This window comes from Mustela erminea, chromosome 1 (genome assembly GCF_009829155.1).
Source record: "Mustela erminea isolate mMusErm1 chromosome 1, mMusErm1.Pri, whole genome shotgun sequence".
NCBI lineage: Eukaryota > Metazoa > Chordata > Mammalia > Carnivora > Mustelidae > Mustela > Mustela erminea.
This window is the reverse complement of record NC_045614.1, coordinates 59,107,529-59,179,617: the sequence shown is the minus strand read 5'-3', so window position 1 is coordinate 59,179,617 and position 72,089 is coordinate 59,107,529. Positions and strand designations below refer to the sequence as shown.

At 47.3% G+C, this 72,089-nt stretch overlaps 1 long non-coding RNA gene across 1 annotated transcript; it reads right to left on the bottom strand.

Annotated features, from left to right (window-relative positions):
* Positions 1-19,513: 19,513 nt before the first annotated feature.
* Positions 19,514-64,113, bottom strand: LOC116588113. Its single transcript, XR_004284788.1, has 5 exons — positions 63,930-64,113; positions 55,958-56,033; positions 55,720-55,857; positions 54,170-54,291; positions 19,514-20,406 (listed from the first exon to the last, which is right to left on the bottom strand). It is a non-coding gene; the product is annotated as an uncharacterized LOC116588113 (long non-coding RNA).
* Positions 64,114-72,089: the final 7,976 nt, after the last annotated feature.

The following is a 72,089-nucleotide window of genomic DNA, read 5'->3' as shown; positions in this document are numbered from 1 at the left end:
ATTGCTATGTAAGTGTACACACATGTAAGTTTCTATTTGGGAAAAGCCTTAAGGTTTGTGCAATAATGCATGTTGTATCTTGATAAATTTTCAAGTGTCAGGGCTTCTGGGGTGTTAGGCCGTTCCTTGTAGAAGCAAATAGGTAGGGCCAAGGCCCCAGACTTACTCTGCAGCTGTAGCCATCTATCTTGGGGAGTGGGGTAGACATGGCTATCTAGGAGAGCCACTGGCTATCCTTGAGAAATGAGGAGCTCTGTTACACATACTCAAGTCTAGCCTGACTCCATGTGCCCTGAATTCTCTGTAAGGGTTTTCTTGAGAACCACCTAGACCAATCAACAGATTGGTAGGAGGACCAGAGCAATCTTCCCACCCCCACACTAGCTCAGCCAGTGACCCTTGGGCCTCTGGGACCCAGAGTCACTCCTGCTACTGCCCTCCCCTGGCTACACCAGACTGTAGCCCTGAGGCTGTACATTGCTGGCAACTAGGAATTGGTGACTGGCCCAACTATGTGGACCTCCCAGACAGGAGCTTCAGGTCACGTAGGGAGAAGCTGGCTCCCAGGTAGAGTAGGGATGCCTCAGGCTCCCTGAAGGTGTTCACCAGCCAGAGTGTTCTTCTGGCCTATTCCCTGTGATCCCTGCATGGGGCACATGCTGGTCAGCCAAGGTACATGTTTTGTGCAGAGCAGAGGCAGACCAAAGCTGGCTGGACTATAGTGTCAAATGTTACCACTTGGCTGTGACCCACACTATGCTGTCTCAGGCTCCTATACCATAGCTCAAAGGACAACGGGTAGGCATTGACACAGGGGAGGGCAGTAGCAGGAGTGACTCTGGGTCCCAGAGGCCCAAGGGTCGCTGGCTGAGCTAGTGTGGGGGTGGGAAGATTGCTCTGGTCCTCCTGCCCTTTAGCCAGCCTGGCCTTCTGAAGATCCTGTGGTTTCCCTTCCTTGCTGGAGTTCTGATGCTGAAGAGGGCACAGTGGGGGCTCCAGTCCTATCTGCTATGGATCATTGTCCATGGAGTCGTGTGGCTTTAGGAGTGCTGCCTGTAACTCACTATGTGGGGAAAGCTGTTTCTCTTCTCTAGTGACACCATCCATCCATGTGGTGAAGGACTACGCAGAAGACATTCCTTAAATATTGTTAAGTGTGCCAATATTGGGATGCTGAACAGGTGTGGTGGAGTGTTGGCCCAGCCAGAGTAGACATCCATAGTTAAAGGGGTTTCATGCAGGAGAAGATGCATGGCACAGCAGGAGTCCTCAGATAGTGTCCCTGCTGGCAGGTGGGCTGAGGAAGCAAGCAAGCAGGGTAAGGGGGAAGGTGATTACAGAGCTGGGGAATGACACAGAGTTGAAACCACTGCATCATGGTGGGGTAGGTAGGAAAGCCTGGCCACTACACACTGAGGATTGGCTTGGGAGGTGGTGGGCAGAGTTCTTCAGACACCAATGCTGGCAGGAAATAGGTTGAGGGCAGGTGAGAGAGAAGAGGGACCAGACCATGTCTCAGCCTCTAAGGCTGCCTGCCTGTATCTTGTTTGTGTGTGTGTATGCACTTTGTAGTTCTTGGGCTCTGTCTCTGTCATTTCCTGTCCCCTGCTCCTCTCCCTTCTGATATTGACTCTTCTTCAAACCACCCCCAGTTTTATATTCTTTTCTTATTAAAAAATTTTTATTATGGAATATATCACACATTCAAGGGTGTAAAATGTATATGTGTGGTTTAAAGAATACTAAAATGAGTGTATAATGAATAGAAATATTCCTAGGTTTTGGCATCCTCTGTGCACCCTCCCTGCTCATGTTTCTTACCCCTCAACCTGTAACCACTGTTGTCAAGTTTGTGTTATTCACCCCAGTGTATTGTAGAGCTTACCACCTATGAATGCACCCTGAACAACATATTGTTTAAGCTTTCCATTTTTTTAAAACTTTGTATAAATGAAACCAGACTTGTGCATTCTTCTGTGACTTCATTCTCTTGGGTGACATTGTTTCTGAGATTCTTTTGCATTGATGTGTGTACCTACAGATCAATCATCTTCAGGATTGTACGGAATTCCATTGGTTGAATATACCATTATTTATTTGTCCATTCTAATGTGGGTGGACATATGGATTGCTTCCAAGATTTTTTTTTCTGTTTAAAAATGATGCTGCTGTGCACTTTCTTAGACACATTTCCCGGGGCACATAATTTTGGGGGGTGTGGGAGTGAGTTTCTGGAATGAGAATGGTCAATCATGATTCAGAGTAGTTCCGCAATGTGCCTTTCACCAGCAAGGACAGAAGCCCTACCTCATTCCCTCCCATACTCTCCTTGCCTCTCCCCTCCCTCCATGTCCCTTTTCTTTCCCCATTTCCTGATCCAGTGGAATTCAGACATGTGTTGGTATACCTACTGAGTTTGATGAGAGCAGTCTAAGGACAGGGTGATGTCCTATAGAGAGTGACCATAACAAGGTCTGGTGAGAGGCCTCAGTGGCCTTTAATGTCTAGGTAGTCCACTCCCTGGGGCTCATCTCTGCCCCCTGTTTGCATTCCTACTATTGTTCTGCCCTCTCCCCCACTACAACTGAACTGGACAAGCACCATTTTTCTGTCTCATACAAACCATCATTCAAAATCCAGCCCCTGGTTGTGGAAATCAAGATGCTCTTGTCCTTAAGGCAGCCCCCAGTTCCTGCTGGGGTCAGCTGTCTTTGGAGCAGAAATCTCCCCCCTCCCCCCATCCCTCATCAGCTCTGGACTCCATCCGCCCTCAATCCTTGGTTCTGTCTTCTGTGGGAAGCTGGTTGGAAAATGTGGGGAGTTGGTTCTTTGTCACTGGTTTTCCAGGTGGTTTGTAAACACTCCCAAGGAAATGCTTCTCAGTAATGAATGAGGCCCCTGTGCAAGCTGAAATTGTATGAGCAATTAACCCTGCTGGCCCAGTGCCCAAGAGGAGCACCCCCAGCTGCTTACCTGGGAGAAAGTCCAGAATCCCTGGATGTGACCCTCTCCTCTGTTCTCTCTCACCTGGGGGAGGGGTGTCTGAGAGCAGAGGGAGGGGAATGGGTGCATCTTGGCAGCTGGGGCTACAAAGGCAAGACCCTCCTCTCTGCTTCTGAGGTAGGAAAGGGCTGGCACATTCTAGAAAAGTGAGGAAGTGGACGTGGCAGGAATAGTGTGTGTGTCAGCGTGTGTGTCCATGTCTCTCACACAGGGTGGGAGGTGAGGAGTGGGGGTGGGGGCGGGGGAGGGGAGTAGGTGTCACCTGAAGCTTGTCATCCTGAAAGGCAGGTTGCTCCAGTTTCTCAATGCCAAGGCAATGGAGCCCTGTCCAGGGTGCTGAAAGGCCCCCACCCGTGGGCTGCGGCTCACGCATTGGCCACTGAACCAGCTCTACCCCTATCACTGAGCGACTTTGTTCAAGTCCTCAAGCTTCTTCGTGAGCAGTTTTCTCCTATGCAGCATGGGGGTGACAGTTATCCCTCCCCTCCCAAAGCTGTTACGGAAGAGGAAGACGTGACCCACAGCAGGCCCACATCCCTGGCTAGTGGCTACTGTTAGTGCCCTGCTCCATCTCTCCTGGCTGTGCCACCTGGACAGGTGTCTTACCCTCTCTGGCCCCCAATTCTGTTGCCCTTCATGGAAGTGGGAACAAAGATGCTTCCTGAGTCTGGTGCCAGGAGGACAAATGAGTGTGTGTGTGTGCCAAAGCTGCACTTCTCCCCCAAGGGCAAGGGATGCTGGCTCCCTGGGTCCTTTCAATCTCTGTCAGGGGGGTCCAGGAACTCTGGCTTTGTGGTAAGGCCTCTCTCCTTGGAGGTTAACATATCCCTCAATTATTGGGGCTGGCACCTCTTGCTGCCCTGCAACCCATGGCTGGACTTTAGGACACAGGTGGAGCTCTCCTGGAACACAGCTGCTCCCCACATGGTGGGGGGTGGGGCTTGCTGAGTGGGCATCTGGAAGGGTCTGGCAGTGGCAGGAGAAAAGTGTTATAAAAAAAAAAAACTGGTGAGTAAAGTGTAAGGCCTGCTCTCTCCCCGTTAAGAGCTTGCACAAGAGCCTCTTTGCCATCGGATTCAATTTATTCCCATCTGGGCCCTGCTGTCTCCATCAATTCGGCTAATAAAGAGAGGTGGATGGCCGTGACCTGGGCTGCCGCAGAGGCCTCTTCCAAGCTAATTAACCGGCCTGAACAATCCCTTTTAATACTTCTGTGCTTAATGCCCTAAAAGGGAAAAATGAACTGGAGATGAGGGAGGGGGTAGGGACTGGGAGCAGGGGGATGGCTTGTGGGGGAAGGGTGAAAGGGTCTGGCAGCTCTGGAGGCCACAAGGGGAAGTGGGGAAGGCAGAGAAGGCAGCTCCAGGGGCTCAGCCCCCAGCCTCTGCTCTGCAACCCTGAATGACTAGCCTCGCTGTCTGAAGCTCAGTTTTCTCATAAGCGGGGTATGTGCTGGTAAGAGAAACAAAGGGCAGGCTGGTCTGAACTTATGCTCCCTCTGAGTGGGACGGCCCAGGGAAAAAGGTGTGGGATGTGCTGCAATGTGCCGAGAGGGCAGGAAGTTGGCAGCTGGTGGTCTCTGCATAAGAGACTCATAGGAGAGATAAGGTGTCCACCATGCACCCCTTTGTAGCAAGTGGGCTTTGTTCCAGGCTGCCAAAACTCAACACTTAGCCAAGGAAGCCTGGGCAAGGGTCTTCCCCACCCTCACTTCAGCATCCTCAGCTGTAAAATAGGAATAAGAGTAATGCTCTGCTCCTAGGACTGCTACAAGGATTGCATGCAATAATGTTGGTAAAGCACTTAGCTGCTTCCTTGATAAATACTAGCTGTAATCATAATTGTTATTGCTGTGATTGAATTCTTACCTGGTGTGTATATTAGCTATGAAAAGTCATCCCTTTATTTGAAAAGGCACAGACAAAATTCCATTCTCCTGGGGGCTCTGAGGATTCATCTGTGCCTGCCCAGTGCCAAGCCCAAGGCTGGGTGCTTCCTGGCATGGACATCAGCAGACTTCCCTGCCCCTCATGCCTGGCACTGGAGAAGACTAGGGTGCTGCCCTGGGTGAGTTTGCCCATGTGGCTTCACCTCTCTGTGTCTGTGTTCTCACCTGCAGAATTGACTCATTGTTTCCAAGGCACTGCTCTGCCCAAGACAATGGCCAGCAGTCCTCCCCACTCTGAGGATGGACAGCATATGACCTTTGGTTGTCAACTCCTTCAAGTTTGGCCTAAGTCACAGAGAGCTCACTCAAAGCCTTGCCCTTCCCAGATCAGCCTGTATCCAGTGGCTGAGTGACCTTTTCTGTCTCAGAGCCTTTGCAGAAAGAGTTAGCTATTTCAGCTCAACAAGGAGTCATCTGGCTGGCCACATTCACTTCAGTGCTTCCTGCAGGTAAGCCAAGGCAATACTTTGCTCTCCCTGTGGAACTTCTGTTCTATTGAGGTTTCTGCAAGAATCATACAGAACCTACCCAGAGAAAACCTCGGGGCTCAATGCCAACTTTAACCTGATGACTCGCAGATGCAGTCTTGCAGCTCTCATTTCTCCCCAACCTCCAGAGTTATGTCAGCTCTCTGACACCTGCACTCGGGTGTCCAGTAGGCATTGCAAACTCAACATGGCCCAATCTGATCTCCTTCCTGGTGACACACCCTCTCCCTTGTCTAAACCTGCTCTTCCCACAGTCTCCCCATATCAGCGAAGACCTGCTCCTTCCTTTCTGACACTGGGCTGAGAATCTTGGAGTCATCCTTTGCTTTGCTCTTTCTCACGCATATTTCATCCAGTTCATCCAAAAGTCCTCTGGCTCCATCTTCAAACCACCAGCCAGTTCTCAGCCCTTCTGCTGCCATAATCCTGGTCCAAGACACCAGAGTCTCCTACTTGATCTTTGCAGTCGTGCACTCCGCACTCATCTCCCTGCCTCGTCATTACCCCCTTCAGTCTACTGTCTACTCAGCAGCCATAGTGCCTGCTGCAAAATGTAATCCAGACCTCATAATGCCTTTGCTCAAAACCCTGCAGTCATTTCCAGTCTCATTCAAAATGGAGCTGTGTGTCCTTCCCTAGCTTACGAGAGAGACCCTATCTGGCCCTGCTGGCCTCCACAGAACCATCTCCTACCTACTCCACTTAACATGCTCTGTTTCTGCCAACTGACCACCTTGAATACACCACGGACTTTTCTGCCTCAGGGCCTTTTCACCCCCTATTCCCTTTGTCCCTTTCAGATTATGCTTAAATGCCACCTCTCATGTCCTCCTCGCTCACTATTTGGCTATTCTACTGAATTTTTCTTCATATGCCATCTTTTGTTCTCTGATACAACATCAAATATGCTTCATCTGAATTGAGATGTGCTGTCAGTGTGCAAAATACACACCAGATTTTGAAGACTTAGCACACACACAGAAAGAATGTAAAATAGCTTTCTGGTAATTTTTGTACTAACTATACGTTAAGATGATAATGTTTTGGATATTAAAATTAATGTCACCTCTGCTATGTTCCTTTAAGTATGGCTGCTAGAACATCCTATTTCAAAAATGGAACACATCTGTTTTAGAAAATGGAATGGAACATGGCTTGGATTTTCTTTGTCTTGTGTTTCCCTTGCAGGGGGGCCTGGCTCCCTATATGTAGGGAGCTAACTCCTGCCCTGGGCCTGGAGGTGGAGAAGGGAGAAACAGCCATGGAGCTGTTCACTCCCTGGTGCTAAAAAGGGCCCACTCCTGCAGCCAGGCAGCGACCTTGCAGGCCAATGACTTGTTGAGTGGCCCCAGGACCCTGTCAGTAAATCCGTTCTGAGTCCTGCCCTTATGCTTTATGCCAGACACACGAGCAGAAGAGAGGAGGCCTCCTGCCCTAAAGGCAGCTTCTTTCCCTGAGAGGGGCAAGGCTTTCAGAAGGGAAACAGCCTATAATTAGATCAGTAAATTGTGTGACCCTGGTGGCAGGTGTGGGAGAATGTGGTAAACAGGAGGCTTCCAGCAGGCTGGCAAGGTCAGCACATATATCTTTCTAGAACACTGGAAGGCCTTGAACACAGCAGTGGTCAGATGGGCCACCTTCCACCACTCAGCTTTTTACACACCCAGGTACTGTTCTGAGGGCTGGGGGACCACAAGGATGAGACACACGAGGCCCTCCCCTTGGCACTGCCATCAGGGAAAACCACCTGCCCCATTTCAGGCTAAGAATGGCCCCCTTCCTTGCCTGGGACCAACCCCAGCTCCATCCCTTCCAGCCTTGGTAAGTCCTTCCCGCACTCAAGAACACTGCCTGTTCCCTTGCCTCTGATAAGGTCTCTTCAAACCCTGGGGTTCCCAAGGGGCTAGCAAGAAGGAAGGTGGGGCAGCAGGTGTGAGGCAGGGCTCCTCAGATAAAACACTCCAAACAGAACTTCCAACCTTTGTTTATCATGAGTTGCTAAAGTATTTTAAAACAAGTTTGGATTTTTATTTTTTAATCAGAGTAAATAAAACGATTACAAATTCAAATTGGATGGAGAACTTAGGAGCAGTGGGTCCCCACTCTGGTCCACCTTTTCTCTCCCTTGAAGGAATCCTCTTAACTCCTTAAGCTGTGGAAATGTCCTAAGCAGGCTTAATCCATTACATCCCTGGCTGTGTCCCGCAGCCCGAGAAGGACTCTGCTTTCTGCTCTGCTGCCATCTTCTTCATCCACCTGTGCGCGCCACTATTGTTGGTCGCTGTCTTGCTTCTCTTCCTAACTGCACCACTTCTGTTTTTCATTTCATCAACTACAGACAGCACCAATATATATGAATCTATATACCTTCTGTTTTGTTTCCCAGCTGCAGAAGCACAAACTGGAGACAGCTAGAAGCTTGTTTCCCTGGGTCCCAGTTCTGCCCTCAAAGCCCCAGATCCACTGGGATGTGGGCCTGCCCCGTTCTTCCTGACTGCCCAGAGAGCCCCACTGCAGCACTCACCTGTGTGAAACCACCCTTGCCACCCAAAAGCGCTCCCAGCAACCCTGTATCCCCACCACCCAGTGTGGGGGTCTCAGCCATTCTGCCGACCTTCCCGCTGGGCCCCCGTTTCCCTGTGGTTTGGGCAATGAGGCAGTGAGATGACAAGCTTCCCTGTGGGAGAGGGATGATGAGGCCGGTTCACTGGGCCTTTAGCCAGCAAGTTCAGTGCAGCATATTTTTCAGAATTACTCATTCGGGTGGGGATAGGCGCACTCTCATTTCAGTCTTCTTTCCATGCCATGAGGAGGGCATTATCATCTCAGCATTCAAGTTGGGGGACAGGCACCGGGAGAGTCAGCAACTTGCCCACGATACACAGCTTGTGAAAAGTGGAGCAAGGGGCATGCCTGGGCGTGCAATTCCCTAACCCATCACTGTTTTTACTGTCTCAATGGCATCTGTCAAAGCCAGTAATTATTCAGATTACTTGCCTGTTGCCTGTTTTCCTCCATGAGAATGTTGGCCCCAAGAGCAGGATTCTTGTGTGTTTCATCTTCCTCATTTGACCAAGTACCTGACATAGACTGTGTGCTCAGTAAATGATAATGAAGGGCGCCTGGGTGGCTCAGTGGTTTAGGCTTCTGCCTTCGGATCACGTCATGATCGCAGGACCCTGGGATCCAGACCCACATCAGGCTCCCTGCTCGGTGGGAAGGAAGCCCGCTTCTCCCTCTCCCCCTGCTTGTGTTCTCTCTCTTGCTGTGTCTCTCTCTGTGTCAAATAAATAAATAAAATCTTTAAAAACAAAACAAAACAAAAAAACAAAACCAGTGATGAAGATCTGGAAAGAATAGGATCGAGTGGTCATGGAAGAGCTCTCTGAGGAAGTGGCATTAATTTTTTTTTTGCATTTTTTATTGTAATAAAATATACAAAACACAGTATTTACCATTTCAGTCATTTTCAGGTGTATAGCTCAGTGGGTGTGCTCCATAGCACATTCCACCTGTTGTGCCGACATCCCCACCATCCATCTCTGGGACTCTTCTCATCTTCGCAAGCTGAAACTCTGTGCCTGCTGAACCCTGCCTTCCTTCCCGTTGCCCTTGCTGGAGTCCCTGGCAGCCACCGCTCTACGTTTCATCCCTGTGAACTGTGGAAATACTGCAGGGACCTTGCAGAAGTGGAATCCGACAGTATTGACTGGCTTCTTTCACTGCGTGTTATGTCTTCAATGTTCACCCATGTTGTAGCCTATGTCAGAATTTCCTCCCTTTTAAAAACCACATAGTACCCCATTGTATGCATAGGCCACATTTTGTTTATCCATTCATCCGTCGATGGACACTTGGGCTGCTGTCACCTCTTGGCTGTTGCCGATGATGCTGCTTTGAACGTGGGTGTGCCAGTGCCTCTCCAAGTGGAGGTGGAAGTGGAAGTGCTGGTGGGCCACAGGGTAACTGTATTTTTAATTTTTTGAGGACCACAATCCCATGGCTGGCAGCGGCTGCACCATTTACATTCCCACTAATAGGGCAGGTCTCCAGTTCCAGGAGGGTTCCACCTCCTTCCAACACATGCAGCTGTCTGTTGTTTGATGGTAGCCATCTTAGGGAAGTGGGAGATTGGACATCTGAGCAGAGACGAGGATGGGGGGCGGTGGGGAGCTCCACAGCAGGGCGGGTGAGCAGGAAGGTGCTGTGTACACAGTTGGAGCCCCAATGGGCCCAGTGGGGGGAGCAGGACCTGAACTTGCCAAATACCCCCACTCTGAGAGCTCTTAAACAGCCATTTTGTTTTGCTCACTGCTCTGTGGGTCAGAAATCTGGGGAGGCTGGATGGTTCGTCTGGGCTGCCTGTGGTATGGCTAGGTATCAGCCTCTTCATCTCAAGTCTGGTGCTCCTGTGGCCTCTTCCTCTCCTCCAGGGCTCACCCTCCAGGGCATCCCTGAGTGACCTGAGCTTCTTGAATACAGTGGGCTCCCCTCCAGCGGTTGGAAGGGGGCTTGTACTTCTTACCCAGCAGAAATAGAAGCCATCAGGCCAGGTGAGAGCCAAATCCTGACCTGGCACGGCTTCACTTCCCCCCACATTCTATCAGCTGAAGCTGTCAGGGGGCCGCCTGGATCCAAGGGGGTGCAGGAACACGTCACTCTTCATGGGGGTGGGGCAGCGAGCCACACTGTAGAAGAGCACAGGCAGTGAAGGGACGCTGGGTGACAATGAGGGTTACCTGGAGGTTGTTAGTCCAGAGAGCTGAGGGTGCAGGGCTAGGCTGGTGGCCTTGGGAAGAGGGGAGATGAACAGGTTAGGGAGATGTGGATGGTAGCCCCCACAGAATTTGGTGATTGAGTACATGGGGTGAGGAGGAGGAAGAGCTTAAGAAAGACTCCCAAGGTTGTGGCTCCAGCCACTGTACTAACTATGCCTTTATCTTCTGATGCTTCAACATCTTGGGGCCATGCTGACCCTGGAAAGACTGCCTCTTCCAGGCTTAGCCAAGTCCTAGATAGTAAAAGAACATCTTTGAATGTGCCTTTTCCAGTACAAAAAATCAATCCAGAGTCCACACACCCCTGCTTCCAATATCAGGCTCTCACACTTGGGGGTTCCTAGCCACCTGCCCTAATCATCCAGGGCTAGGTATTGACAATGTGGAAATAGCCCTCCGCCCCCTGATATTATGCAAGTCATTACCGTGCTTCTCCTGTTTCTTCCGAAGACACCACAGTAGAGTTCTTGCCCATCTTCCCTTAGCCGCAGCCTCCTGACTATCCCTGGGGCTGTCCCTCTGGCCCTATGTGGAGGACCCTGCCCCACCTTTTGGGATCAGGGAGAATAACAAGCTATCTCTTGTTATGATCATCTTCTGATCTGTTGGCCTCACCATACGTGAATAATAATAAAATCTACACATTACAGTAGTCACCAAGTGCAAGTTGTCCCAGGTGTTTGTGTCAGGGGAAGGTAGCCTTCTCTTTTCACCAACTGGCTGCCTTCTTTGGCACTCCAGGATGGAAGAGAAAGGGTAGAGAATGCCCATGCTGTGGTGTTGAGTCCACCCATAACCTCCCCGCTGCACTGACCATTTCACCAGTGGGAGTGTTCCCATGGCAACCAAGTGACAACGGCCAATCCCCTTCTCCAACAAGTGGGCTCAACTGAGAATGGAGGGATGGAGAGTGGATGAATGGGTTGTTTCTCTTAATTAGGTGGTATATAGCTGTAGTTTGCTCTACATTAAAAAACCTTCCAGGAGAAATTGGAGATACTCCTCATGTTCCCATTTCTAACACAACCACTGTTTTCTTTTCTCCTGGATGCAGGACCCCCTCTGCCACAGAGCTCTGAGATTATTCAAACATGCCAACCCAAGCCTGTTTATCCTGCCTCCCCATTCCTTAAACTTTTTCTGAATTTTACTTTTATTTTTCCAAAGGGCATTTCCATTTTGTTTATTTACTTGTTTTTTTCTTTTGTTCTTATTTATTTGTTCAGCAGACATTTCCATTCTATCCACTATAGCCACCACATACAGGGTTGTAAGTGCTGGCCGTGAGCAAAGCGGGGTGGTGAACTTCCACTTAGCATCCCCATCATGACCTTTCCTGTGGTGCTCCTTGGTCTCCCAGTTGGTGGATTCTGATGGCCGAGTGCTGTCACAGAGGGGAGCAGAGTGGGGGCTATTTACCTACAGTTGTTGAGTACAAGAGCATGGTCACCGCCAAGGAAGGACGTCCCGAAACAGGGCCAGGTCCCAACATGCCATGAGTGAATGTGCTGTGGCTGAGCTGCCAGATCTGAGGGAGGGTGTCTGAGGGCTCAGCCAAGTCCAAGAGCCAAGTCACTGCGGGTGGCAGAGCAGGGTGAGCCACGGCCAGCCTGGGCCGGAGCCGATGGCCAGCTGCTCCGAGTTTATATTTAGCTGCTGCTGCCCAGGACAGCAGGGGCACTGGGAAGTCCCAGGCAGAGGCACCATACGCTGCCTAAGCGGTCCTGGCATTGGGCAAATTGATGGGTTCCCATTTGGGGGGTACAATTATAAAGTACCTCAATAAAGAAAAAAGAAAGGAAGGAGAAACCGTTATGGAATAAAAGAGACTTAGAAGAAGTGCAACGACCAAACACAACACATCGCCCTTGTTTGCATCCTGATTCCTACAAACCAACCCTAAGAAGTTATCTCAAGACATTTGGGAAAATCTGAACATGGCCTGTGAATTAAAAGATATTAAAGAATTATTAATTTTGCTGGGTATTATGATATTATGATTAGATTTTAGAGTCCTTATCTGCTAGAGACACAAATTGAATTATGTATGGATAAAATAAAATGGTGTCCGGGATTTGCTTTAAATACTAAAAGAAAAAAAGTGTGTGTGTGTGTGTGTGTGTGAGTGTGTGTGTGTGTGTGTGTGTGTGTGTGTGTGTGTGTGTTGCGGGGGGAGATGAAACAATATTGGCTGTGAGCTGATAACGGTTGAAGCTGAGGATGACATATGGGCTCATTATCGTATTCTCTCTACTTTTGTGCAGGTTTGACATTTTCCATAATAAAATGCTAGAAAGTACTTCAACCAATATACTCTTGCTCATGGCTTTTTGCACTCCTTTTACACTGTTTCCTGAGGATGAGTCCCCAGGGGTGGGATTGCTAGGTCCAGGGCTGGAGACTTTGTCTGGCTCTGGAAATAGGCCGTCAAGTCACTCTTCCATGGGACAGTGCAGGTTTGCCCAGCTGTGAGCATGGGGAAGGTGGGGTGGGCAAGCTCGCTGGGCAGTCATTTCAACTTTCCACTGTCACTAATTCGACAGGCATACAGTTATCATTATTTCATTCCCAGTCCCTTGGGTAAGGGGTGGGTGAAGCATTGGCTCCTGGTGAGAACCAGTAGCTGCTTTTACTCCTGAACCCCGTCCCTGGCCCCATACACCTTTACCTGAAGCATCTTTTGTTTTGTGACCTACAGGTGATGTTGACCTTCTACCCTTTTGATGCAAATGTCTCCTAATCTTTTTTACTTTCTGATGTCCCCAGAATTTCCCTGTTGACATTATTAATTCTATTATTTCCTTCTTTAATTTCTTTGACTGCAAGAGAGCTGTTAACTCCTGCGAATACCTGCCAAAACTTCAAGTGTGTTTACACTTGCTTTTCTACGATCGGATTATTTATAGTCACATCTTCGTCTCAGGTTTAATTGAGTCTTTGGTGTATGGATCCTTTCCCCCAAGTTTGATCTCCACCTGTCTCAGCATCATTTTGTCAATTCTTTTTCCTTTCACCATCATTTAGTCTTGATTATTTCATGAATGATGAACAACTCCTGTAACTGATGGAAGTCTATTTCAGGGCTCTGAATTCTTTCCTCTAGCCTCATCTCAATTTGGGGGCCAGCACCACACCCTGTTTCGGTCACTGCTACATTAGTACGTCCTGACTCCTGGCAATCCTGGGAGTCCCTACCCTGTCAGATTCAGAACTGCTCCTGCACCTCCCCACGGTCCTCAGCGCCCTGCCCTGCAATCAGGGATTCTGGTCGAATCCCATTTCTGCCACCAGCAGTGTGCTTGGAGCAGTCCCATAGGCTCTCTGAGCCCCACCTGGAAAGAGAGGCAATGTATGACTTGTCACCCACACTAAATGCTTGGTACTTCATAGATACTCAGCACATGCTTGCACTTTGGGGTTTGAAAGCAGACCCTGGGGGTAACTGAGCCTGCAAATTGGATGGGCCTAGAAGGAGTCAAGGGCATCTCCTCTGTCCCTCTTGGCAATGCTGGGAACACCCTAGTGAGGGGGGTCCCTGCCAGCCCACAGAGCTGGGGTATGGATACCAGCTCAGGTGTAGGGCACTGAGGCATTGTCCCATATTGTCCCTCCCACCTGGGCATTGTCCCTCCCACCTGAGGGAGCCATAGCTGCTGATGACCCTGTTTCTATGGTTACCACCTCAGAATGGGTCAGAGGCTGAGGAGCACCCAGGCATATTGACACAGAGGGGACAGGAAGTGTGACTGGCCACAGGGCGGGGATGACTGGGCTGTATGTCCCTCTTGGACAGCAGAGGTGGGCCACAAGCCCCAGGTGGGGGATGTCACTAAGCTGAGCCAAGCAGGGCCATGGAGTGTGTTGGTCCTGTTCTCTGAGGAGCAGACAGAGATGAAATAAGATGTGCAAGAGACTTGTGGGGAAGTGTCTGTGGAGGATGAGGAGAAGAGGGGAGGAGCATGAATTGGCAGGGAAGAGCCTTAGGATGGGGGTGGGGGTGTCTGGGGCCGGCACCCATGAAAAGAGAGGGGGAAGGAGGGAGGACGGGGGAGGGAGAGCCCCTAACTGCAGGGCAGCTTCGAGAGAGCCTGGTCACCCTGGATGGACACCCCCAGGGCTCAGACTGCCCTTGTGGGAAGCCAGGCTGGGCAGGAGCGGCGCCTCCAGGACTTGTTGGGCTGGGTCCTTGCCCTCTGCGGAAGGTGTGCTGGATCCTTGAAGCCCAGGAGCTAGCAGCTGTCAGCCAAACACTTTCCTGCCTGGAAGCTCTCTCCAGAAGAGAGCAGAAGCCGTTCCTTTGGAGCCATCCCCCACTAACTGTGTGGACTTCGGGAGTCACCGCCCCACCCCTTGAGTGCTGCCATGGCAGGGTGCGAGGAGAGGGGGCACCAGCGAGTTGTCCCATCCTGGCAGGGAAGCAGCATCATGCCAAGCCCAGGGAAGGCTGTCAGGCTCCCACCTCTCCGTGCCAAAGCCCCAGGGTCCAGGACTATTCAGAGAGATACTGGGGACCACACTGAAAGCTCCCAGGACCCCAGCGTGATGGAGGGCCCTGGGGTAGTGCTGGAGAGGCTGGGGCATGAGGCCCTCTAGGGGTGTGCCAGTGGGGAGACAGGAACAGTGCAAGCAAGGGGGCAGAAGAAGGGCCACAGGACTCCTTGGAGGGACTTCTAGGGGTGGCACAGGTGAAGGAAGGGAGTCCTTGGAGGCCGGGGCTCAGAGCTGGACTGCAGATGGCAGGGAGAATTTGGAGAGGAGGAAGCAGAGGATCGTGAGGCAGGACACTGGAGAAAGGGACCATGTGAGCAAGTGCATGTCCAGCACTTAGTGGGAGGATGGAGCCAGAGAGGGGAGCACAGGGCACTTAGGAGGTGGGAAGTCACTCAGGAATTCAGGGAGAGCCTTAAGGACATTGTACCTGTTGCTGGTTGGCATTTGAAATGACAGAATCCCTTTCTCTGCAATCTGCCTCAGTGGCCTCTGACTCATCTGGGACTGTTCCCGGTCCACTTTGACCCAGCCATTCGGGTCTCTCCCTTCCCGAGGGCTCTGAGCCTTTGCACGTGCTGCCCCCCCCCCACCCCCGCCCAGAGCACTCTTGCCACGGGAGCCCCTGCTCATCCTTCACGTGTCAGCCTAGATGCTCCTTCCCTAAAGAGGCCTCTCTGCTCCCCGCTTCTCAGACACCCCACCCACAGGCACTCCTTATCACATCACCTGCTTGGCTGTCTTCATAACACCACAACCTCTAATTACCCTGATCGTGTTTCTGGTTTGCTTGTTTATCATCTGCCTCTCCCCACGGGTTTGTCAGCTCCTCGTGGGTGGGGATTTTATCCGTCTGGTTCAAGACTGCCGCCCCAGAGCAAATCCATGGTGCCTTTAAACCCCCACACCGTGGGGCTGGGCTATTGGACCACTTGGTCTCCCGTGAGGAAGCAGAGATTCACCACCCTGTGACATGGGGGTGAGGTGCTGTGATTTCAATGGCATGGTGGAAACCTCCAGGTAGACCCTTCCTAGCCAAGCAGCCCTGAGCAGGTCAGTTGCCCTCTCTGGGTTTCTCCCCAGTCATTTACGAAACACAGGACAGCAAGCGGGTCCCGTGAGGGTGGGCTGGACAACTGTGGTAGGAATACCCTGCACAGGGCTGGGCCACGGATGTCCCCAGCACCTCCCACTCCTTCAAGAGTGACTCTTCCCAGCCAGTGGCCAGCTGCCCCTCTGACGGAGCTGGAGGTCCCTGTGCCGGTGTGGGAGGAGGCCTGAGTGCAGCCGCTCCTCTGCGGGGTGGGCTGATGTGTGAGGGATTTATGGGACAATGCTCGAAATGAAAAGCAATTCAATCCAATCCCAGGGTGGCAAGAGGCTTCCTGGAGCCTCGCTAAGTGGGTCTGGAGCAGTGATCAGCGTTGCAAATCTATTAGCCTGCTCTCGGCATCTGGGGCCGCTGCGTGCATGAGTCACTGGGGTAGGGAGCCAGGAAGCTGGCGCGGCCAGCCGGCTGCTCATCAATTAAACTCCTCTCCGTTTAATTAAGACATAAAACATCACCCTGCATGTCTGCAAGAAGGGCTGGACACCCGGGGCCCCAGCAGCCGCTGCAGCTGCCCCCTGCCTCCCTGTGTCAGACACCCGCCAGGCCACGAGGCAACCAGGAAGTCACACTATGCGTTTTCTTGCCCAGGACATAGCATCTCTGATGGAGGCTCCTGCCTGCACTCTTCCGGTGACATGCCGCTCACCACATACTTCCCTCTGCTGACTCAGGTGGGCCAGGCGGGGTGGCCCAGGAGCGTGGCCTTCAGAGCCAGCTGCCTGGGGCTGGACTACTTGTCTGTGTACTCAGTTCTTACTCTCTCTGTGCCTCAGTTTCTCCACCTCTGTGTGGAAAGACAGGAATTGTATCTGCGGGTAGGGTTATTTCAGGGATTACATGAGTTAATGCTCACAGAACATTTGGGCCTAAGCCTAGAAAGCAGACATCCTCTCTGCACTCACAACTGGAAGGCCCTCCTGCCTCCTACCATGCCTGCAACCCCTGCATTGACAGGGCATTGCAGCCAGCCTTCAGCCTCTAGAGCACGCATGACATGCTGGGTCCAGCTTACCCCCTGGCCTGGGAGGTCTGAGGACAGAGCCTAGCCCGATTCACCTCCATGTCTTCTGTGCCCAGCACAAGACCTCACGCAGGTACAGGGACTATACGTTTCTTGGATGAATGAATAAATGAAGAATGATGAATGAATGATGTGAATTCTTCCCTCTTGGCCTTCTTTGGGCCCCAGAGAATAAGATAAAAAGGGATGCTGTGCAAGACAGTTGCCAGGCCTGGGATCAGGCAGATCCAGTTAGAATTCCAATTTGCAACCCTGAGCCTCAGTGCTGTCATCTGCAAAATGGGCACCACCCAGGCACCCTTGGCCCCGAGCTCAATATCCATTCTCCTCTTCTTTCTCCTCATTTTTGGGGAGGAAAGGCTATTAACTCAGCACAGCTAAAAACAAACAAACAAACAAAACCCAAAAAGCAAAAAAACCTCTCTTTTCCAAGCTCCCTTGCAGTTGGGGGTAGTCACAGGACCCCGACAAACCAATGAAATGCCAGCTGTGTCTTCTGGGGGTTCTGGGAAGTCAAGCCTGGCACTGTGCCCAATTTCCCGCTCCTTGCCTCCAACTGGAATGTGATGTCCGAGGGAGCGGGTTTGGGAGCCAAAGCCAGAATGCTAAGTAATGATGGCATGGAGGAGAGATGGAGAGAACGAGCCTCCCATCTGCCCCAGAGAGCAAAAAACCCGAGCCCACACTGCTGCTTCTGGACACCTCACCGTATGGCAACAACCCCCTGATGGCTTAAGTTTCTGAAGCTGGGGGTCTTCTGTTTCTTAGAGCCAAGTGCATTCCAAACAGATGAGGTGATGCCACCCCACAAGAAGCAGAGTTCCCATGCCAGTGCCTTGCACCGAGCAGGTGCTCGGTAAACACACCTGTCTGCTCACACCAGCCCAGCTCCCGAATCTACTGACCAGCCTGCCAAGGCTCCTCTCTTTCAGAACTGGCCATGGAATGTGCCCCCCGCCACAGCTGGCCCTTCAGGACCGGGCCAGAGCCTGGCAGTGGGAGGTGGCATGGGAGAGGCTCTAGGACAGGGAGACCATAGCACTCTGTGGTCTCAGCAGGAGTCACCTGCAGCTCAACTGGAAGAAGCATGCTGACCCTCGAGCTGACCAAGGCAGGTGGCATGGCTTTGTCACGAGAAAATGAGAGGAACAAGCAGTCCAGGTAGGGGGACCCTAGGTGGGGAGGCCCAAGTCAGGGACCCCCCTTACCTGGCACCCGGGGTTGTGTGTGGTGGGAATGTGGGAAAATCAGGTTGGGGTGGGACCATCCTTGGTCAGGCTTTGGTCTATAAACCAGCGTCCCCCACACCTCTGTCATGGTGTGTCTGGTCATGGCATCGGACCTCCTGCGTGTTTATTGATTCCATAAGTTCTCTTTTTGATTTCGTTCACTTTAAACACCCTAAATGAAAGTGTCTGTGGATCTTCACAGAAAACTCGAAAGCCGGTACCACCGTCGCTGAAGGTAAGCGTGAACCAAACACAGTAAATGCCTACAACAGCAGTCAAGTCCAGCCAGCTCTTCCACCCTGCCAAGGCCCTGGGCCGGATGCCTACTCTCTCTGTGTGTCAAAAAGGAGATTAAAGAGTGTTAGAGAGATGTTAAAGGCAGTTTAGAAGCAAACTGAGACTTTCTGAGGAAGGTAGTAAGTAGGATTGGGTGAGAATTAAGAGGATCTTTACATCTCCATGACGTGATGCCTGATTTAATGCCAGATAGATGCAGGACTGACGGCAGAGCCTCTGAGGACTGCGAGGCCACTGCAGGGTTGTGAGCAAGAAGAAAATACAACCAGTGAGTGCGTTACTAGGGAAAGTATGGTCTGACTCATGGAGAGCAAATGGAGATGAGAGAGCCTTCAGAAGAGGAAGATGTGAGAGCCTTCAGCTGACCCATGGGAGACCAGCAGTGGGTGTTGGTGGGGGTGGGGAGGGACACCTTCAAGGAATTTTCTCCATCCCCTTCTCCCATCTTGAGGGCCTGACTCTGCCTTGCCAGTCAGTATAGCCGAGGCTGCAAGAGTCGGTTCCAGCTTTGATTCTCCTTCTTCCTTGGTGGGAATTATCCTCAAATGGGGAGGGAGAGGCCTATACCTGGGTCACAGAAATGCAGACTGCGATGGGGAGAGAGCACCAGCCAGATCCCAGAATTTCCAATCCTTGAATCATGTCCTTGGAACCACGTCTCCCAGTACCAATGCTCTTCCAGTCTTTCCATGTGAGGGAAGCAAGCACACAGTCACCACCAGGATGGAGATGGACAAAAGATGCTTCTGTCTTTCAAAGGGTAGATTGGAGGGGCTAGAGCCCCATGAGCTGGAGGATATCCCCCCCCCCCCAATTCTAGCATAGATCATCCCACACACAGTTTAAGAACACTTAGAAGTCAAAGAGCAATCATCAGGAGTTCACAGGTTCACTAAGGATCGTGTCGATTGGAAACCAGTATCATTTGCCGCAAGTAGACAGTACCCATCAACTAAATACAGGAGAACAATGCCGCTCACTAGATATTGCTCTAGCTGCTCTCAATCTCCACCTACTGAACTTTTATGTGGCTTGAAAGGAGTTTTCTTTAAATGGTGAGAAGAAACATTTCAAGGCAATAGCTAATACAAGATTCTCATGGGCAATCAAGAGTAAAACAGAGCTCTCAGTTATGACCATTTATGTTTTAACTAATTTTTATTGAGGTATAATTGACATATAATATTATATTAGTTGTAGGTGTACAAGGTGATTCGATATTTATATACATTTCAAAATGATCACCATCCATCACCTTAAATAGTTACAAAAAAATTTTTTTCTTGTGATGAGAACTTTTCAAGTTCACTCCCTGAGCAACTTGCAAGTACGCAACATAGTGTTATCAACTATCTCCACCTTGCTGAACATTACATCCCCATGAATTATTTATTTTATAACTGGAGGTTAGTACCTTTTGACATCCTTCACCCACTTCTCCCACACCACCCCCAGGCTCTATATAACCATTTTTATAAACGGTTATTTTCGGGTAAATTCTGGCTAATGCAGTAACATAAGAAACTGCAATGGGAGGTATTACTCTTGTAAACAAGCGGGCAAAGTTGTCATTAATTAATGTGTGTACAATTACATCTCCCTGAATAAATAAAAAGTTCATTACAGTTTAAGGGACTTCTGTAAGGTAGCTGAACAAAGGTTAAATATACACTTGTAAATAACCCCCCTATAAATATAAAAAGCCAGTTAAAAAACTGTGATAAGCATAGCCAGTTAAAAAATTGTGTCACCCAGAGCCTCCTTCATAGAAGAGCTGTTGCTCCATCTGCTGGGAGTGCAGTCAGCAGATAGCCTTCAGATGAAAGCCCCTCAGGGATGGCATCAGAGGCAAAGAGCCATCCAATCAAGAACACATCCTATCCAAGGAGGCACACATCCAATGAATGAGGGAGGCAGGGACCAAAGTCACCAAGACAGTTCTGATGGGCTCCCCATGCGGCCAACATCACAGCTTGCCCTCTCTCTGCCTCCTCTTTCTTCATTCCTCTCTCTTCCATGGTAGTGGTCCCAGAAGCCAGCTTCCTGGAAAATCCAACATGTAACAGTGATGCTATGGAGAAATGTCCCATTCCCAATAGCAACAGAAAGTATAAAATAGCAAAGAATTTCATAGAGACTTCCATAGAAAGGATTAAAAGCAGGGCAGAGAGTCCTGGTTCAGGACAATGGACAACCAAAGGCTAGAGTTGCCTTTTCTTGTGCTATATCCATACTGATAATGAAAATATCCAACAATTTAGAAGAAAAAGGACCATCCCTCTTGCAAATAAACAGGAGACTCCACGATGGCCCTGAAACTGTGAGGAATATTCCAAATGGAAAGAACTGCCACCCCAGGAGGGTAAGGAGTTTTGGCCAGAACAGAGAAATGCAAGCAGGGGTCAGAAGCTCTTTGGGAGATTCTGATGCCATCCTTAACCCCCACTTGAAGAGGAGCTAAGAGACTAATCTTTAGGAATTTCTAAAAGCTGTCATTAAAAAACACCCATCAAACACTATCAGTAATACCACTAGAGAGATAAGGACTACTACTTTATCTATAAAACAAAGGCAGAGGATATGGGGAAAAAGTAGAGATTGTGGAAATGGAGTATATAATATTTCATGTGAAAGACTAATAGATGGGTCATACTGCAGAACAATGCAGCACAACGGAATGAAATAGATGGAAAGTTTGAAAGAACAGTTAGGAGACATTGAATCTAGAAGTTTTAATATCTAGCTAGTAGGGACTCCTGAATGGAAGGAAAGAAAGACTATACAGGAAGCAATATTAAAAAAAAAAAAAAAGATGGAGAACCTGTTGAACCAAAGAGATAAATTTATCTTTGAACTGAAAACACACCAGTGTAAAAAAGAGCAGATCACTGCAAAACAAAGAACTAGACACATAATGGTAAAATTTCATTACACCAAGGATTAACAACTCAACCCTGACAGTTATCAGTAAAATACATGGACTATCTACAGAGAATGAGAGTCAAATGAAATCAGCAAAAGTGAAGGGAAGAAGTTAAAGAATGGTGTCCTTCAAGTGCTAAGACACAGTAACTCTTCACCTAGCTTTCTATATCTAGTCACACCATCAGCAAAGGCTGATAATGAGGTGAATGTGTTTTTGTATATAAAAGTATTCTAAGATGTTTGCCACACTCACAGATCTCACTGAAAAAATTAATAAAGCAGGTACTGGAGTAATGACAAAAAATCCAGGAGGAAGCTGTGAAAGACAAGAAGCAGAGGTGAGCAGAGACATATGTTAAAGGTATTTGGTTTACAGAAATACTGATTGAAAATAGTTTGGGATATATGAAAAGAGCAGAGAGGGGTAAAACAATGCCAAGAAAATAGTCTGTTGAGGAAGAATTATGGTTTTGAGTCACTCAATTAAGGGTAGCAAATGTGAATGGATTAAACATGTCTATTAAAAGATAAAGGCTGACAGATAAACTTAACACACAAGAAGGGAGGTATAATAGTAGTATAGGACAAAAAATGTAAGGCAAAACCATTTTAAAGTCACAAAGATAACGGATCAGTCATGTTCTGGAAGGAAACACTTGAAGGGTTAACAGAAGAGTGACTAGTGCAATTAAAGTTTATTTGCAAAGGTATTTGTGGGCTAAAGGAACCAGCAAGAGATGGTGAGACACCCAAGGACTAGCCTAGGTCTCCAGAGGATGGGGAGAGGGTGATGTTCTCAGGACCCAGGGAAGTTGTGGCTGTAAGAGGGTGCATTGGCTGCAGTCTTTGATAAAAATTGCAGCTTTGGCCATCCCACACCCCTTCAGGGTGGTGGGTGAACCTGGAACTTGAACTCACTCCCTTCCCATTCACTGGTCTCTTGGAAGCCAGAGAGGGCAGGGGTCAGAAGCTGCAGTCCATCCAAGGCCAGCCTCTGGGGTACAAAGCAGGACAGAAAAGGGGGCTTTCGGGTGAAAGTAGAAAATCATCAATGAGATGTACATTTCATACATGAAAGGAACAGCCACTGAAGAAAATCATGAGCACAGCTCTTAGCATATGCAATAACAAACTTGAAAATCTATAAAGCAAAACTAATAGAACTATGAGGAGAAGTGGGAAAATCCACATGGCTCTCTCATAAACGTTCACACTGAGATAGTGAGAATGTCAGAAATCTTCATGATATGATCAAATAGTATCAATGAAAAAAATAAAGCAAGATGTTACTAACTAGATGAAAGTTTCTAATGATAACACTGGAGCTGATGAGAAGGAGTAAAAGAAAGGACTTTGAAAGACTAGTATATTTTGGGAGAAAGAGTAGAGATGTCAGTTAACACCAGAATTTCAATAATATGTATTTATTGTGTTAATTTAAAGATAATGACTAGAAGAACAGAAATAAAAGGTGTGATTTTCAAGGCAGTAGAAAGGAAAAACGGAACAAAAGACATTGAGTGAGGAATGTGAGGATGGGAAAAATGTGAGGATGGGTAAAGGTAATAAGCAGAAAAATTAAACTAGGATGAATAAACGCAAATAGATTATATTAATGTATTAAAAGATAGGGCCTCTCAAACTGGATTAAAACACAAAATCGAGCTATACTTCATTTACAAAAGATGTACCCAAAACGGGATAAAGAAAAATGGGAAAAAGACAACCATACAAAACATACAATAGACAAATGTCGACAAAAAAAAAAAAAGTGTAACCAAGTTATGTGGGAAGACATAATTGAGGGTGAAAGTGTTAACAAGAATGAGGAAGTGTACTTAATTTTGATAAAAGACACATTCCACCAAGAAAAAAAAATCACCTCTATTGGCCTAAATAAAAAAGAAGCTTCAAAATATTTAAATAAAACTGTAAATATGGGGGATTTGACAACACACCCTTCTCAGGAAGTGACAGATCAAGTAAAAAACAAGAGAGAAAGGATGAAAGCTTCCATTTTTCAAGACAGAAGGTATTAGCACACACGCAAGCCCTGCAGACCAGTGGTGAGCCCAGGGAGGTCAGAGCCAAAGGCTGTAATCCCAGCTCTGAGATGAGACAGTAACCCTGGAACCAGCTCAAATGCACATGTAGGGCTAGGGAGATGGGAGATGGACTCCTGACTCTGCTGGCCTCATGTGTCTCCCCAACATGGAGGCTGTCTTGTGGACCTCTGAGGGTGGGACTAGGGCAAGAAGTGACTGTCCCTGCCCTTTGCGCCTTTCAGCTTTCTCACAGTGCAAGCAACGCTTTACTTTTGGGCTTTAGGGACATGAGAGAGGTCTGAAAATATGTATTCTAGGAATTAGCCTCACAAGAGTGGCAGTCCATGTGTTCTAACAAATAATAAGGTTATTTCCTTGATCCCTCTGGTTTAGTCCTGCTGGGAGGGGTAATTGTCATGGCAGCACCTACTTCCCAGGGGTAGTGGGCATGAAATAGGGTCCTAGGTCAGGGCAAAGCCCCTTCCCAGGCCCAGGGTCAGTGGGTGTGGCTAGCAATTTTACATTCCTAAATTTGAAGAATTTTTAGGGGAGTGGCCCCCAAATTGTATAAACTTCAGGCCCGAGACATAGCCTGCTGAGCACATCACCCCCTTCTTAAAACTCTGCAGTGACTGCTCGTTGCAGAACAGCGATCAGCCAGAGGGTCTGAGAGGTCAGCATCCTGTTGGTCTAGCTCCACACATCTAGCTTCTGGCTCCACTCATACTGGTCCTGTGGGCTCCTGGAAGAGGTCTTCTGGGGTGTCTGGGTAGCTCAGTTAAGCATCCAACTCTTGGTTTCTGCTCAGGTCTTGACCTCGGGGTTGTGAGATGGAGCCCTGCAGTGGAGTCTCCTTGATATTCTCTCCCTCTGCCTCCCGCTCCCCACATCCCAACTCATATTCTCTCTCTCTCTCAAATAAATAAATCTTAAAAAAAAAAGGTCTGCTCCTCTCCTGGGGCGTTGGTAAATGGGCTTCCCTCTGTCCATAAGGCCCTCACTGCTTGACCCCTTCTCCTAGTAAGGTTGACTCCTACTCCTTCACACCCAGCTCAAAGCCCCTTGGTTGATCATCTTTCCCTGACCTCTGGTAACTAGATCAGTTACATATCCTGGACTCTTCCCTTGCCAGGATCCAACATAATTCTGTCTGTACCTCTGTTTCTGGAATAAATAGATTATTGGATGAACAGCCAGCTTCTTGGCTGTGAATAAGTTAGGGGAGGTACACCATTTGATAGTGGACTCTGAAACTATATTCTCCTTTACATCACACCTGGTCAAAGCACCTTCCCCCAGACATACCTGTCTCATTTCTGCCTGGTATGTCTGGGCCCCTCTATCCCTAGGTGAGGGCAACAAGGTAGGGCAGAGGCCAGCGCTGCTTGGAGCTCACAATGCCCCGGTGGTTGCCACCTCTCTGTCCTGGAATGTTCGAGGCCAATCCTTCCAAACACAGAGCTAAAAAAGAACATCCTAGGATATCAGACATCAGACCCCATCTTGTCTGATGGTGTCGGATGTGAGGTCCTGTTTGGATGGAATGGGGGTAATCTACTCTGGACAGAGAGACACTCTCCCACAGCCCTGATCCCCAGCTGTCTCCTCTTTGCTCAACAGTTCCCTCTCCACATGCCCCTTGCAAGACTGCCTTCTCCTTCCTTCCCCTCTTGGCTACCTGCTCAGCCGTCCCCTTGCATCTGCTCCCACCCAGGCAGCTACCAGGACCACCAAGACTCCTGCCCTGGAGACCCCATCCTTTAAATGGTCTGCAATGTCCTCAGAGACCCTTGTGTAGATAAGTCTGGTATCCTGGCTTCTTGCCTCCCCACCTCCTACCCTGGTCTATGAATTTGAGGGTTGGGGTGTTTCACCAAGTTTTCTCCACGCTCCCCTTTATACCTTAACAATGCACTGAAAAGCATTTATCTCCCCAGCTTGTGAATCAACAGGTGGGATCAAACTTTTATGACTTACCAAATTAATTGGTTAAAGCCAATCTTCCTTTTTTTTTTTTAAACTTCTATTTTCTTTGTTAGTGAGCAAAACATCTTTCCAGATCTTAGCTGGTCTCTCAGCCCTCAAAGATACCCCACAGACATGCAGCAGCCCCAGCCCCCATGGTAACCCTCCAGTCTGCCGGGGAATTCAACATGTAACCAGCTTTGTCATGGGGATGCTTCCCAAGTTACTGACCCCACATTAGGTGCCCACTGCATGCCCGCCCAGCCCCTTGAACACACATGTAGGTGCTCTTTGGCTGTCTTCTCTCAATGGGGCATCTCTCTCCAGCTGCCACAGCACCTTCAATCTGGCCTTGAGACTTCTCTAGTTTTGATTCCCAAATGGGAATCCAGCATCTGGCCCCCTGGCCTCTGGTGTATTTCCTTACCCCATGGGACCCTTTCTCCCCAGTGCTTCAGTCCCTCCAGCTCTGAGCCACTACATCCAGGCTGCTTCTCAAAATCTAATGGCAGCTCGAGATTCCTTGTAAAAACAAGTATAAAACAAAGATGGAACCTAAAGTGTTGTGGGTGCATTTCTGGGTTCTGAAGTTTAAATTAAGCTGAAGGAACTCATTTCCATTTTCAAGGTCTTAAAGGAGGATGGACAGCCAGACTGAAAGGGGGTTTTAAGGCAGGGTTCGTAGGCCCTTCTTAAGAAGGACACAGAGGGCAGAAGTTCTTCTCAGGAACTGTTCCCTCAAATCCATAGGAAGAAAGGATGAAGGGAAGAAGACAGCTCTCAGAAGTAAAAGCATTGGTGAGGGGTTATGCTGGGGATGGCTCCAGGACCTGATTCTCCCCCAGGAGAAGACTATTGTGCTGCCAGGACCTCAAGTCACTTTTGGTGGTTGGATCATCCTTAGTTTTGGACCATCCCCAACCTTCATGCTGAGCTTTGGGCTGTCTCCATTCACCTCTCATTCTTGGGAAGGTGATTCCTCCATTGGGATTGAGTTTATCCTCCAGCTCCTCATAATTTTCTTCCAGGTTTGATTCTCCTGGTGAGTCTTTCTCCAGTCTTTCTCCATTCTCTAGAGATGACTCCAGTGTGGCATACTATTTCTGAACAGACCCCAGGCTCATTGAGAATTTTTCACTTCTAAATGAGGGCCACAAGGTTTTAGAAAAATTGCATTTCCTTTCATGGATGCCCTCATCTGAATGAACATGGACCATGATGGCCAAAAGCTACAGGTGGGAGCACAACCACTCCCTACTCCTAGGTGTCAGGTCTGGAGCAGCCTGACCAGTACTTCCCACTGCTTCCCAGTAATCGGTGTGGAGCCAGTTCTGCAAGGCTCTCCCAGGAGCCATGGCTCCACTGGGCACTACCAGGATGGAGAGGCTGTCAGTGCTCTGCCTGAAACCCAACCCACACACGGCAACCAGGACAGGACCTTCCGTGGGGTTGGTCATGGAGGAGAACTCAAACATTCACAATGATTCTCTCTCTTCTCTCTCCTTTTAACATTTTTACCATAAAAAAACTTTCAACAGGGGTTCCTGGGTGGCTTTGTTGGTTAAGCATCTAACTTTTGGTTTTGTATCAGGTCATGATACAAAATAGGCTCATGGAATTGAGTCCTGCATCAGGCTCCGCACTGGGCTCTGCTTAAGATTCTCTCTCTCCCCCTCCCTTTGCCTCTCCCCCCTGCTCACATGGGCTCTCTCTCTTAAAAACAAAACAAGACAAAACAAAACCTTTAAACATGAGAATAAGTAGAAAGAACATCCATGCTTCATTGTCTGAATTCAATAAACATTGACGTTTTTCTATATTTGCCTTCCCTTTCTCTCTCTCTGTCTCTCTTTCCACATACACAATGCTAAACTACTGAAAAATACATCAGAAATATTAAGATACACCAGGAGGTATCTCCAACCAATCAGGATGCTCTCTCACGTTTGCACATACCATTCTCTTACCTGGAACAGTGATCAGTTCCACGATAGCATCAATACTTACTTTACTCCATATTCAAATTTGCATATTTTATAGACTAAAAAAAACCACCCTAGAATCAATCAGTAATGATGCATTGCAGTTGATCATTGATCTTTGGACTTTTTTCTCCTCTTTTAATTTAGATCAATCTAAATATATTCCCTTTTTTACTTTCTTCTACAAAATGGCATATATACAGTAAAGTACATTAATGTTAAGTGTACAGCTCAATTAATATTTTTTATTGAAATATATTTTATATGACATATAATTCACATTTTTAGACTATACTACTCAATGGTTTTTATTATATTTAAAGCTTGTGCTTGTGGATCACCTCTACCTAATTTTCTAACATTTTCATCACTGCAAAAAGAAACTGCATACCCATTAGCTGTGCCTCTCCTTTCTCACTTCCCCTCAGCCCCTGGAAACCACTAATTTAATTTGTCTCTACATGGATTTGTCTGCCCTGGACATTTCATATAAATGCATGGCTTCTTTCACTTAGGATAATATTTTCAAGATTTGTCCATGTTGTAGCAGGTAGAGTTCATTCCTTTTTGTGGTTACACCATATTTTATTGTATGGATGTATTTTATTTATCCACTCATGACTGGTAGACATTTAGGTTGTTTCACTTTTTGGCTACTATGAATAATGCTGCAATGAACATTCATGTATAAGCTTTTGTGTGGACAGATGTTTTTGTTTCTCTTGGGTATAAACCTAGGAGAGGAATTAGTGGGTCATATGCTAACTCTGCAGTTAACTCAGTGAGGAAGTGGGGAACTGTCTTCCACAGCAGCTGCACCATTCTACATTCCTACCAGCAATGTGTGGGGGTCCCACTTTCTCCACATCCTTAGCAGCACTAGTTAGTGTCTTTTTATTATAGCTATCCTCAGTGGCTATGACATGCTTGAGGTTGATTTACTTTTCCCTAAGGACCAATGATATTGAACATCTTTTTAGAAGGTGATTGGCCACTTTTATATCTTTTTTGGAGGGATGTCTAATCAAATCCTTTGCCCATTATTAAATTGGTTTTTTTTTTTTTTTTTGCTTTTTCTTGTTGAGCTGTAGTTTTCAATGAATCTATTCTAGATAAATGTCCCTCATCAGATATATGATATATAAATATATTGTTTCATTCTGTGGATTATTTCATTTTCTTGATGGTGTCCTTTGAAGCGTAAAAAAATTAGTTTTGATGAAGTCCAATCTATCTATCTTCTACTGCTTGCTTGTGTGTTATATGTCTTATCCCAGAAATCATTGCTTAAGTCCAAAGTCATCCAGATTTACACTTATATGTTCTTCTAACAGTTTTATAGTTTCAGCTCTTACATACAGGTAAAATTTTTCTTCTGAGCACTGCCTTTGCTGCAACCCATTTTATTTTCATTCACCTTAAAGTATTTTCTGATTTCCTTTGTAATATCTTCTTTGACCCACTGGTTTTTTAGAAGTGTGTTGTTTAGTGTGGAGATTCCTCAAGAAATTCAAAATAGAACTTCCGTATGACCCTGCAATTGCACTCCTGGGTATTAACCCCAAAGATACAGATATCGTGAAAAGAAGGGCCATCTGTACCCCAATGTTTATAGCAGCAATGGGCACAGTTGCCAAACTGTGGAAAGAACCAAGATGCCCTTCAACGGATGAATGGATAAGGAAAATGTGGTCCATATACACTATGGAGTATTATGCCTCCATCAAGGATGAATACCCAACTTTTGTAGCAACATGGACGGGACTGGAAGAGATTATGCTGAGTGAAATAAGTCAAGCAGAGAGAGTCAATTATCATATGGTTTCACTTATTTGTGGAGCACAACAAATAGCATGGAGGACATGGGGAGTTAGAGAGGAGAAGGGAGTTGGGGGAAATTGGAAGGGGAGGTGAACCATGAGAGACTATTGACTCTGAAAAACAATTTGAGGGGTTTGAAGTGGCAGGGGGGGTGGAAGGTTGGGGTACCAGATGGTGGGTATTATAGAGGGCACGGATTGCATGGAGCACTGGGTGTGGTGAAAAATAATGAATACTGTTATGCTGAAAATAAATTAAAAAAAAAAGGAAAAAAAAGAAGTGTGTTGTTTAATATCCATAGATTTGTGAATTTTCCAAATTTCCTTCTGCTGTTGATTTCCACTTCTAGTCCAATGTGGTTGAAAAACATTCATTGTATGATTTCAATCATTTTAAATTTATTGAGATTTGTTTTATGCTGTAACAACTGATTGATCTTGGAGAATGTTCCATGTGCACTTGAGAAGAAAGTGTGCTCTACTACTCTCCTGTAGAGTGTTCTATAGATTTCTGTCAAATCTAGTTGATTTTGAGTTTTGCTTACATCTTCTGTTCTCTTATTGATCTTCTGTCTAGTTATTCTATTATTAAAAGTGAGACATCAAAGCCTCCTATTATTGTTGAATTGTCTATTTCTCCCTTTAATATCATCAGTTTTTTCTTCATGTATTTTGGGACTCTTGTTATGGGCATATCTATTTATAATTGTTATATCATCTTGATGGATTGAGTCTTTTATCATTATAATATGCCCTTCTTTGGGCATAACAATTTATGTCAAAGTGCTTTTGTCTGATATTAGTATAGCTGTTCCAACTATCTTTTGGTTACTGTTTGTTTGGTATATATTTTTCCATCCATTTACTTTCAAGCTATTTGTGTCTCTGAATCTAAAGTGTATCTCTTGTACACAGAATATAGTTGGATTATGTTTTTAAATTTTAAAAATCGATTCTGCCAACCTTCCCCTTTTAATTGAAATTATTAGTCCATTTATATTTATTGTAATCCATAATGTGGTAGGATTTATGTCTGCTATTTTGCTCTATGTCATATGTTTTATTTGTTCTTCTAGTCCTCCCTTATTGCCTTCCTTTGTGTTAAATATGTATCGTCCACTGTACCATTTTAATTTCCTTGTCATTTTTTTGGAGTGATTTTCTTAGTGGTTACCCAGGAGTTACACTTAACACCTTTAATTATAATAATCTAGTCTGGATTAATATGAAATTCATTTCAACAGTATGTAAAACTTTGCTTCTATAAACTCTATTCCCTCCCCCTCCTTTATCGTATTGTTGTACCCATTATATATGTGTGCCCATCAATAGAGATTTATAAGCATTGGATTCGGTGTTGTTCTTCAAAATGGATAAGAGAAAGAGCAAGCTACAAACAAAAATTATATTTGTACTATCTTTTGTATTTACCTATGTAGTTACATATCCTGGTGCTATTTATTTATTTGTTGCCTATCTAGTTCAAGTTACTATCTAGTGTCCTTTAATTCCAGCCTGAAGGACTCTCTTTAGTATTTCTTGTAGGGCAGGTCTTCTAGCAATGAATTATTTGTTTTGTTTATTGAAGGATAGTTTTGTTGGACATAGAATTCTTGATTGATAGTCCTTTTTCTCATCCCAGAACTTTGAATATCTCATGTCATTGTTTTCATGATTTCTGTTAATCTAATTGAGGATCTCTTGTACATAGTGAGTTACTTTTCTTTTGCCACTTTCAAGATTTTTTTCTCTTTGGTTTTGACTTTTAATAGCTTGATTATAATTTATCTAAGTGTGGATCTCTTTGAATTTATTAAACTTGGGCTTCATTGAACTTTTTGGATATGGAGTTGTTTTTCATCAGACTTGTTAAGTTTTCAACCATTATTCACATATTTTTTTTCTATTCCTTTTCCACTCTCCTCTCTCTCTGGGACTCCTATATCAATGAATTTTATATATTTAGATGCACATGTAACCACAGCTCAGGTGGTTATTGTCCCCAGCCTTTGGAAGTTTCCCATGTGCCCCTTCCTATCAAAATCCCCATAGTCATCCGAGAGTAACTTCTATCCTAACTTCTATCACTGTAAGTTATTTTATATAATAATTTTATATAACTGAAATGATATAGAATGAACTTCTTTATGTCTGGTTTTATTTATGCATTTTACTATTGACAGATATTTGAGGGTTTTTCCCAATTTTATCTTTTGTGGATAAATATTCTTAAACTATAAACATAATGATAAACTAATCTTAAACTATAATCATAAGCTATAAACATTCTTGTACATATCTTTTGTGGGCTCATGCAGTTATCTTTTCCCCTGATATATAGACCTAGAAGCGTGATTTCTGGATTATAGAGTACTGGCAATAAGTGTTCCAAAGTATTATTTCAATTTAAAGTCTCACCATCAATTTTTGAGGTTCCAGTTCCTCCACACACCTAATGACACCAAATAATGTCAGTCTTTTTGATGTTAGCCATTTCAGCAGGTGTATAGTGCTATCTTATTTAAGTTGCATTTCCCTGATGACTAATGATATTGACCATATGTTCATGTGCCTAATGGTCAGTTGGATATTCTTTTTATCAAGTCAAACCCATTTCTAAATTAAGCTGTATGTCTTTTTCCTATTGATTTGTAGAAATTCTTTTTTTTTAAGATTTTGTTTATTTGACAGACAGAAATCACAAGTAGGCAGAGAAGCAGGCAGAGACAGAGGTAAGGAAACCAAGAAGGGATGGTAAAGTGCCCAGGGACTATGGACAGTGGGGAGTCTTTGCCATTTCTGGGTCTTCAATGGGCAGGGAATGGGATAACTGGGCATGTACACTTAGAATATTCGCATTCAGACCGGTCAAAGGCAGGACTGACCCCTGCTCAAGACACAGGACACGGAAGGGGCAATGGCATGAGGACCCACAGGGAGCCAGGGCTCTGAGGGAGGGCTGCCTGACATGTGCTGTGGCATTTTGTGCAGGATATAAAAGATTTTGACAGGACATGTAAAAACTTTACCTTTATATGTTTTTGTATACCTATGATGTTTCAACTAGAAGCACAGAAATTGGAGCAGTTCTATCCCATTACTTGCTGATCACTTCTCTAGGTGTAAGGACCTATTTAGCCAGAGCGACTCCATCTTGGTTAAAAGCCATTTTGTTGTTTGTGCAGTAAACTTAAACTGACCCTGCCCCCCCTTCCCCCCCGCCAGAGAAACTTACTTAGAAGCAAGTCTGGGAAACCAGTAAAATATGGTCAGCCAGTTCCTAAGAACAGAGCCCAGAATACAAAGCCAGGTCGGCCATTTCCTGATAACAGAGCCCAGAACACAAGGATGAGTCAGGCCAGGTGGAGACATCCAATCAGTAAAAAGCACACATATTGTATCCCAAACCACCAAAGAATGTAAACCTTGCCTTATGGGTGCCAAACTTGAGCACCAATTCTGACCAGAGTAATAGGCTAGTTCAAACAGCTACTAAAAGTGGGTAAATTGTAATTCAATTGGCCACCTGCGTGTGGCCTAACATGACTATGCAATGTTACAATCTCATTGGCCACCTATGTGTGCCCAGGCTTTTGCTCTATAAAAGTTAGTCTGTGAGGCTGGGAGGGGTCGCCCTCTTCAGAGGCAGGCTTGACCAGTCAGTCAGCCAATTTTTAAGCCTGTAAGCTGGGGGTGGTCGCTCTCTTTGGAGACAGCCCTGGACAGTCAGTCTGACTTTTAATGCTTGGCATAGAATAAAGCTCTGCATAACTTTAACTTTGTTTCAGTCTCGTTCCCCTGGCCAATCAGTCTGACTTCTAATATTTGTCATAAAATAAAGCTTTAAATAACTTTCACTTTGTCTCAGTCTTGTTTCGTTTAATAACGGACCTAACACTAGGAAGAGGGCATTTTCACACTCTGGTAACACCCTGCCCCTAATTCAGTTTAGCTCTGCCTTCTGCTTCTGAGATAAGCAAATGACCCAATCAACCCACCCTTGAATGCATTCACACTCCTATGATTGAATCACATGGAGGGAGTCCATCTGATAGGAACTCCTGAAGCCCAGTCCCAACCCCAATGGCACATGTTTCTATAAAAGAGCAGAAGAGTGGGAAGGAGCTGGAGTGCTCAGGAACGGCCTCCTACTCTAAGCTGGGGCAGGGCAACCATACATCTGTGGAACATAGAGAGCCTGACCTGGGTGGGACCTGGGTCCTGGGTCCTGGGTCCTGGGTCCTGGGTCCTGGGTCCTGGGACCTGGGACCTGGGACCTGGGACCTGGGGCCACAGTGCTGCTGCAGAATCTAAGGCCTCTTCAGAGACCATTTTAGCCACTGAATCAGGGTTCCAGGGACTTCACTGGAAGGAAATATTCTAGGAAAATCAAGTAACTATGTTGTGATGAAGAACAAATTAGCCTGATGGTACCGGGTGCAGGAGGGTCAATCTTTCCTGGGGTCTGGGCCTCTTCGGAGAAAGGGGTTGGGTCCCAGATGGGTGTGATTCCCTAAAGAGTTTTCTCTGGAGACCAGGATCCTAAGAACCTTGCCCTCATGACCACCCCGGAGGCCCAGGTCAGGTTAATCTGAAATCCCACCTAAGGCATGCCCAGTGTCTGGATGAGAGAAGGGGAATTTGCAAGTCAGGATTTTATGTTTTGATGGTTATCACTATATCGAACCCCAAAGAGTAGTGTGTGCTCTTTTAACAACAAAACAGCAGGAGCTTTTCTCCATAGCCTTTAAAATGCCATCTCTAGGCTTCATTTACTCTTTTTTTTTTTTTAAGATTTTATTTATTTATTTGACACAGAGAGAGAGGGAGAGCACACATGCATGTGCACAAGCAGGGGGAGGAGCAGGCAGAGGGAGAAGCAGGCTCCCCGCTCAGCAGGGAGCCCGATGCAGGACTCCATCCCAGGACCCCGGGATCATGACCTGAACCAAAGGCAGAAGCTTAACCGAATGAGCCACCCAGGCATCCCACAAGACTTTATTCTTTATCAAATTGGTCGTAAAAGTAAAAGTTCCACTCTTTTCAAAATTTGACTTTTCAAACATCTAAACAGCTGGTGAAAGATAAATGACAAGCAGTTACTTATTCTGTGACTTGCTTGTAGATGCCCTTGGCCCGTTTTTATTGATGGGTTCCTATTTTCTCACTATTGACTAATAGGCACTTTGTTAGACAGATTATTGGCCCTTGTCCACCATATGTTGGAAATAATCCCACTCATTTTGTGGTTTGCTTTTTGATCTTGAACATGCCAATTTCAGACTTTTATTTTTTAACTAGATATTTAATTTTTAAATTTAAATATTTCCTGGTTTTAGTATCATGCAAAATGGCCTCCTCCATCATAGTCAGTTTTTGAGAACACTCCTTGGAATTTTTGAGCATGAATTCCATAGAGGGTGCTCTGAACCTGCAATGGGGTGCCCATGTCGCAGCCCACAAGTTCATGGATACAAAGTGGTACGGTTTCCTGGAACCGAACCTGTTTTCCTTCTAGAGCCCTCCTTTGGACCATTGTGGAAAAGGGGCTCCTCCTCAGTGCAGGCTAGCCTGTCACTTGGGTCTTTCCAGCATATTCTGGGCTTCCTCAGACCCCTTTTCTGGGAGGGTCTCCTGCATCTCAGGCCTGGAGTGGGTGCGGCTTTGTATATAGATGCTGGGAGCGCGGGTCTGCGCGTCCCTATCTGGCGTTTGTCTCGGCCCCTCTCCCTCTGGTCCCTGCTGGTATCGAGGACACACCAACTTCCCCTCTTGTCTCTGGCTGTTACTCTGCCTCCTTTTTATCCCTAAAGAGGTCCCTCTGTGGGGCTGCTACCCTCTCCTCAGCCCCAGGCCCCCCTAACCCCAGCCCATTCTTGGTCAGGAGGGGGTGAGCTGCTTCTTCAGCCACACATTTTCTTTTAAAGATTTTATTTACTTATTTGAAAGAGAGCACAAGCCGGGGGAGCGGCAGCCAGAGCAAGAAGGAGAAGCAGACTCTCCACTAAGCAGGGAGATAGATGCAGGGTTCCATCTGGGGACTCCGGGATCATGACCTGAGCCAAAGGCAGACGCTCAACTGTCTGAGCCACCCAGGTGCCCCAGCCACACATTTTAGGGATGGTGAGACAAGCTCACCTCTGCCGTCCCCAGCAATTCCAGCTCCTAACATCAGGGCCACACCTGCTTCCCAGGCCCCACCAGGAAAGAGCACTGAACCTCGCTTCCCTCCAATCTGTCCTTCAGTCTGGGCATCAGGAAAAAGGAGGAAGGCAGCTCTCAGACCTCGTCTCCCCAATGAATCTTCCTTCTTCCCTGGTGGGGAAGAAAAGGAATAACCCTGATCACACGGGGCCCACCCAGACCAAACTCTGGTCTTTCTCCTGAAAGTGTCCCTGTCCCACTGAACTCGTTCTTGGTCCACCCTGTTGCTAGGCCACAACAGGAGCATCAGCCTGGAATCCTCCCACCCCTGCTCCCTTGGCCCCCTCCAGCCTCCAGTCTGTCATCCCGGCCTCCCCAACACATCTTGGACGGGCCTGCTTCTCTCCACCTGCCTTCCCTCTTCCAGCTCCAATACCACTGTCCCTCAGTCTGTGTCCCAGCTTGTCATTCTCCCTCGGGCCTGCTATTCCTGCCTGGGGTCCACTCTTTGTTCTAGAAAGGCTTCTGGAACATGAAGCTGGTCATACCGCCTCTCTAGACTCCCATTTCCTGCTATCCTGTGTACAGGAGGGTCTCGCCAGCATTCACAGGCCCTCACGATCTGCCTCCCTCTATGCCAGAGCCCTCACCTGCTCTGGGCTTTGCTCAACTGTCAGCTCCCTCCTTCCTGCTGAGAATACACAGGGAATAGGGGGGATCCGACTGGTTTCCTTCTTACGTGGGGTCTTGTGCAGCCAGCATGTGTTCATTGGGTGCGGCTCTTCTGCTATGTTTAAACCCACTTTTTACAGCTGCTCTGGCCCCTCAGACCCCAGGAGCCCTGACCACACCAACATCTGCTCCTTGAGGTGCTGGGGGCTGGGTGTTCTCTCCTAGCCACCAGCCTCTTGACCATCTGTCCATTTCATACCACTTGGGACTACCCCAGTGACGACTGGGCACCATTTCTTACTTCAGGAACCTCCAAATTGTAGGGAAATTCCTCGGGGGTTCGAGGGACCCTTATTATATGGAGAAAAAGCTGGGACAGCTAGTATGTCCTCTCCTGGGCCCTCTGGGTCCCTGGACCATCTCATTACTTCTTTTATACCAATTCCTCATTGTGTTGCATGTGGCTGCTGGTTATGCCATTCAGAACATTCCAGAACATTCCAGGAGAAAACTGGGAGTATGGCCTAATGTTTTGTACCCTTCGGAGGAAATTGTCTGGGGGAGACCCTGGTTGTGGAGAGGAAGTGTAGGGACAGGGGACAAGGATGGAATTCTTCAGGAACTTTCTAAGCAGACTTGGCTTTCTGTGTATTTCTGATTTTGTTGTTCCATTATGAATCAATGTGGGGACTGTGCATAAGGTCACTCAGTGCTGTCACAGCATTCCCTCTCTCCTCATCCTCCCCAAGATAGATACGGCTCTGTGACCACCTCACCTGGAACTCTTCCTCTCCTTCAGTCCCCTTCACATCCTTCTCCTTGCCCCATTTCTAACACTGTCCGCTCACCCCACAAACAACAAGTAGCCACCCGGAGGTGACGTGTGCAATCAACCCAGGAGGGAAATGCATGGCCGTCTGGCTTTGGAGAGCAGTTCTATCTAAGATGGGGGCGAGAGCGTCTATGGAAACAGCCAAGCACAGCATCCACCCCGCATCCCAGATCCCCAAGGAAGACCACATGATTCCAGCTGTCCCCACCCCCTGGGCACATGTGCACACAGTTTGTGCCTTCTATGCCTGTCTCGGAGCCCAGTCTGCAATTGGCCCAACCTTCTTGATGGTCATGGGGATCCCCTGTGCTGTCCACTCCTAGATGATGTATCCAGCCCCTTGGAGTTACACATGGGCGCTCTTAGGAAGTTCTGTCTGGATGGGGCTTCCCCCTCCAGCTGCCCCAGTGTTTCAGTCTAGCCTTGGAACTTCTCCAGCTTTGATCTAGCACTTGGACACCATCACCTCCAGTGTATTTCCTTACCCCATAGGATCCCACCCCCACCCCCATACTGCTCAGAACCTTCAGCTTGGAGTGGGGATGTCTCTGGCCACTGTCCCCAGGTGGAATGGCAGATTCCCGTAGGCTCCGCCTCCCTGGCTGTAGTGGGGGGGGGGGGGGACTGTCCAGAGGGACTCCTCCCTTGGAGAGGTACCAAGCCCTTCCATCAGAAGGGGCCTCCAGGTTCAACGTTTGTGTACCTGCACCTCCCTTCAGCCCAGAGCCCTGCCCTCTGTCTCCTTTTCCCATTGCAGACCCTCAGCCTGATCCCTTCTGTCCCCGCTCCCCTCAGCTACCCTGCAGGGCCTGCCCTGCCTCTTCTATCTCCCAGGGGTTCTTGGGCACCACTCACTCTAACAGTTACGGACCTGTGGGACCCAGGGAGGGCTACGGTGCACTCTGACTGAGGGTTTGCACTGTTTATTTTAATGTACATCTGTCCTCCTGTAACGGATAGCGGTAAAACAGGCATTCATATAATTATTGAATAGTGACTGTGTTTTTAAAATTTAAATAAATGTTAGTGTGCTAGCAATTGTATCTTTCTTATTTTTCATCTATTAGTATATTTTAAGATCTAGCCTTACCTGTGTATGTGTACAGTACAGTTCATTTATGTTTTCAAATTTATTAGTGTAAGGTTTTCAATACTAATACTTCCTGTCATTTGTATTATCTGCTGTATCCCACTTTTCTTTCCTAATATGTGTATATTAAAGGACAGACGAAAAGAAAATCTTGCTATGGGTTTGTTTTATTAGAACCCACTGTTGACCTGATTCTGTTCTCATGTCATCTGAAGTGTCTCTTTGCATCTTTATTGTGAGCTTCTTGTTTTTGTGACTTCTTAAAGATGACACTCAGTCAATTCATTTTTCCCTTACATTCTTTTCTAATATGAATTTTTAATGCTATGAATTTCCTTTTAAATATACCACTTTAAGTGCACCCTGCGGTAGTGATATGTGATATATTTATTTGTGGATCTTTTTAAACAATCACCATTAAGTGGTCTTGTTGTTCCAGACAAACCAGAATCCTCTCTGTGGTTTTAAATGTCTCCCGTAGATCTCTAGAATACCCCAATCAGGATTCCATTTGCTGGAGCTGTTACCATAGACTACTAATAAAGTGAAAGCAATGTTTATTATGTAATATAGCTAGCACGTTAACATCGAAGTTGTTCACATCTACCATGCACACACCAAGAGCATGTGTGCTACCCTGAAAACTACAGTTCCATCAAGCAGCACACTGAACAAAACTTAAAATCCTGTAAGTAGCGGTGTTTTCTTATGCTGATCCTGAAAGAGAGATCATTAAAATTAGATATATTTGGAATTTGATATAATCGATCTGGTAGAAGGTGGAATTCACCTTGAAGAACATGCCTCTGTTCTCAGGATCTGCAGGTGCCTGGCAAATCGAGCCTATGGTGGGGTGTCCGCGCAGGCTTCCGCAGGGTGTGAGGGGAAGGGGTCTGGGACAGGAGACCCTGAGCCGGAGTGGCCAGGTCCCTTCCTTGGGGGAGGGTCCACAAGCTGTGAGCGTTCCTTCACCCTGCGCAGTCCTCGACCTGGAAGTTTCCTTCTCTTTACAACTTCCGTCTAGGCTTTGTGTTTTGGAGGATGTTTTCTCTAAAGAAGATGTACGTATGCCTTTGACTCAGACTGAGGCTTCTCTCGGACTGTGAAGGTACCTTCCTCTTTTTGCACAGATTGCAAAAGTCTGAACAGACCCAAGAGACTGCCGGTGCTCATGGGGACTACACACCCCAAGGAGGCCACGGGTCTGGCACTGGCCTCAGGAGGTGTCGCTGCTTGGCCGTCACCACCCCGCCCCTGCAGTGTCTCAAAGACCAGCCTGGACCCAGTTGGGGAGCCTCTGTCACCACAGCCCACCACAGACCCAGCTCCAACAAGTACAGGAAGCACAGAGAACTGCTAATGTCACCTGCTGGCTGGGACAGGAGCCTCAGTCGAGCTGCTTGGCAGGGAGGTGGAGGACCATATAAAATTTGCACCCCTGCCCCCTGCTTGGGAGGTGTGCAGCCACCCCGCTGAGCCCCTGACCTCCCTGAGGAACACAAGGGCAGCTGCTGGGTTGGGAGCCTTAGAACAGGGGAGGGGAGGAAACAAGGCAGGGTGCAGCCATGAGCACCAAAGCCAAAAATGGACACCTAATTTGTAGAGTGGATGCAGCACCCGTCTCTGTCCTGCTCTACAGCCTGCTTTCCCCACCTCGTCCAGTCCTTCTCACCCTCTGAGCTCATGGCACTAGACTCATTATAAAGCCTGGTTGTTCCTATGCCAACCTTAGTTTTCCCACATTCCTATACCTTGTACTCTATTTCGTACTAGCTTTTGTATCTTCAGTTATTCCACTTTCAAGGGCTGCCTTACATACTACATATAATCACCTAAGAAAATGAGAATTCAGGGTCACTCACCATGCATATGATACACAAATAGACACAAGGAAAACAGCGTGAGAATACTGTGGCCAGATGTCCGCAGCTCTAAGACTTGTCTCAGCCTGGTCTTGCTTTGATAGTGAGATCTGCAGGTGTATGAGTTGGAGCCAACCGCCCCACGCCTGGCTCTCTCTCCACTGTCACCTGTGAGTCCCCAATCCCCAACTATTCTTTGACAGACTGCACTGGGGACATCTGGACTTCGCCACACCTGCCTCTGCCTGATCCAAGCTCCCCACGAGCTGTTTCAGTTCTTCCCAGTGACTAGGGCAGGGGCTGAATGGAAATCTCTGCTGCATTCCCAGGAGGGACTCAGGCCCATAAAAAGAGCCACTTGCTCCTCACCCTATTTCCCTTCCTCTTAGGTTTCTGACTTGGTTTCCCTGTCCCTGCTCCCACCACCCTGCTGGCCTTTGAAGCCAGGCCTGCAAACGAGATGCCCTCCCTCACTGGCAGTTACTTCATCTTGGACATGCTGACCCCCGAGTCCTGGGAAGCTGGCTTCCCACACTGTCACTGCCAGCCTGGGCTGACCTACCTTGCCTCTGATGCCCATATCTCCCAAGGCCTGAGTGAGGACAACTCATAGGGGCAGGGGCTGGGGTGGGCGAGCCTCATGCTGGGCTTATGTGCCGGTCCTTCTGCTCTGCTCTACACCAAAGAACTAAGGCTCCCTGGCAGGGTCAGCTGATGGGAGGCACTGGGGAGACCTTAGAGGGAGGGAAGAAAGGACAAAGCAGGATTGTTCCCAGTCGGTGTGCCTCCTGGGCCTGAGCTCCCCTGGGCAGCCCCTTCTAAGGCCATTCTGATGCCCTGGGTTCTGGGTTCTGATAACCTCCTCACTCCCCTTGTCATTCAGCTGAGAGTGGGGGCTTCTTGCTCTTGCCTTGCTGTCCCACCAGGCTTCTCAGCTCTTCCATCACCTATGAAACGGATTCTCTGGAACACATCCCCTTGGTTTCTAAGACCCCAGGGGCTTATCCCCTGACAGACTGGCCGCACTGTGTGGAAATGCCAAGGAGGAAGAAGGAAGGTGAGCACCTGCTCCCTTGACAGGACGCTGGCTGGGGAAGACAGGACAGCCCTGCTGTGGTACTGGACTCTGGGTCTGAGGAATTCCAGAACCTTCAGGCTCTCCCGGTGCTCCTCGGCTAGTTAGCACTTAGTCCATGTGCAGTATCAGGGTGGGAAAATGTTGTGCAAGGAAGGGAGAAGTCAGGGCAGCTGTGCTCCGAGGCACAACCAGCTTCTGGAGGGCATGGCCACCATCCAGCCAGAGGCCACCAGGGGCACAGCTGCCATGCACAGGTGGGCTTCTTTCTCATCTCCAGCAACAGAGGCCACAGGGTGTCTCAGTGGAGGAGGTCAGTGAGAAACCATGACTGGATTCAGGTTTTGGCTGGGTAGTTTGTGGGGGCGTCTAAGGAAGTGGAGTCACTCTGTGTGGCTATTGCCAGAATGCAGAGACCATTCCATGATGGGCTTCTGGATAAATCATATCTACATGGAGGGGAAACCAGCACGGAGACAGAAACTCATGTTAGCTATGAGAAGAGGGTGTTTCATCTGGGAGGAGACATGACTGTGGGGTGGTCTGGCCATCTCACTCCAGGAGTGCTCTCAGAGGGATCTCACCCGAGGCTGGTGTTCTGCGAGATTTCTGTCCCACAGAGACCAGCACTGCCAGCTGGCTGCCCCAGACCAGCTTCTGGATGGCGGAGCTGCCGCTTTCCCTTTCTCAAGAGGGATCATATAAGACATTTCTGAGTATGGCCTTCCCCCGCTCCAGCCCTGGCAAGGCCCTGTGTGGCCAGCTGGACCCAGCTCAGGTGCCCCTTCGCCAGGCTCACAGACTGACGACTGCAATGCCAGCACCTATGCCAGCTAACCGAATCGTCACTGCAACCCTGGCAGTGTGGCTGGTATCATCAGCCCCATATTCCAGATGAGGAAACTGAGGCACAAGAGCCAGGGCCATGTTCTAGAAAGTAACCAAGCTGGGCCTCTGTGACAGGATGGCTAACTCCAGACTCGGTGCTCCTGACTGTCACACGCACCCCCACCCCCTGGTGCCCCAGACTCTCACCATCTTCTTTAGTTCTGTGCTTCTGTGCTTTGTGTCCACTGCCTTGAATGCCTTAGCTTTACAGCGGTAACAGTGGTGATGGTCATAATCGTTGTAATAGCTGCTGGCATCACCTGAAGGCCTGCTGTGTGCCAGGGGCCGAGTTGGCCCAAATCAGCCCTCGCAGGCTGTACCACAGCCCAGTGGTTTCCTTTGCCATTTCACAGATGTCGACGCCACATCACAAGGTGGCTCCATATTTGGGGCCCCCTCAGCCCAGCAGCCTACAGTCCACTCCCTCTGCAGGACCGGCTTCACTGCCCCCACAGGGAGACCCTCTCCCATGTGCAGTCCCCTTGCCCCCGCACCACTATTCCTACCCATCCTGCTACTGCTCCTGGGTCCACCTTCCCCGCTGCTCTGGCAAGCAAGGGCCCTGTGCGGGGTATGAGCAGAGTGTAGACAACAGATTGTCATGCATGGGGCTTACAGGAGTAGGAAAAGGGCCTGCCTGGTGCACACATGAGGCTACGGATTCGGGCTGCAGTGAGAACGGGAAGCAGGGAGCAGGTGCAGGGACAAGGGCTGTGACTTCATGGACTCTGGTGGCCAGTTTGAGCTGGACAGCCCGATGGATCATTGGGTTCTCACTCCCCCCAGGAACCAGCCTGGGCTGGAGGGGCAGAGCAGTAGGCAGGGGCCCCCAACTCCTAGCCCCATCCCGGAGAGCCAGGAGGGCTGGGAGACTACATGGGACGGTCTGACACTGTGCCCAGGCTCAGGGGCACTTGCTGGCCTATTTAAGAATTCAGGTCTGGCCGGCAGCCATCCTTTTGTAAGAAGAGCCGCACTGCGAAATGGCTGCCATTTCCACCTCACCTATTGGCTTCCTGAGGTTAGCGGTGAGCAGTCAGTGGTGGGACTTGTGACTCCTTAGCCTGCATAATGCTAAAAGCAGGCTCTGCTTGTCCCTGGAGAAACCATTAGGGGCTCAGAGTCTGTGGACTGCCCCAAATCTCAAGGACCCTCTTCTCCCCATCTCCACCCATAAGCTGCCCTCCGTCCAGCCTTCACAGGAAGGATGCTGGCTCCCTGCTGTTGAGTGTGAAGATGCTGCCAAGCGAGATTTTAGGTTGGGGGCACGGCACCACAGAGAATTTATCTAGCTTACAGATGGCGTGTAAACTGTTGTCCTCAGCCTGTCCCTCAGCCTGTCTACATAGCTGGAGCCCTGGCCTAGCCTCGGGAGGATGCCCTACCGCTAACCAGCCAGAGTGGGGTGTAGTCTACCTGGAGCCCTTCAGCCTGGACAGGCGTGAGGTAGTTGGCCTCAGAGGCGCTGAGGGGAGCCCTACCAGGAGCTGAGAACTAGCTGTGCCCACCTGTCCCTCAGGCAGCACTGCCAGGTGGCCGGTGGCCTGGTAGTGACCACATGAGGGGGTGGTCAGGTTGGGGGATGGGCAGAGGGAGGACTGTATTGTCCACCAGGCTTGAAGATAGGGAAGGCTCGTTAGTGAAACGCTTTGGGCCGGTGGGGCTGGTGAGTGGGGTTTTGAGAGCTCGGATGTCACTGAATCTTAACACTTGGGGATAGGGATTGTCAAATCCTGCTGTCACCTGGTATAAGGGAGGCTGGAGCTGAGAGTCTGAGCCCGCGTCATCTTGTGGGGCGCCGTGCTTGCCCAGAGCAGTGGGAGGGAGCTGTGTCTCCTCGGGCTCCCGTGACCATCTGCGTGTAGCCGGTGGACTCCCACCAGCCCCCGGCGCACGGCCTCCACCACACGCTCAGGCCCCACACAGAGCCCTCTGCATGTGAGCAGACAGGACGTGGGACCAGAATGTGATAAGGTATACAGCACGCCCTTCGGCTCTCTGCCTGTGGGGCCCAGTTTCCACATGTGCCTCACCTTTCCCTCCTACAGAAAGAGCGGGGCGGTTACCCATGGGGAGTCCTGGAGAAGTCTGAGTGGCCAGTGGGAACCTGGGGGCAGGCTCTTGGGGGTCCCACTCGGGGCTCTGTATCTCTGTGTGACTTTGGTGCTGTCTCCTCAGCTGGAGGTGGGGTCCCTCCAGAAGCTGCATGACAGGGCTCTCAGGGGAAGTAAACAGGTCAATGCAGACTCAGAGCTGGGCACACAGTGATGTAGTCCATTCTGTGGGCTCTCTGTGTGGTGATGGTGCGGTGTGGGCTAAGTCAGCAACAGAGGACACTAACAAGGGGTGGGATGGCTCCTGGGCGGATGCGATCAATGGGTCTCACTTGCCCCTGAGGTCACTGGATTGTGGGCAGGGCAGGGAGGAGAGGGGGTGGGAGGGGTCAGGGGCTGGGAAAATGAAAGCCACAGCTAGCTTTGATCAGGCACACAGTGTAAGAGCTCCGCATGGGTCATTCCAGCCCTATTAGGAGGTACGAATAAAATCCACACCAGCCTCCCCATTCTACAGACAAGAAAAAGGAGGCCAGGAAAGAGTTCATAACATGCTCAAGTCACGCAGCCAGCAAGCGCCGGATCCGATCTTCAGACCCATCTGCCACCATCCCAGCCCAGGGGCCTGGTTTGTCTAAAAGGGGACATTTTCTGGGTTGAGGTCAGGACTGATCTCTGGCAGGGGAAGGAGGTCAGGGCAGGAGGCATCTTGGTGGTGTGCAGATATGGGCTAACGGCCACTGACTCATGCAGCGACACACTTCCTATTGCCTCCCCATCCTCCTGCTCAGAGGGGTGAGCTCAGGGACCCACAGTCTTCTCTCCCCTCTCCGTATGTGCTGGGCCTCCAGAGACAGCTTCTATCCAGAATTAACAATGTTTCTAATATATTCACTTCTGCAACTACCTTCTATTGAGAACAAGTGATGCTAATAGACACGAGCTCTGTTTCCCCAAAAGACACAAGCTACTTCTTGAAAGAACACCTTCAGTGAAGAGATGTGACTATGAGCAAGTGACATGGGATACAAAGGACACATGCAGGTTCAAGGTAAGCATCATGTGGTGTCCCTGAGTCTCAGAGGGTCCGGACAGGCAGGGGGAGGCAGTGAGGAGAAGCAGAGTCAGTGAGGACAGATGGAACACCAGGCCTGCCTCTGTCACACACAAGGCGTCCCCGTGACTTTCAGTGAGGACTTGAATTACTGTTATGCCAAAGGTGGGCTGGTCTGTAGGGTGCTGCCTTCGCTGAGGTGCTCTGCACACAGCCAGGTGGGAACTGTGAGTGTGCCACAGAGACAGCATCCCCGGCAGGACGGTCCTGGACACGCCTCCAATGTTCTAGTCAATCCCCCCACCCTCATGCGGCACAAAAGCAGCCAGACAACGCTGTACATAGGCTGATATACTCCCTCACTGATTCCTCTAAATGATCTCACTTCCTGCTCAGGATGTCTCTGGGAGGCTTCGCAGCCCCAGACAAAGCCTTGGCCACTCACTGTCAAAAACTCCAGGAGGGTCCCTCTGCTCAGAGCAACAGTGGAACAGCAAAGCTGGTCCCCTCCCAAAAGGCCAGAGCCCTGCTAGGGAGGGACAAAGACAACCCCAGTGCAGAGAGACTTCCTCCCAGACCCACTCACCCCGAAGGATGGGGATCAGAGTCAGGGTAGTATACTAGGGGACAGGACAGTGCACGGGGGTGAGAACCCTGAGACCCAAGGTGGAGGAGGTGACGTAGAAATGGCATGCATGATCTAGTACTTGGGCCACCATGAAAGTAGCCACTGTTTCCAGAGGTAAGGAGCTCAAAGGGAAAGAGTCGAGGTATCAGGTGCAGGCCGGGAAGGAAAAGCAACTCAGGAAACCCAGAGTGTTGGAGCCGGACTTGGCAACAGTCACACCAGTCGTGACAAATACCCTCTGGGGGACAAGAGAATGTTGCTAATATGAAGCAGGAACAAGCAGTTAAAAGAAGACCTTAAGAAAATGCCGGAATGGAAATATAATAAATGGAAACAATGAAGACCTTAATAGATCGGAAAAACAGACTTAATGAGCCGGAAGATGAGGTAGAGAAACACACGCTCAGAAGGCGGGAGGGAGAGAGCTGGAAAATATAAGAGAGAAGTTCAGAGATGTGGAGGATAGACATTCCAACACCGAAGCGCTGGGCTCTCAGCAGAAGACACACAGTGGAGCAGGAAAAAACGAGCCAAGAAACGATCCAAGTTTTCTAGGATTAAAGATTGAAAAACAGAAGAATGGGGAATGAAAACACCCACCCTGCAGACGCACGATGAGCTTTATATCCTTAAGTGGGTCAAGACTACCTAGAGGTTCCTGGGAGAAACACTCTCCCACCCACAAGAAGCAGGACTTCCCTGCCACCACGGCAGGCATGAAGATGAAAAACAAACACAGTTGACCCCTGAACAACACCAGGGTTAGGGGCACCCACCTCCCACGCAGGTGATAATCCACGGATAATTTCTGACCCCCTGCAAAAACTTACCCACTAATGGCCTACCATTGCCTGGAATAGCCAGGAGAGCCAACCAACCCATATTTTGTATGCTGTATGCATTACATACTGTAGTCTCACAATAAAGTAAGGTAGCAAAAAGAAAGAACTTAAGAAAATCACAAGGAAGGGAAACTGTATTTACTGCACCGTACTGCACCAAATCTGGGCCTGAGTCCACGTGGTTCAAACCTGTGTTGCTCAAGGGTCCACTGAATTCTCAGCGTGCTGACAGAAGATGCACGGAGCCTGAGATTATGGCTGAGAGGTCATTGACCATGAGGGCAGCCCATGGCTGCAGGGGGCCCGCCCCACAAGGACCCCCTGGGGAAGCACGTGGGAAGAATAGAGCAAAATAAAAAATAAAGGGAGAGGGAGGAGTCAAGATGGCGGAGAAGTAGCAGGCTGAGACTGCTTCAGCTAGCCGGAGATCAGCTAGATAGCTTATCTAAAGATTGCAAACACCTGAAAATCCATCGGCAGATCGAAGAGAAGAAGAACAGCAATTCTGGAAACAGAAAAACAACCACTTTCTGAAAGGTAGGACCGGTGGAGAAGTGAATCCAAAGCGACGGGAAGATAGACCCCAGGGGGAGGGGCCGGCTCCCGGCAAGCGGCGGAGCAACCGCGCACAAAATCAGGACTTTTAAAAGTCTGTTCCGCTGAGGGACATCGCTCCAGAGGCTAAACCGGGGCGAAGCCCACGCGGGTTCAGCGTGGCCTCAGGTCCCGCAGGGTCACAGAAGGATCGGGGGTGTCTGAGTGTCGCAGAGCTTGGGGGTATTGTAACGGGAGGGCCGGCTGCGGAGACAGAGCCGACAGTAAGCTCACAGCTCGGTGTTACCTTGAACTGGTCACAGGCTCGGTGAGCTCGGAGCGTGGCTGGAGGTCAGGCAGACAGGAGTAACTGGCGCTGTTCTCTGAGGGCGCACTGAGGAGTGCGGCCTGGGCTCTCGGCTCCTCCGGGCCGGAGACCAGGAGGCCGCCATTTGTATTCCCGTCGGAACTCTACGGAAAGCGCTCAGGGAACAAAAGCTCCTGAAAGCAAACCCGAGCGGATTACTCACCCCGGGCCCGGGTAAGGGCGGTGTAATTCCGCCTGGGGCAAAGACACTTGAGAATCACTATAACAGGCCGTTCCCCCAGAAGATCAACAAGAAATCCAGCTGAGACCAAGTTCACCTACCAAGGAGTGCGGTTTCAATACCAAGGAGAGCAGCAGAATTCCAGAGGAGGAGAAAGCCAAGCATGGAACTCATGGCTTTTTCCCTGTGATTTTTTTTTAGTCTTGCAGTTAATTTAATTTTTTTTCTTTTTCATTTTTTGTTTTTTTTTTTCTCGCCTTCGGGTAAAATTTTTTTTTTAACTGTTACCTTTTTCTTTTTTAACGACTTTTTACTAGTTTATCTAATATATATATTTTTTCTTTTTTACATTTTTCTTAGGTGTTTTCTTTTTTTTTTAAATTCTTTTCTTTTCTTTCTTTTTTTTTTTTCTTTCTTCCTTTTTGAACCTCTTTTTATCCCCTTTCTCCCCCCTCACGACTTTGGATCTCTTCTAATTTGGTTAAAGCATTTTTTCCTGGGGTTGTTGCCACCCTTTTAGTATTTTACTTGCCCCTTCATATACTCTTATCTGGACAAAATGACAAGACGGAAAAATTCAACACAAAAAAAAGAACAAGAGGCAGTACTGAAGGCTAGGGGCCTAATCAATACAGACATTGGTAATATGTCAGATCTAGAGTTCAGAATGACAATTCTCAAGGTTCTAGCCGGGCTCGAAAAAGGCATGGAAGATATTAGAGAAACCCTCTCGAGAGATATAAAAGCCCTTTCTGGAGAAATAAAAGAACTAAAATCTAACCAAGTTGAAATCAAAAAAGCTATTAATGAGGTGCAATCAAAAATGGAGGCTCTCACTGCTAGGATAAATGAGGCAGAAGAAAGAATTAGTGATATAGAAGACCAAATGACAGAGAATAAAGAAGCTGAGCAAAAGAGGGACAAACAGCTACTGGACCACGAGGCGAAAATTCGAGAGATAAGTGACACCATAAGAAGAAACAACATTAGAATAATTGGGATTCCAGAAGAAGAAGAAAGAGAGAGGGGAGCAGAAGGTATACTGGAGAGAATTATTGGGGAGAATTTCCCCAATATGGCAAAGGGAACGAGCATCAAAATTCAGGAGGTTCAGAGAACGCCCCTCAAAATCAATAAGAATAGGCCCACACCCCGTCACCTAATAGTAAAATTTACAAGTCTCAGTGACAAAGAGAAAATCCTGAAAGCAGCCCGGGAAAAGAAGTCTGTAACATACAATGGTAAAAATATTAGATTGGCAGCTGACTTATCCACAGAGACCTGGCAGGCCAGAAAGAGCTGGCATGATATTTTCAGAGCACTAAACGAGAAAAACATGCAGCCAAGAATACTATATCCAGCTAGGCTATCATTGAAAATAGAAGGAGAGATTAAAAGCTTCCAGGACAAACAAAAACTGAAAGAATTTGCAAATACCAAACCAGCTCTACAGGAAATATTGAAAGGGGTCCTCTAAGCAAAGAGAGAGCCTACAAGTGGTAGATCAGAAAGGAACAGAGACCACATACAGTAACAGTCACCTTACAGGCAATACAATGGCACTAAATTCATATCTCTCAATAGTTACCCTGAATGTTAATGGGCTAAATGCCCCTGTCAAAAGACACAGGGTATCAGAATGGATAAAAAAACAAAACCCATCTATATGTTGCCTCCAAGAAACTCATTTTAAGCCCGAAGACACCTCCAGATTTAAAGTGAGGGGGTGGGAAACAATTTACCATGCTAATGGACATCAGAAGAAAGCAGGAGTGGCAATCCTTATATCAGATCAATTAGATTTTAAGCCAAAGACTATAATAAGAGATGAGGAAGGACACTATATCATACTCAAAGGGTCTGTCCAACAAGAAGATTTAACAATTTTAAATATCTATGCCCCCAACGTGGGAGCAGCCAACTATATAAACCAATTAATAACAAAATCAAAGAAACACATCAACAATAATACAATAATAGTAGGGGACTTTAACACTCCCCTCACTGAAATGGACAGATCATCCAAGCAAAAGATCAGCAAGGAAATAAAGGCCTTAAACAACACACTGGACCAGATGGACATCACAGATATATTCAGAATATTTCATCCCAAAGCAACAGAATACACATTCTTCTCTAGTGCACATGGAACATTCTCCAGAATAGATCACATCCTCGGTCCTAAATCAGGACTCAACCGGTATCAAAAGATTGGGATCATTCCCTGCATATTTTCAGACCACAATGCTCTAAAGCTAGAACTCAACCACAAAAGGAAGTTTGGAAAGAACCCAAATACATCGAGACTAAACAGCATCCTTCTAAAGAATGAATGGGTCAACCGGGAAATTAAAGAAGAATTGAAAAAAATCATGGAAACAAATGATAATGAAAATACAACGGTTCAAAATCTGTGGGACACAACAAAGGCAGTCCTGAGAGGAAAATATATAGCGGTTCAAGCCTTTCTCAAGAAACAAGAAAGGTCTCAGGTACACAACCTAACCCTACACCTAAAGGAGCTGGAGAAAGAACAAGAAAGAAACCCTAAGCCCAGCAGGAGAAGAGAAATCATAAAGATCAGAGCAGAAATCAATGAAATAGAAACCAAAAAAACAATAGAACAAATCAACGAAACTAGGAGCTGGTTCTTTGAAAGAATTAATAAAATTGATAAACCCCTGGCCCGACTTATCAAAAAGAAAAGAGAAAGGACCCAAATAAATAAAATCATGAATGAAAGAGGAGAGATCACAACTAACACCAAAGAAATACAAACTATTATAAGAACATACTATGAGCAACTCTACGCCAATAAATTTGACAATCTGGAAGAAATGGATGCATTCCTAGAAACATATAAACTACCACAACTGAACCAGGAAGAAATAGAAAGCCTGAACAGACCCATAACCAGTAAGGAGATTGAAACAGTCATTAAAAATCTCCAAACAAACAAAAGCCCAGGGCCAGACAGCTTCCCGGGGGAATTCTACCAAACATTTAAAGAAGAACTAATTCCTATTCTCCTGAAACTGTTCCAAAAAATAGAAATGGAAGGAAAACTTCCAAACTCATTTTATGAGGCCAGCATCACCTTGATCCCAAAACCAGACAAGGATCCCACCAAAAAAGAGAGCTATAGACCGATATCCTTGATGAACACAGATGCAAAAATACTCAACAAAATACTAGCCAATAGGATTCAACAGTACATTAAAAAGATTATTCACCACGACCAAGTGGGATTTATTCCAGGGCTGCAAGGTTGGTTCAACATCCGCAAATCAGTCAATGTGATACAACACATCAATAAAAGAAAGAACAAGAACCATATGATACTCTCAATAGATGCTGAAAAAGCATTTGACAAAGTACAGCATCCCTTCCTGATCAAAACTCTTCAAAATGTAGGGATAGAGGGCACATACCTCAATATCATCAAAGCCATCTATGAAAAACCCACCGCAAATATCATTCTCAATGGAGAAAAACTGAAAGCTTTTCCGCTAAGGTCAGAACACGGCAGGGATGTCCATTATCACCACTGCTATTCAACATAGTACTAGAGGTCCTAGCCTCAGCAATCAGACAACAAAAGGAAATTAAAGGCATCCAAATCGGCAAAGAAGAAGTCAAATTATCACTCTTCGCAGATGATATGATACTATATGTGGAAAACCCAAAAGACTCCACTCCAAAACTGCTAGAACTTATACAGGAATTCAGTAAAGTGTCAGGATATAAAATCAATGCACAGAAATCAGTTGCATTTCTCTACACCAACAGCAAGACAGAAGAAAGAGAAATTAAGGAGTCAATCCCATTTACAATTGCACCCAAAACCATAAGATACCTAGGAATAAACCTAACCAAAGAGACACAGAATCTATACTCAGAAAACTATAAAGTACTCATGAAAGAAATTGAGGAAGACACAAAGAAATGGAAAAATGTTCCATGCTCCTGGATTGGAAGAATAAATATTGTGAAAATGTCTATGCTACCTAAAGCAATCTACACATTTAATGCAATTCCTATCAAAGTACCATCCATCTTTTTCAAAGAAATGGAACAAATAATTCTAAAATTTATATGGAACCAGAAAAGACCTCGAATAGCCAAAGGGATATTGAAAAAGAAAGCCAACGTTGGTGGCATCACAATTCCGGACTTCAAGCTCTATTACAAAGCTGTCGTCATCAAGACAGCATGGTACTGGCACAAAAACAGACACATAGATCAATGGAACAGAATAGAGAGCCCAGAAATAGACCCTCAACTCTATGGTCAACTAATCTTCGACAAAGCAGGAAAGAATGTCCAATGGCAAAAAGACAGCCTCTTCAATAAATGGTGCTGGGAAAATTGGACAGCCACATGCAGAAAAATGAAATTGGACCATTTCCTTACACCACACACAAAAATAGACTCAAAATGGATGAAGGACCTCAATGTGCGAAAGGAATCCATCAAAATCCTTGAGGAGAACACAGGCAGCAACCTCTTTGACCTCAACCGCAGCAACATCTTCCTAGGAACAACGCAAAAGGCAAGGGAAGCAGGGGCAAAAATGAACTATTGGGATTTCATCAAGATCAAAAGCTTTTGCACAGCAAAGGAAACAGTTAACAAAATCAAAAGACAACTGACAGAATGGGAGAAGATATTTGCAAATGACATATCAGATAAAGGACTAGTGTCCAGAATCTATAAAGAACTTAGCAAACTCAACACCCAAAGAACAAATAATCCAATCAAGAAATGGGCAGAGGACATGAACAGACATTTCTGCAAAGAAGACATCCAGATGGCCAACAGACACATGAAAAAGTGCTCCATATCACTCGGCATCAGGGAAATACAAATCAAAACCACAATGAGATATCACCTCACACCAGTCAGAATGGCTAAAATAAACAAGTCAGGAAATGACAGATGCTGGCGAGGATGCGGAGAAAGGGGAACCCTCCTACACTGTTGGTGGGAATGCAAGCTGGTGCAGCCACTCTGGAAAACAGCATGGAGGTTCCTCAAAATGTTGAAAATAGAACTGCCCTATGACCCAGCAATTGCACTATTGGGTATTTACCCTAAGGATACAAACGTAGTGATCCAAAGGGGCACATGCACCCGAATGTTTATAGCAGCAATGTCCACAATAGCCAAACTATGGAAAGAACCTAGATGTCCATCAACAGATGAATGGATCAAGAAGATGTGGTATATATACACAATGGAATACTATGCAGCCATCAAAAGAAATGAAATGTTGCCATTTGCAACAACATGGATGGAACTAGAGCGTATCATGCTTAGCGAAATAAGTCAAGCAGAGAAAGACAACTATCATATGATCTCCCTGATATGAGGAAGTGGTGATGCAACATGGGGGCTTAAGTGGGTAGGAGAAGAATAAATGAAACAAGATGGGATTGGGAGGGAGACAAACCATAAGTGACTCTTGATCTCACAAAACAAACTGAGGGTTGCTGTGGGGAGGGGGTTTGGGAGAAGGGGGTGGGATTATGGACATTGGGGAGGGTATGTGCTTTGGTGAGTGCTGTGAAGTGTGTAAACCTGGTGATTCACAGACCTGTACCCCTGGGGATAAAAATATATGTTTATAAAAAATTAAAAATTAATTAAAAAAAAATAAAAAAGGGAGAGAGTGCTGAGATGGGGGGCAGGGTAGGAGTGAGTTAGTAACATACTAACACTTTTATTTAAAAGAGTAAAAGGAGAGGGAGGGAGAGACAGCACTCAATCTGTAAAGATCCAGAATGGAGTCTAGATGCCTGCAGGTTGGTGGGTCTGAAAGCGTGCCTCGAGGAACTGTCTTGTCAGGTGATAAGGCTGAAGAGAAGCTTAGGAAGCTGGCGGGGAGAGAGACACTATAACATAGGTCTTCAAAGTTACTCGTTATCCCTTGAAACCTGAGAAGAGCATACCAACCAGCAGAAGGAAACGAGATGCACCCGCCGGGAAGGGAGCAGAGAGCAAAGCAGCAACAGGATGCATTGGATAGAAACCAGGACGACCGATGACGGGACTGAGCCCTGAAAACGATGAGGAGAAATGCAAACCGACTTCAGGTCATTAAAAAACCCTGACTCAGCAACGCCTCTTAAGGGGGAATATACTCAACATAGGGATTCAGAAAGGAAGGGCGCGAAGGTACAACTACGGAGTGAGCAAATGCAAAATGGAACTGAATTTGAGGCGATCGGATCTACAGCAGATAGAATTTACACAAGGAGAACTGTCATACATGAGAAAGGGAGAGGATTACATTCAGGTGAAAGAGACAATAGAGCAAGGGCTTGCCAAGGTGGTAAACACAGGTGTGCCTCTGGAGACCACAGGTGTCAGGAACTGTCCTCCCCCAGCAGAGCACCATGGGAAACAATAACAACAACAACAACAAACAAACATGGCCCCCAGCTCATCAGCAAAGGCCAATGGAGAGCCCAGATTTCTACCCTTGCCTAGCTATAAAGAGGTGCCCTGCCTGGGCGTAGCAAGGTCATATCCATGAAGGCCTAGAGAGAGCCTAACCTGCTCCCACCCTGGGGGGCGGGGGAGCAAGGCACCTTTGTCAAGAATGACCAGATAGGGAACCTGGACCTCCTTCCACACCTGGCCGTTATAAGGTGATTCCCCTTTCCACTAGCGGCCTGGTTTCAGAGGAGGCCAGCTAAAACAGAAGCTTTAAATTATGACCAGAGTCTCAGCATAATCCCAAATATCCAGGATATAACCGAAAATTACTTGTCATGTTAAGAACAAGAATCTCCATCTCAATGAAAAAATTTGATCAACAGGCTGAACACAAGAAGACATTACCTGACCCTTGGAAGCCACCATCCGAAGAGATGCTTTTATCATTGTTAGGACTCAGTCCTGTCTTTGCTCTTCCTGGTTTCCATTTAATGTATCTTGTTGCAGTTAGAGCAATTAAAAACACCCTTGAAACAGAAATAGAAAAGTATCAGCAAAGAAATAGAAGATATAAAAAAGAACCAAATGGGAATTTTGGAACTCAAAAATAACTGAAATTTTAAAAAAGAAACCTCGGTGGATGGGCTCAAATTAGAACAGAGAGAACAGAGGAAAGAGTTAATAAACTCCAAGACAGAACGGTAAAAATGACATGGTCTGAACAGTGAGGGAAGAAAAATGTGCAGAATCTTAGGGACAGGTGGATCTATAACAAAAGATCTAACATTTTAGGTCACTGAAGGCCCAGTAGAGGAGAGAGAGGGTAGAGCTTAAAAAGGAGTCAAAATAATAGCAGGAAATTCCCCAAATTTGGCAGAAGACAGAAACCTACAGATTCAAGAAAATGAGTGATTCCAAATGAAGTAAGTTAAAAAAAAATCCATACCAAGATACGTCATAGTCCAACTACTGAAAAACAAAGATAAAAAAAAGTCTTGAAGGCAGTGAAAGAGAAAAGACATCTAATCTGTAAGAGGAAAACAATTCAAATGATGTGTATTTCATTAAAAGTCTATATAGAGGGGCACCTGGGTGGCTCAGTGGGTTAAAGCCTCTGCCTTCAGCTCAGGTCATGATCTCAGGGTCCTGGGATCGAGCCCCACATCGGGCTCTCTGCTCAGCAGGGATCCTGCTCCCCCCCCCCCCCGCCTCTCTGCCTACTTGTGATCTCTCTCTCTCTCTGTCAAATGAATAAATAAAATATTTTTTAAAAAAGTTTATATAGAGAGATACACTTAGGGATGCCTGGGTGGCACAGTCAGTTAAGAGTCTGACTAGTTGATTTCAGCTCAGGTCATGATCTCAGGATTATGAGATTGAGCCCATGTTGGGCTCCTCGCTGGGCATGGAGTCTGCATGACAGTCTCTCTCTCCCTCTTCCCCTCCCCTCAGCCCCCACTGGCAAGTGCTCTCTCTCTCTTCTTCTCCCCCCCCCTCTCTTTCTGAGAGAGAGAGAGAGAGAGATACAATCAAAAACACTACAGATAAATGTTCAAGCAACCCTTGGGAAGGCAGGCAAAAGAAAACAAATGAAAAACAGAGGGAACAAGTAGTAAACTGAAAACGAAATTGCAGATTTAAGCTCTAACATAGCAATAATGACATTAAATGCTAATAGCTTCACATACGGTATGATTATATTTATACAACATTCTTGAAATGCTGGAAGTATAGAGACAGAGAATGTACTAACAGTTGCCAGGAGTCAGGGATGGTGGTGCGGGGGTGGGCAGGGAAGGGCTAGGACAAGAGTGCCTACAGGTACAGAAATGCAAACTGTGTTTTGTATGGTGTGGGGGTGAAGAGTTAGGACAAGAGTGATCTTTGTCATGACAGTAGTTCTGTGTCTTGATTGAGGTGGTGGTTTCAGAAAGCCACATGTGTGACACGCTCACATGGAACTATATCCACATGTCCCCAATCTCAGTCGCCCGTTTGCTGTTGCTCTGGGGTAAGGCAAGGTGCAGCCATAGGGGAAAATGGGTGAACGGTGCATGGACCTCCCTGTAAAGCCTTTGCAACTTCCTGGAAACCTATAATCTCACGATTAAAAAAAAATTAAAGATTATAAGTTACACGTATTTTAAAAGGTCAATACATTTGTAAATGAAGGAGAAATTATCTGTCTCTCACCATGTCGATACTTGGGTACGCCTTCCCAGAAGATGTGATGGCATCAGATATCGAACTATGATCAAGAAGTCAGGATCTGAGAAATAATATCAGAGCCATTTCCATTTAAAGAAAGACAGGAAAATGAGAGGGGAGGTCACAGTCACTAGGGTAGAGTACACATTAAAATGATGCAAACATGCTTTGCGTCTCTGAAAAATGAGTTCATTTCCAGGCTTCAATAACTATCCTTGGTTTCTCACCTCTTCCAGGGGGACAAGTGAAGGACAGGGAAATCAAGGGCAGTCCGATGGGAGGGACACCTGCACAGTGTAAATCACTTAGCTTCTGCAGTCCACCCATGAGAAGTCAGTAACACTATTCCAACACATCAGAAAAGCCCAGAATATTTCTGAGAATCCATGCAACATCCCACACCACTGGAAAGGACACCTAGCTCTCCTGGGGGCACTGCTCCCCTGAAGTTCCTTCCAGCATCTTCCTTCATGTGCCCATAGGTGCCTCTTCTCCTCACGGCTCATTCCACGCCACTGTCCTTTGAGGGTCACATAAGACTACGTGGCTGGGACTCCGTCTGGCCACGGTCCTCTCTCCTTTTGTCTTAGGATTCAGCAGGGGACCTAGCAGCTCTCCTCCCCTCTTTTCCTGCCCTATTTCTTTGTAATTCCCACATTTGCACGGATGGACCTTCCAGCCAGCTCTGTTCTCTGTCCTTCTCAGTGCCAGTCATCTCTTCCTTACCCCAATCACCCATTCCCACGGCCCAACCCAGATCTAGTCATTTGTCTAAGTACACCCAGTGCTCAATAAATGGAGAGTATTTCCTTTTCCAACCAGTAACTCCCATCTTCCCAGGTCATTTTTTTCATCCAAGGGTGGAGGGCCCTACTAGGACCTTCAGCAGAGCAATTTTGAGCCATAAACTAAATGTACACACAGCTCAGTGAGTGGATTCTAAACATTGTGTGGCCTGTTAAAGAGCAAAGAAACTTGAGTTAATATAATAGGTCATTTGTGTAATTTCTCAACACAAGCAAACAAGACTTACTTTACAAGGCTACATGCATGCATATTGGAGGAACTGCTTCAAATAGACTATGGTGTTGGCCCATGACAAAGGCAGGGGAGAGGAAAGGGTGCAGATAGCAGGGTTGAAGGGCAACGGAGAAAGAAAATAAAAGTGAAAAGAGATAACAAGTGGAGGGGTCTTACCTGGCCAAAAAGAGTGTGCTGTGCTAAAGAACAGTGAGCATCTTACGTCTGAGATCCTTCAGAACGTTAGAAGTCAGACCTAAGAATCTGGGCAGACCCACGGCTCATTCGGCCTCATGCAATACCTCTCCCTTGGTTGGGGCCGGCAACAGGAGGATTGACTGATTAGCCCTGGAAGAGGTGGTGGCAGGCCCTGCAGGGTAGCTGAGGGGAGCGGGGACAGAAGGGATCAGGCTGAGGGTCTGCAGTGGGAGAAGGAGACAGAGGGCAGGGTTCTGGGCTGAAGGGAGGTGCAGGTACACAAACGTTGAACCTGGAAGCCCCTTCTGATGGAAGGGCTTGGCACCTCTCCAAGGGAGGAGTCCCTCTGGACAGCAGAGGGAGGCGGAGCCTGCGGGAATCTACCATTCCACCTGGGGACAGTGGCCAGAGACATCCCCACTCCAAGCTGGAGGTTCAGAGCAGTATGGGGGCAGGGGGTCCCATGGGGTAAGGAAATACACTGGAAGTCATGGTGTCCAGGTGCTAGATCAAAGCTGGAGAAGTTCCAAGGCCAGACTGAAGGCACTGGGGCAGCTGGAGGGGGAAGCCCCATCCAGACAGGACTGCCCAGGGGTACCCATGTGTAACTCCAAGGGGGCTGGGTACCTGATGCAGGGGTTACAGGGGGTTTGTGTGCTGGTGTCACATAGGCATGGAAGCTTCCCGTCTTCCCTGGAGGCAGCTGGAGGCACGTGGATTTCCTCTGGGGGCTGGGAGGCGGGGGCACGTGTTTCTGCATAGCTTGTTCCCCTGCATAGCGGCTGCCCCTATTGTGGACGGGACCCTTTCTGTTCCTCTGCAAGCCCAGTTACATGGGGCTGGCTTGCCGTCCTGGCTCCCCTCCTGTGGGGTGGACAGAGGCTGGAGGAGAAAGAAGAGGAGCAGGGAGGGGTATGTGGCAAGCCTGGGGAGGGGCCAGGGGCGTCAGGAGAGGGCCAACCACACAAACAAGTATCAGATAGAGTTAGGGCTAGGGGAGTATGTAGTATTTCTTTGAGGTAAGTTGTTCTTTCCTACCCTTATGAACCCCCTGCCCCCACCCCAGTGTAGAAAACAAGAACCTGAGAGGATTAATGGCCAGGCTCCAGAGGGACCTGGGTGGGTAGAAGGAAGAAAAAGACTAGACGAACTCCAAATCCACCCTACCCCACCCCAGCCTCGCAACAGTCAGGAACATAATGGAAATGGGCAGAATAAGGGGTTCTCCTTGGAAAGGGAGAAAGTACCCTTCCACTTTCTCAACACCCACCCCTCCCTGACCAGGCTCCCCCACCCTCGAGCCTTCCTCAGCAAGTCAGTAAGTGATAAGCAGAAGTGTGCCAAGGTCAGGGCCATAGTTCAGAAATGCACCCCTGAAGGTAGAGACCGGCCTGGAAGAGCTTTGGCCCAGAGGGATGAAGAAAAGGAGGGGTCATAGCAGCAACTTAGGGGAAAGGCAAACCTCTTAAAACTAGGGGAATGCTGTGGGCAGGGAGAGAATCAGGGGGCTTCAGCTATGTTTAGGAGTCCACGCTGGAGTCCTTAGCAAGCAAGTGTTGAAGGAAGAGTCCAGAATGGAGCCTGGGTAGAGATGGACCCACAGACACTCCAAGAACAAGGGGAAGACAATGAACCTGGGAAGGACAGCTAGTTCTGTGTGAGTCAGTTAACTTTCTTCCACATTTCCCAGGGAAGCTGATTGCATTTAAGACCTCAGTTCTTCCCTCTCCCTGTAGCCCCACCCCAGGTGACCCACTCAGGCTCCAGGATCAAGGGACACAGGCAAGTATAATGTGATCAGAGGTTTCAGATGGGTTCTTTCAGTCTGGGCAGAGCCTCTGTGATTGCCCTGAGAACATGCTGAGGGAGGTAAGAGAATGAGCACAAGAGCTAAGACACCCCACTGGTTATGGGTCAGCCCTGAGCCCATGGACCTGCAGATGTGTGTGAGCCCAGGAGAGGTGGATTCAGTCCCACTGAATCTTGGGTGACGTAGCCTGGGATCTGGGGCTGAGTACACTCTCCAGCCAATTCTCACGCACACTAACCACTGGGAAGAACTGGGCTACCTGAACGGCAGGGCCTGCCGGACCCCAGCTGGGAGCAGAGCAGAGGTGAGCAGAACCTGGTTGGTTTGTAAGCTAGGAGACATTTGCTGTGTGCTACACAGGAGGAGCTGTGTTGTTCTTGTCCCACATCATTATTTTGCAATAGATGACTGACACACTTTGCCCCACTCCTACCTTCCTCAGAATAAATTCCAAGGGCTACAGTAAGGAAAAGTCAGAGGATAAAGAAACAGGGTGTTCTATACTGTTCCCTTCTCCCCAGGACACATTCTGAGGGACCAGCCAGCAGGACAAACTGGAGGAAAGAGGACAGCTGTGGTCACCTCCACCCCCCAGTAGAGCAGGAAGGACATGAAGGCAGTCATGAGAGGGGTGCAGACACAGGGCCCAGCAGAGGGAGCAATCGGCTGTCCTCTAGGCAGCGGAGATGTGCTGGGATTCAACATGCACACCTGAAGACGTGACACTGGGATGTAGAACAGAATTAGACTATGAACAGGAGCCAGGTGAGAATGCAGGTGTTTAAATAGACGTGTGCATGGACACCAGAGGCAATAAAGCCTGGCGATGAGAGCAGAGGGGCCCAGCAGGAAATGGGCCAGATAAACCCACACCATGCTTTGTACCTGTAGGCCTCAGTGCCCACCTGGCCTGGATTCAGCCCTACTGCACAGAGGATAAGGAAGCTTGGACCACCCAAGAAAAATTCTCCCTGTCAAGTAAAATTGGGGCAGATAGAAATGATGCCTGGTGATGGGGGGTGGGGAATAGAAGTTCTCACTATTGAATAAGAAGATTCAAGTTCATTGAGAAATGCGGGAAAACCCAAAACAAAAGCCATTTGTGGGTTGAAAAAAGTGCTTGTGTATTGGAAAATAGATATTCTTAAAATGTCCATACTATGTACCACAATCTGCAAATTTAATGCAAGCCCTAGAAAAATTCCAATGGCATTTTTCAGAGAATAAAAAATCCTAAATTTTCATGGAAACACAAAAAAGCCAAATAGACAAAGCAAATTTGAGAAAGAACAAAGCTGGAGGCATCACACTCCCTGATTTCAAACTGTATTATCAAGCTACATTAATCAAAATAGTACAGTATTGGAATAAAAGCAGACACATAGATCCATGGAATAGAGAGCCTAGGAATAAGCCCATGCACTGATAGTCAATTAATTTACAACAAAGGGGTCAAGAACATACAATGGGGGTAGGGACAGTCTCTTCAATAAATAGTACTGGGAAAACAGGACAGCCACATACTAAAGAATGAAACTAAACCACTATCTTACGTCACATACAAACAAAAATTAACTCCAAGTGGATAATAGACTTAACTACCGTATGATCCAGCAATTCCACTTCTGGGGGTTTATCCAAGGGAAACAAAGAAATTGACTCAAAATGACATCTGTACTCCCATGTTCACCGCCATGTTGTTTACAATAGTCAAGATATGGAAGAAGCCACTGATGGATGAATGGATAAAGATGTGGCATGTGTATACACACACACACACACACACACACACACACACACACACAGGAACCTTATTCAGGCATAAAAAAGAATAAAATCTTAAAAAACAAAAGAATAAAATCTTGCCATTTGCAATAACATGGATAGATTTTGAGGTTATGACGCTAAGTGAAAAAAGCCCGAGAAAGAAAAAATACTGTATGATCTCACTTCTGTGCAGAATCTAAAAACCACACCAAACAAAGCCAAGCTCACAGAAACAGGGAACAGACTGGTGGATGCCAGAGGCAGAGTGGGGGGTGGGGTCGTAAAATGGAGGAAGGGGGCCAAAAGGTACACATTTCCAGTTATAAAATTAGTAAGTCTTAGGGATGAACTGTAAAGCATGGTGACGATAGTTATTGCCACTGCAATTCAAAACAAAAAACGTCACAGAGGTGGGATAGGAAAGGAGAGGTCAACAGCTTCTAAAAAGGTGTTGAAGTAAATGCAACTGAAAGGAATGGGCTGCGCAGCAGGTGGAAAGTATATATTTGCTAGTGCCCTCTCCCCATCCCCACTTAGACAAGGATAAAGGGTCTCAGAAAGGCATCCGTCTGCAAGAACAAGGACCACAAGAGAGGAGACAGGAACGAGGGGTGGGAAGTGAGAAAGCAGGAGGCCACGCAGTCTCTGAACCCCAAGCGGCAGAGGAAGACAAGGAGCTGAGTCCTAAGCCACAAGGCCACTGGAGAGCCTCAGAGAGGATCTCAAGTTTCTGGCATCGGGTGAAGTTGGAGGTGGTGTGGAAGTGGAATAAGGTAGGGGCTGAAGCAGAAGATCAGTTATGTCTTCGAAGACTCTCTCTGGCAGGTAGCTGGAACAGAGATACCTCTCTCTCCCCAAGCAGAGGAGACTGGATTTTCTTCTCTGCACTGAAAAGGAAGCAGAGTTGGGTAGTAAACAGATGTTTGCATTCTTCCCAGACTCCAACTCTCACCTTCTTTCAGTTCTCTGCATGCTACCCTTTCCCCTTGGGGCAGGAGAATGGAAGAGCCTTCTCTGGAAACCATGCCCAGGCCAAAAGGAAAAATCCAAAGGTAGTAATGCTAGTTGTCCCTCAAAGACAAGGTCCAGCCATCACCCGAAGCCTACTCACAGTCTCAGGACTTCTGGCCCACTCTCTGGTGCCCACTCCTAACTGTAAGCCAGCAACCAAGTTTCAATAGGCTTCAGAGAAAAGCCAGTCACACACAAGATATTATTTGTTATGTATTATAATGTCAGATATCTCTGCTACCTCAAAGACTAAGAACTAAAGCATGAGAGTCAGACATCAAAGACAACGTAGAGGGGGAAAAGAAACTCAGAAAAGTAATCTCCTCAGAGAGGTAAGACTGTTTTCTTAAAATATAAACAGGATGCTATTTAAAAAAAAAAAAACAAAACTCTCAGAGCAAGAAGCTTGCAAATTAAATAGGCTAGCTAAAATGAAAAGCAGAAGGGCTGGAAGATAAAGTGAGAGAAGTCTCCCCAGAACACTGAGCAAAATTATAAAAGTGCAGAATGGGAGAGAAAGTAAGAAAATGAAAGGGTCACTGGAGATCTAACATCTGAATGACAGGGATTCTAGAAACAGAATAGAAACTGGAAGAGAGTTTATCAAAGACACGAATCAAGAAAATTTCCCAGAACCTGAAGGATAGTTTTGTAGAGGGCCTGGGACCCACCAAGGATCCAGCAAATAGATGAAAACAGACCTACACCAAGTAACGATCGAGGAATTTCAGGATGGTGGGGACAAAGAAAACCCTACAGTCCCCAGAGAAAACAAATACAAAGGTTTTGGAACTAGAACGGCTTCACGCTCCAATACAGGTCCTGAAGCCTGGAAGGAAAGAGAGCAGTGCTTTCAAAATTCTAACGGGAAGTTTTTTTCTAGCTTAGAGTTTTAAACCTAGGCAAAATGTAGATGGTGGGGATGCAGTCACTATACTCCAAGACACACAAGAGGTCAAAGTTTATCTCCAAGGCCGCCTTTCTCAGAAAGTGGCTGGAGGATGGGCCACAGCAAAATCAGGGAGTCAACTGTGAGAGACAACCAGGAAAACAGAGAGGTCCCCCGAGGACAGCTGGGAGCCAGGCCAGTCTAGAAGATTCCTGGAGCAAATGCTTCAGGAAGGTAAGATCGATCGGGAGAAGCCCTGACGTGGGAGAACACATTGAGGAGATGAGGGGGGCAGGGCAGGACAGGCAGAAACAGCTACCCCTAGCCAGCCTAGAACTGAAAATCCAAGTGCTAGCTTGTTCTGAGGAAATACAGACATAGGTATCAAAATAATTAGCTAAAAGAGTTGCAAGGAATTGTCCCTAGGAAAGAGGGAATGATGGGGAAGATTCCTTTCCACATAAACTCCGTAAGACTATTTGCTTCTAAGTTAAATGTATGAAATAGATTATCAGGAAGAGTCAAACAGAAGAGGAGGCTCTCATTTTTCACCATCAGACTGGGCAAGGTTTATAAGGTTGATTTAAAGTACTATCTTTAGGAGATAGTACTGAGTGTTGGGGAAGAAGTGGGAAAACTGGTCTAATTCTTTCCTGGTGGGAGCAAAAGGGACATGATCTTTTTACAGGGCAATTTTGTATGTGACAACTCCCTGCCCCACCCGGGCAAGCTGCTTCTCTCCCTTAGCCGTGCATCATGAGTTGGGAAGAGGAAGCTGTGTGTAGCGGGGAGCCTCCCCTACAATGGCACTCCAGGGTGTGGGCGGGGCAAAGATCTGGGGGCTGGCGTCTGCCCCCAGGCAGACAGAAAGGCGGGAGCGCTCTGGGATAGGAGAGTCTTGGGCTCCTCTCCTCCCTGATGCAGTAGCCACCATGGGCTCTAACTGTGAGCAAGTCAGAAACACGGAGGGGGCGGGGGCGGTTAGGTAGGAGAGCCGTTGGGGAGGGTGAGGAAGAGCTTTGTTTAAAGACTGAGGAGGAGGGTTGTTTACATGACAGAGATAAAGAGCCAATTAGAGGGGCAGAGCAGGAGGGTGTTGGAAGAGAAGGGACTGATGGGAGTGCCCTGGATGCTGAGGAAGGGAGGGAGGATTCACAAGATTAGCCTTGCGCGGGACAAGATAAAGCGGGAAAGGACCCACTTTCACCAGAAAAAAAGCTGCTCTCTCTCTCCCCTGCAGAAGTCCCAGAACCCACACACACCTGGTTTATTTAGTGCTGAAGCGCTCCCCGAGGAGAAGCCTGCGGTCTTGGGAGTGCAGTCATCCCAGGCCGGGCAGCACACCAACCTCCTCACAGAGCAGCTAGAAGCAAAGCCACCCCTGCCTGCTGCTTGTGGTTTTCCAGCCACCAGGGTGTTGGCCCTGCACCTGGTGCTCTTACAGAAGGCAAGTGTGCCACAGCTTGTCACGTGAGCAGCGCAGTCAGGCCACCTGATTTGACTCTAAGGGAAATGATAGCCTCAGTCACTGTGGAATGGTGCCTGCACAGGGCTCAGTCCCAAGCAAGAAGCTGGTTGGACTGATCCACTAAACTGTTTATCCTAGAGATAAGGAGCAGACAGGATTGCACTGGATGCTGACAAGGAGGGAGTCTAGAGGGTGCAATTGACCTAGTTATCAGAGGTCAAGGAAAGATGACCGAACTGTGGATTTTGAGCCGGGCCTCAAGAGAGAGTGAAAGTCAGCCGTGCTGGGTGGGGAGTAGGGGTCCTGTGCACGGAGGGAGGCCCAGCTGCCAAGGCCCCAGGGCAGGAGCAGACCCCTTCCAGGAGCCCACAGGGTCAGTGTGGCTGGCACCCAAGGCAAGGGAGCTGGAGGCGGCTGGCCAGGCTGGTGGCCCCACCTTCCAGGGACATGTGTGCCCAGATAAGGGAGCCATGGTGAAGTTGGGGTTAGGAGCAGAGATGAATGCAGGTTTGAATTTCAGAGCAACATACCTGGGTGCAGCCTGGGAGCCAGGTGGATGTTGGCATGGCCGGGAGGGCACTGTACAGTGTCCCTTGGGTTAAGGGGGGACAGGAGCGTGTAGGAAAAATGCACCATGAGAGTGGTCTACGTGAGAACACAGTTAAGACCCTCAGAGGTTATACCAATCCTCATAGCTCCCTGTTTTGAGTGTACCTGATTTGTGGTTTTCCCAGAAGTGTTAAAAATCTTTCACTATGATTGCAGATTTGCCAGCTTCTCTGTGTTTTTGTGGCTTTTGGATTTAACACGTTTGGAGGGCAATTATTTGTGTAGCACTTACCAGGCGTCAAGCACTGTCCAAATACAAACTCATTCAATCAATTCTAACAATAGGAGACTGGCGCAGAAAATTATACAATAAGGGCTTTGAGAAAGCGAATGAAAGTTTATTGATTAACAAGGAAAATTGTTCATGATATATTATGAAATAAAAAAGGTAAGTTATAGTGCAGTTTATACAAGTTGATCCCTTTTCTGGTGAATGATAGAAACATCTCTGTGCATAGGAAAATGGTCTGGAAGTTTGCATACCAAACTGATGACATAGATTATATTTGGGAGGTAGAATTACAGGTAATCATAACTTTCTTATTTCTGCTTGTATGCCTCTTCCGTTTCTCGATAACAAGGATCTATTAGTTTGGTAATTAAAAAATAAAATAAATCATTTGATGGGGCTCCTGCTATTCAAATTATAAACCTGAGAAATTGCATATAAATGGACTGAACATTCTCTCTAATGAAGAATAATGTGTTTAAACTAAAGACACCAAGAACTGGACTCACGGCTTTACGGGGAAGAATTAGAATCAGTCATACCCAGGTAAGGATGGAGGAGAAATCCATGGAGTAGAGATGGTCCCTTCACCCCAGGGGTCCTCAGACTTTGGTTAGCCTGTAGAGCTTGTTACAAAGCAGAGCGCCGAGACTGGGCCCCAGAATTTCTGATTCTGTGGGTATGGGGTGGGGTGGAGAGTTTGTATTTCTAGTAAGTTCCCTACTGCTTGTTTGAGAATCAGCTACACTTGGGAGCCCCAGGCCCAGCTGGAAGTTAATACAAAAATAATATGTTCATATGGTGTGGCTACTATACAGCTATTATTTCCAAGTTGGAAAGAGCCTGGCTCGTAAAACCATTTAGGCCCAGAGCTTTTGAGCACTGTTATTCAGACTTGATTTGTCATGCTATGGTCTACTCAAAGGCTTTTAGTTTTTGAGTCCAGTTTTGGCTAGTTGCATTTTTCTTTACAGTCTTCCATTACTCAGAGATCTGGAAATCTCTTAGCATTGTATTGAGCATAACAGACCCACAAATATTTACATATCCTACTGCCCCATTAGTTTGGGGTCACAGTTCTCCTGTATCTCAGCACTATCTGCCCGTCCCACCCCAGAATAGCTGCAACCAAAGGTCCCTCCAGGCCAGATGACTGTGCTCGGAGGTCACTTGGCCAACCATATTGGGAGTCTGGCTTGCATGTCCTATGACCTAATACAGAGGAACATTGAGCCTCTGGCCAGTATGGACATTTATGTCAGTCAGTCCTTCTCTGGAAGACTCAGGATGAAAGGTACTGGTCTGGCATAGATATATATTTTTTTAATTAAAAGGTTTATTTGCTGGAGTTTAACAAGTTTGCATGTATTTAGGTTTACATGTGTAATACAGAGTATATAAATGTAGTAGGTTACAAGCAAAGAATCCAGAATGGTTTTGGGGAAATCTACTAGCTTGTTCTTCATTTTTTCCCAAAAATGTTTAATTATAGTAAAATAAATATAACATAAAATTGATCATCTTAATCATTTTAAGTGTATGCTTCAGCAGCATTCACTGTGTTGGGCACTCATCACCAACATCCATCTCTAGAATGTCTTCACTTCCCAAACAAATTCTGTCCCTGTTAAACACTAACTCCTCATTCCGCTCCCCCAGTCTCGGGCACCCACCGTCCTACTCTCTATCTCTGTGAATTTGACTTCGGTACCTCACGTAAATGGAATCCTACAGTATGTGTCCTTTCATGACTGGCGTATCTCACTGAGCACCATGTCCTCAGGGTTCATCCATGTCGTAGCACGTGACAGACTTGCCTCCCTTCTTAAGGCTGACTAATATTCCATTGTTTGTAGAGACCCCATATTGCTTATCCATCCAGCTGTCAAAGGATGCTTGAGTTGCTTCCCCATGTTAGCTATTGTGAATAATGCTGCTTTGAACATGCAATTATTTCTTTGAGATCCTGCTTCTAGTCCTTTTGGGTAGGTATCCAGAAGTGGAATTGTTTTTCAAGGCACCTCCATACTGTCTCCCACAACAAAACTGCATCCTTCCACACCCCCACAGCAGTGTGCAAGCCTTCTGATTGCTCTACGTCATTGTCAACGCTTATTAGTGTCTGCTGTTTTGTTTTCTTTGTTCTACAGCAGCCATCCTAATGGGTGTGAGATAATCATTCATTGTGCGTTTGAAGTGCATTTCCCTAATGATTAGCGATGTTGAGCATCTTTTCATGTGCTTTTGGCCTTGTGTGTATCTTCATTGGAGAAATGTCTATTCAAGTCCTTTGTCCCTCTTAAAAATCATTTTTATTGTTTTGAATTATAGGAATTTTTAATATATTCTGGATAGTAAGCCTTTATTAGACGTATGGTTTGCAAATATCCCTCCCATTCCATAGGTTGCCTTTTGATTCTTTTGTCTGTGTCCTTTGATACACAGAAGTTTTAAATTTTTATATAGTCCACTTTATCTACTTTTACTTTTGTTGTCCTTCTAAGACATTATTGCAAATCCACTGCTACAAAGTTTTCCTCTATGCTTTCTTCTAAGAATTTTGTAACTTTGGGACTTTGATCCATTTTGAGTCTGTTTTTGTATATGGTGTAAGGTAAGGGTCCAATTTCATTCTTTTGCATGTGGATACCAATTTTCCCGTACTGTTGGTTTTAAGATTCCAGAAGGAAGCAAAAAGACAAATTCAGGATGTAAGACCATCTACAGAACAACTGAGTTGGTTTCTGCAACTTGTCATTCTCACAAAACAAAACAAAGCAAAACACACGAGTAAGGACCTTCCCAAACAAGAGACGTATCAACTACATGTAATATATGGACCTTGTTCAGATCCAGATTCCAAAAATTAATTGTAGTAAGACAGTTTTGAGACAGCAGGGAAATTTAATTATGGACTATTAATTTCTACCAAGGAATGATTATAACTTTTGTCAGGCAGGAAAACAGTATCACAAATATGTAGTTACAAATTAAGATCCTTTTTTCAGGCATAATTGAAATATGAGGTTATATTAGTTTCAGATGTATAACATAACACTCAATATTCGTGTTTATTGTAGGAGTCATTAATCCAAGCAAGATCATGGGGCTTGGGGGCAGCCTATTCGGAGAGAGGGAGATGGGTTGGGGGTAAAAGGTAAATGGTAGAGATGTCAAGGTTTTTCCCTGACTTCTGCCCTGCACACACACCATAATGGTCCCATTAATTGTCATGTGAGAAACATTGGAACAGAGCCAGGTATGAGGGAACCATCTTAGCATTGGCTTTGGACATGTCTGAAGTACCTTGAAAATTCTGAGCTGCTGAATTTTCCATTGTATGAAGGGTCTGGAGCCCTGAGGAGGGGACTGCCCAGCTGACTGTACCCCAGAATCCCAAGCAGGCCTAGTGTGAAGGCTCGTCCTGTGAATGAGACGCCTGCTCTATCCCCTACCTGTCCTACTTTCCTCTTATATCCTGAGACAACTCTGTCTTCAGAAAAGCACCCTTAAGCTTAACATTTTTAATGTGGCAGTTACTTTTTAAACTTCATCTCTTTTGGGTAAATATTCTATCAAATTATTCTCCTTTTCCTTTCTCCTCTTGCATCAGGAGAGGTGTGGGTTGCCTTGGGTGCTTACATTGCCTAATGCTGGGTACTATAGGCTGGCACCTGCTGATTAGGGGCTAGGCCCTGTTATTTTGGGTATTGAGGAGCTGGTGTCCATTGCTCATGTCCTTATCACTTTGTGACTTGTGGTCCAGAGGGCTTCTCAGCCTGAGTCTAGCCACTGCCCTCGTATTGGGCTCTTCCACACCCTCTGGAGCTCAGGTGACCTTGGCTGTTTCCCCAAAGGTGTGTGGGCCTCCATGAGCCTCCCTCTGGACTTTTGCCCTGAAAGGCCACCACAATGATCAAGGGACAGGGTGTTGGTGCCAGGTAGAATACAGGGTCTCCCTAAGAGGCATGTAGCCTTCTCAACCTACCCGGGTTCCCGCCATCTTGCCCAGTCCCTGCACTGGCAAAGTTGGAAGGAAGGGATGCTGGTCCCCTTTCTGGGACCCAGGCAGTCTCAGCCTCCCTCGCCTCTTGCCAACCTTGTCCAGCTTCTTTACCCACTGGGGTTGCATTTGCCTGAAACACATGAATCTCATCCTTCTTCCCAATGCAGTGGCTTATTATAAAGATCTCTCTGTTCAGCACTCCAAGCTTAGTTCACTACTGTTTTTTTTTTTAATTATTTAATCTTGAAATGATTATAGATTCACAGGAAGGGCAAAGATAGTACAGAGAGACCCTGTCCCCTTCTCCCACTGTCCTCCAGTGGTTACATTTTGCATAACTATAGCGTCACATGGAAACCAAGACACTGACACTGATATGGTGTGCCTGTCTAGTTCTGTGTCTCTTATTATGTGTGTAGATGTCATGAAAACATTGAATGGTCCCTTCCTTGTGCTGCCCTTTATGGCCACTCCTCCCCTTCCCCCGATCAGCCCCAACTGCCAGGAACCACTCACTTGTTCTCCAGCTCTGCAATTTCTTGACCTCTACTTATTAAAACTCAGCTTTGGAAGAGCTTGATCTTCTCTCCCTTCTCAGGGCTGTGTCTGTGCTCATTCTTTGGGAACCCAGACAACCACTTCTTTATTCTCTGTTGGGCTCTTCTCTTCCCACCAGAGCCTGGGGAGGCCTAAGCATCAATGGATGGAGGGCTACAGGACCCTCAGATCCCCCTGCAAGGAAAATCCTTTGCATAGTATTTCAAAGTGCCCTCCCTGGGCCTGCTATCCCAGCATTGCCCTTCTGTATTGTCGTATGTGGCTCCCAACTGAAACGACACTTTCTCGGCTGGTGATGAAACACGTATGCTTCTCTCCCTCTGTGACACCTCACAGACTTGGCAGGGCTGTGGCTGGAGCTGCCCAGAAGGAAGACTGCCTTTCTCACCCAGGTGGTAGCCTCAGGATTTGCAAAGTGGGCCGCATTTTAAGGCAGGGAATGAAAAATATTTCAGATTTGGAGAAAAATCTTCTACCCCATTTCACACAATGCAATTACACAAATAAAACCTTTTATTTCTATAAAGTTTGACGTTTGACGTTTCCTACCACTACAGGAAATAAACACGATTAGCCCATTCTACAGTGTAGGACCACGGAAAACACAGGAAGGTATAAAAGCCAGCTGGGACTGTAGTGACAAAGCAGATCAGTGGTCACCTGGGGGAGGGGTGGGGATGGAGGTCTGCTGTAGAGAGGCACAGGGAGACTTTCTGAGGTGACGCAAATATTCTAGACCACAATTACGGTGTTGAAGATATGATTATATGTATTTACCAAAATTCAAGCTTCACACCTAAGTAGATGAACTTCATTATATGTAATTTTATCTCAAAGTTGATTTTTCTTTTTTTAAAAAGACAGTTGGAAGGGACAAGGGAGGGCATGCCAGGAGTGACCAATGGGACAAGGCAAAGGAACAGTTTAGAAACTGAGGGCACGTGGCACATATGCCAAGCTGGCAGACAGTGCAGAGAAGCTGCCTTTGTACCTTCCAGTAGGGGACACTTGCTCCAAGTAATGCAGGCAGGCCTGATCCGAGGGCCCAGAGAAGGGTCCCATAGGACCAGCCCCAGACCATCCTTGGCTTTGAGCAGGAACAAATCAAACGTGAACTGCAGCAAGTGGAGACAGTTTATTTAAGAATGTTAACCGATGGGTGGAGACTAGCAGATAGAGTGGGAGACTCAGTAAGGAAGGGAGAATGAGTCCTGCTGTCTGTCGCTTGGAGCTAAGGGTTTATATTGGAAAGGGGTCCAGGGTACATGTTCATCTAGGAATCCAGAATAGGGTCTGAGCAAAGGTGACAGGTGAATAATAGGTGTTATTTCATAAACTACTGAAGGTAGAGGTGTTGATGCCAGCATCAGCTGAGACTTGTTTGAAGCTAGTGTGCTGGCCTGTGTTTGGGATCTGGCTCTTCCTAGATGTCATGAGGTGTTTGGGGCCTAGGACAAACTCAGAAAGCGATGAACTTTTTTGCTTCTCCCGTGGAGTGGGAACTTCGTTTCTTTGCTTATTCAGAGGCAAATTATGGCGCATGAATAAAATGGGGCCTAGCAAAAAATTGGTGAAAATGGAGTCCCTTCAGCTCTATCTCACAGGTAAACCCTGACATTCGTCAGCCCCCAGCCAATCTTCTTTCAAAACTCCAGCAGGATTCAAACCTCTTAGGTGAGAGGGGGAAAGGTGGGAAGGAGAGAGGAGGAGGGAGATGTGGCAAGAGTGGGGTGTGGTCAGTGTTGTCTGTGGGACAGGGCTGGGGCCTAGGGTTTAGGCTGAGGGTGCAGACCAGAAAGCAGCACTCTGGGCTCTAGGAAAAATGTCTGCAGGCCAACAGTGGGACATGCTGTAGTCCAGTTAGAAGGGACCGAATGGAATTCTGTCGAGGGATGAAATGAGCTGGAGATGTCCCTCAGTAGAGCCTCTAGACTGCCTTGGGTAGAGGTTGGATTCTCACCCAGGAGAGAAGCTGGAGATTGCTCTGGTCCATGTATAAGAGGCTGAGATAACTAGATGTAGAAGTCCCAGGCAGGATGAGACTGAAGGCAGCCCTCTAAGGTGTCACCTTGGGCAGGAGTTGGAACCTCTAGGCCTGGATATTAGGAGACCCCATCCATCTGGATGGCAACTGCCCCGTCATGGTGGGGAATAACCCTGTGTGCAGTCTGGTCCTAATCGTGGTCAGAGTCCATATGAGGACCCAGCTCCATCCAATCGCTCCAAAAAAGAGCTCCTCACAACCTTACTGGGGACAGCATGGCCACAAGGAAGATCACCAGAAGTGTTTAGCATGTGGGGACTGGCAGTGTGAGTGGAAGGATCCAGAGAGAAGACAGGAGGAGCCAGCAAGCCAGCTCCCCCCATGCTGGGGGAGGACCTGGTTCCTCTTCCCTTAGAGCCCCTGCTTGGATTGTTGAGAGCACAGACCCCTGCTGGAGGAAGCCAGGTCCTTGGTGATGAAGGACCCACTGTCACCCTTCTCCTTCCTAGCAGCATGGAAAGGGAGCTACGGTCAGTTTTCTGTAAAGTCAAACACACACTTCACAGGC